The sequence below is a fragment of the Apteryx rowi genome, unplaced genomic scaffold (assembly GCF_003343035.1).
Source record: "Apteryx rowi isolate R43461 unplaced genomic scaffold, aptRow1 scaffold_402, whole genome shotgun sequence".
NCBI classification, from domain to species: Eukaryota; Metazoa; Chordata; class Aves; order Apterygiformes; family Apterygidae; genus Apteryx; species Apteryx rowi.
The window spans coordinates 185750-251781 of NW_020450552.1; the positions used below are offsets into that span (position 1 = coordinate 185750).

Genomic DNA, 66032 nt, shown 5'->3' on the forward strand with positions numbered 1-66032 from the left:
ACGTTATTGCTAAGCCACTCTCCATCATCTTTGAAAGGTCATGGAGAACAGGAGAGGTGCCTGAAGACTGGAAGAAAGCCAATGTCACCCCAGTCTTCAAAAAGGGCAAGAAGGAGGAGCCAGGGAACTACAGGCCAGTCAGTCTCACCTCCATCCCTGGAAGGGTGATGGAGCAGCTCATCCTGGAAGCCATCTCCAAGCATGTGGAGGACAAGAAGGTGATCAGGAGTAGTCAGCATGGCTTCACCAAGGGGAAATCATGCTTAACCAATCTGATAGCCTTCTCTGATGGAATGACTGCCTGGGTAGATGAGGGGAGAGCAGTGGATGGTGTCTCCCTTGACTTCAGCAAGGCTTTCGACACTGTCTCCCATAACATCCCCATAGACAAGCTCAGGAAGTGTGGGCTAGATGAGTGGACAGTGAGGTGGATTGAGAACTGGCTGAATGGCAGAGCTSAGAGAGTTGTGATCAGTGGCACAGAGTCTAGTTGGAGGCCTGTAGCTAGCGGTGTCCCCCAGGGGTCAGTACTGGGTCCAGTCTTGTTCAACTTCTTCATCAATGACCTGGATGAAGGGACAGAGTGCACCCTCAGCAAGTTTGCTRAYGATACAAAACTGGGAGGAGTGGCTGATACGCCAGAGGGCTGTGCTGCCATTCAGAGAGACCTGGACAGGCTGGAGAGGTGGGCRGAGAGGAACCTCMTGAAGTTCAACAAAGGCAAGTGCAGAGTCCTGCACCTAGGGAGGAATAACCCCAGTCACCAGTACAGGTTGGGGGTTGACCTGCTGGAAAGCAGCTCTGTGGAGAAGGACCTGGGAGTGCTGGTGGACACCAAGTTGACCATGAGGCAGCAATGTGCCCTTGTGGCCAAGAAGGCCAATGGTATCCTGGGGTGCATCAGGAAGAGTGTTGCCAGCAGGTCGAGGGAGGTGATTCTCCCCCTCTACTCAGCCCTGGTGAGGCCACATCTGGAGTACTGCATCCAGTTCTGGGCTCCCCAGTACAAGAGGGATGTGGCACTACTGGAGCAAGTCCAGCGAAGGGCCACAAAGATGATTAGGGGACTGGAGCATCTCTCTTATGAGGAAAGACTGAGAGAGCTGGGCCTGTTTAGCCTGGAGAAGAGAAGGCTGAGAGGAGATCTTATCAACGTGTACAAGTATCTGAAGGGAGGATGTCGAGAGGATGGAGCCAGACTCTCTTCAGTGGTGCCCAGTGACAGGACATGAGGCAACAGGCACAAACTGAAACACAGACACTTCCATCTGAACATGAGGAAAAACTTTTTCACTGTGAGGGTGACAGAGCACTGGAACAGGTTGCCCAGAGAGGTGGTGGAGTCTCCTTCTCTGGAGATATTCAAAATGCGCCTGGATGCAATCCTGTGCAATGTGCTCTAGGTGACCCTGCTTGGGCAGGGGGGTTGGACTAGATGATCTCCAGAGGTCCCTTCCAACCTCAACCATTCTGTGATTCTGTGATTCTGTGATTAAAAAAGGCACCAAGAGGTTACACCGCTGCTGAGTTCCCCAAGGAAAAACCTTGGCAGTTTTCCCCAAGGGAAAAAGCAGGCTCCTCTGGCAGTAAGCAGAGGTAGCCACAAGCCTTCGGCAGAGATCAGCAATTACAAACTCAGGTAGCGAGGCCAGGGCTGGGGAAGGAGGGGTTTCTCCTGGCCCTGGGAATCGCAAACGTCTGAAACAGATCAGCCAACATCCCGGTTCCCGAAAACATTAGCTTCCCTTGCAGCGGCAATTTGGCAATATGCCCCATCTCATGAGGCATCGTGTGATTTACCCTCCTTGTGTTCTGCAATAAGGCTTTTCTAGAGACTCGTTCGTTTTATGCGATTTATGCCACTGTTAGAGATTATCAAAACAATGTTAGCTCATAACATTTGAAAGAGCAACACAGAGTTTACTTCTTCTAATTATTTTCTATTTTTTCCCGTGTTGATAAGTACATTAAAAGAAGTAAACCTAACCAGTCCTGCCCTGTTCTAATCATAAATATAAATGTTTATAGGAATTAGTCAACTATAGGTAGGGAAATCAGATACTCCTTTTTCTTTTGGGCAATTCTGTAGGAGCTGCTGCCACACAGACAGTATTAACCCTTTACGCTCTGTGCTTACGAACGCCAGCTGGGAGGGCACGCTGGAAGTCACAGTCTTCATCTTCCTTGGCGTCATACAACAATGCAGCGTCTGCAGTGATTTCTGAAACACCATGGCTTCTCTCTCAGCAGCAGGCAAAAGAGAAGTCTGTAAGACGCTTTCCTGTCTCAGGTTCCTCACAAATTGGAAATATCCTTTGGGTAACTGGCCCCAGAGCCCACTCTGGTAGTTCAAAATCCTCTCCCAGCAGCTCTCCTGGCTGTTAGTTCCCTTGATGATTCTGGTCTTGTCTGTCTCAAGGCCAAAAGGAGATTTTGTATCAGGAGCTTTTAAGTGGGATATTCCTTTCTTTTTTATTCTTTTGCCACCAATTTTTTATTTGGGTCTCTTTATTAAGAAAAACTACTGCTTGGGGAATAGGCCTGCTGCTGGTTTTTCCCTTCCAGCTTTGTTGTAACCGGCTCCCTGCCTCTGGTCTCCACTGGTGGCTTCTCAAAACTTCATCAGCTCTCTTTAATTGGCCTTATGTTGGTCGGTATTCAGCTGTTAGCATGAGCAGCTTTTCCTTGGCCTTGAATCTGGTGACTATGGGCTAAATGTAGCCAAAGTGGCCAAGTAACAGACTAATGCCATTTGAAAGGCATGTCTGGCTTAAAGTAGGGCCGCCTCCAAAGCTGGACCTTTCTCTGGCATCAGACCAGGTTGCTCGAGGCCTTGTCCATCAGTTTTGAACACCTCCGAGGATGGAGATTCAGCACAGATTTATTTTTTAATTTCTGACAAGGAATTTTCCATCGGTTCCCAAAGAGAGGGAAAGCAGGGAGACAAAAAAATCCAACACTGCTAAAACCACTGCAGACAGGACAATTCTCCTCTCACGGGCTCACGTCACGGCTTCCATATTTGAGCCCATCCACAACTTCTATGATGACACCAAACTGTTTCAACTCGAGCATTAGCTTATTTCTGCTCTTGCTAGTTGTCCTTGTTCCTCCATAATTATCAACTTTCTTTTCAACGCTTTAGAGATACAGCCCCGTAGCGGCTCAATGAGCAAACGCTCGGATGGGAGCCACCGCCGCCGAGCACTGCTGCTGCAGGCTTTTCTTTATAACAGGTTGATCTGGGAGAGCAGGCGGCGACCGGAAAAGCCAAGCGGGACGGCCCTGCCGTTGTGTTCTGCCTCCTAAACACGTGTTGCCGAGACGCTTCGGCGGCGAGCACCCAGCGGTCGCGGGGGGTCCTCTGACGCGCCCCATCCCTGTTGCGCAGGGGTCTCGCCCTTGCAAGGCAGACCCAGACCTGCAGCTGAAGCTGCTGCGGTAATTTGTAGCCATATGGAGAAGACGACAGCCCAAGGCCCCTGCGAAAGAGGTGGGAACCACCCCCAAAAAAGCAATGGCTCCAAGCCAGAGATCTGCACTGGGTTGCTTACTGCTGTACTCAACTGCAGGAATTGTGCGATTTAATTTGAAGTTCGCACACACTTCATGTGTTCCCTGTTGGAAACAACGTGCATTAACGGCAGTGCACAGCGGTCAGGTGCACGAAGAAAGCAGGCGTATTTTCACTAATACTGGATTTCTCCCAAAGGAGCAGTTTTCCTCTGAGTCTCCAGACAAGATGCAGCTCATTTCACAGAATCACAGAATCAGAATCACAGAATCGCTGAGGTTGGAAGGGACCTCTGGAGATCATCTAGTCCAACCCCCCTGCTCAAGCAGGGTCACCTAGAGCACATTGCACAGGATTGCATCCAGGCGCGTTTTGAATATCTCCAGAGAAGGAGACTCCACCACCTCTCTGGGCAACCTGTTCCAGTGCTCTGTCACCCTCACAGTGAAGAAGTTTTTCCTCATGTTCAGATGGAACTGAAACACAGACACTTCCATCTTAACATGAGGAAAAACTTTTTCACTGTGAGGGTGACAGAGCACGGGAACAGGTTGCCCCGAGAGGTGGTGGAGTCTCCTTCTCTGGAGATATTCAAAAGCCGCCTGGATGCGATCCTGTGCAATGTGCTCTAGGTGACCCTGCTTGAGCAGGGGGGTTGGACTAGATGATCTCCAGAGGTCCCTTCCAACCTCAGCGATTCTGTGATTCTGTGATTCTGTGATTCTGTGGAAGTGTCTGTGTTTCAGTTTGTGCCCATTGCCTCGCGTCCTGTCACTGGGCACCACTGAGAAGAGTCTGGTCCCATCCTCTCGACACCCTCCCTTCAGATACTTGTACACACTGATAAGATCTCCTCTCAGCCTTCTCTTCTCCAGGCTAAACAGGCCCAGCTCTCTCAGTCTTTCCTCATAAGAGAGATGCTCCAGTCCCCTAATCATCTTTGTAGCCCTTTGCTGGACTTGCTCCAGTAGTGCCACATCCCTCTTGTACTGGGGAGCCCAGAACTGGACGCAGYACTCCAGATGTGGCCTCACCAGGGCTGAGTAGAGGGGGAGAATCACCTCCCTCGACCTGCTGGCAACACTCTTCCTGATGCACCCCAGGATCCCATTGGCCTTCTTGGCCACAAGGGCACATTGCTGCCTCATGCTTAACTTGGTGTCCAGCAGCACTCCCAGGTCCTTCTCGGCAGAGCTGCTTTCCAGCAGSTCAACCCCCAACCTGTCCTGGTGCATGGGGTTATTCCTCCCCAGGTGCAGGACCCTGCACTTGCCTTTGTTGAACTTCATGAGGTTCCTCTCCGCCCACCTCTCCAGCCTGTCCAGGTCCCTCAGTATTTCACTGACTGATAGATGCACGTCGGACGGTTAACGGATTTGTTATGATAAGAATAACTTTTTTTCAGATAGGACATGGAAGAAAATGGCCAAAAAACATTTTGTTAGAAAACAGATTGCATAATACTGGGGAATGTTTTAATTACCACTTTGGTATAGTTGTGGTTGCAGACTAATACCCTCCTCTTAAAAAAACTGTGAAATATCCTTTATAAAGGCTCACCACAAGTAAATTACAGAAACAACCAAGGAGCAAAACCACATGTGATGGCACCTCTTAAAAACACTAATACCGTGGCAAAATGGTACTAGAAACCGGTAATACAATTGGGATCATGACAAATGGCAAACTACGATTAAAAGTATTTCAGCATCAGTGGGTCAATTAATTGGCCTTATCTTCATCTAAACCTCCTTCTGATACTGGATTTTTCACAATGCGTTTCCTTGAGTCACATCTAGGTCTGCCTTGAGCCCCCTGCCCAGATGCTGCTAAAAACCAGCAGGTTCGTAGCCAGGGGGCCCGTCGGAGGCCACGGCTTGGGTCCGGCTCCGACCCGCGATGGAGCGGCTGCAGCCAGAGGTTCCCGCAGCCGCATGCTGGCCGCTGCTCTGCGGTTTGTCCAGAAACGGAAACCTCTGCCCCGAGCTTTCCTGGCAACAAGCTCTCAAGCTTTAAATCCGTGCAGCACGATGGACTTCTTGCCTGTTGCTTGTTACGAGAAACGATTCCTCAGAAGTTCAGAGTTCAGGATCTCTTCCTAAAGTTGCTCTTCTCCCTCAGGCCTCAGCTCTTTTTTGTTTGTTTGTTTGTTTTTTTGCATATACTGGCTAACTGCATTTAGACGCAGCAACAAGGTTTTTCAGCAGGCCGCACAACTAAAACTCACTTGGCAAACAGCAGCTCTGCAGTAACACCCTCCTTAAGTCACGCTGTGCACGTACAGACAACCAATATTTATTTTTTAACCAAGCAAGTGTTGTGATGGGGTTATGAAGCCACCTTTTTCTATAGCGAGAGGACAAATACACACAGTCCCAAGCAGAGTTTAATAAGGGAGGGAAAAGTCTTTGGAAGGGCCAAGCTGGAGGTTTTCTTGGGAAGAAAAATATCCTTTTAGAATGAATGAAGAGCGAAGCGTCCGACAGGCAAAGCATCTCTTCGATTCTATTTTTTGGCAAGGCACCACCCAGCCCCCACACTCTGCAGCCACGGGACCCACCTGTGGAGCAAATTCCTAGAAAGTATTGAAGATGCTCCCGCGGGCAAGGGGTGGCCAGGGCGCCGCGGGGAGAGGGGCGCCAGCTTTGACTGGGCACGGTGGGACTCCACAGAGCTCTCGCCTGCCAGGAGATTTTGGGTATGCACAGGGATGCAGCCCAGAGCATTTCAAGCCATTTTTGCATACAGAGGCAGCAAATCTGGCCRTTGCTCCCTAGGCGCAGCGTTACGGAAGGCGGACTGCTGAAGGCATCAGGCAGGAGCCACTGGGCCGAGCTCAGCCACCCGTGGGAACGCGGCTGCCGGAGCCGCCGGGAAGCAGCAAGAAGGGAAGGCCCGTGCCCAGATCCGCAGGAAACTGCCCCGGACACGCTCCCAGCAGGCTTCGTCAGCTGCTCCTTCAACATCAGYGGAGACCGAGGTCGTTTCCTTCTCCAGCGTATCTCTGCCGAGCACAGGGTATCTTCTAGCCTCCAACCCGACTGGCCATTATTTCTTGTCTCACAGAGGGCCTGGAGACCAAGTTCTCCCCTTCATACATTTGAAAAACTTAAGCCTGCCCTCGGCTTTTTCTTCTGTGGATTAAATAATTAGAATTTCTCCTTTCCTACCCGTATACACAGACAAGATGGAGATTTTGCCACAGCCAAAGATTAAAAGGAGACGTTGCCTACTACAACAAAAGGTCGCTAGCAGAAATTAAAATCTTCCCTGGTTCAGGCACGTAAAAACCAGGAGCTCTGCTTCAGTTTTGCCTCGAGTGGACTGAGCAATCTTTGGGACGTGCCAAGAGGTTGTTAATACAAGTGCCCTGTTCCAGCACCCCGGGAATTCACGCAGAGCAGACTATGCAAAGGGAAAGTAAGGTTTGCGCGTGCGGTGCACCCGCTGCTAAAAGGCCACTCATAAATGTGCAATAGTTTATTCCTTCTCCACTGAGAGTTTTGGCACAAAAAGAGGAACCGGGTAGCCCGGAGAGAAGGGAAGAATTTCTCAGACCGGCGCTCCTGCGCAATAGCAAGTAGCTGATTATTTAGTTACTTCTCCTGGTCGCTTTTTAATCTGAGATGAAATCTGAATTTACATCTGAAACGCACACAGAGGCATGCACAGGAGGCAGAACAGCTCGGATTGTCACACTTCTGCCTAATCCGAGACCAGCTTAACTCCTACTTGGCGTTTATCACCAGGCTGAGTCCAGCAGTGGTAACCTAAGCTCCCAACAGCGTTACTACATCAAGGCACAGAGCATTTGTCTCCGAGTAGGTGACTGGGTTTGAAGTAACAGGAACAAACTACAGAACCAAACTGACCAGCTCAAGGGCTCTAAAAACGTTTAGCAGTGTCCCTGCAAGGATAAAAACCAATCCATAGGTCCCATCCACAAGGCTCATGGAAGTTAATAAACTCTGCTTCTACGCCTGCAGGACTCACGGTTGCAAATTTTTCTCTCCCATCTTTAAGGCCCCCAAATCCTCCTTCTTTTTCTTTTAAATAGAAGCTAATATGTATTTGCCTAGGTTAGTTAATACTCCTGGAGTACTCCAGGAGCTGACATGTTGAGTAAAATATCGAGTACAGATAAAACCAGGGAAATTACAAGCAGCGATTTCATTCCTCTCCAGCAGCTTTTATATTACAAGCACAGACCTGTTGAATTCTCCTAAGATCTCCTTCCTGGATATTAGGACTCTTGCAAAGCTTCGCGCCCCAGATGTTTGGGGCTGTTTTGTTGTATTCCCTTGCTGCCCTGTTAGGAACTTTCCTTTGGGCAGTGCCCCCTGCCCAGCAAAGGGTTAAATGTTCCAGCTTAGAGCCGTGAAATTTTGTGATTACAGAGCGAGTGGGGACTGTTATCCCCGGGAGCGGCGCCCAGCAGGCTGCCCGTCAGAGTCACCACACCGGCCCTGCGGCCTGAATCGGGCCGCGCAAGACACGTGCATCAGCGTTTGCTTGAGCAACATTTTTGTTTGCATCCAAATACATGGAGAAAAGTTAGTCGTTCTGCTCGTGTTGTTTTTTTTTTTTTTTAATATTTGTTCTAAACCAGTAAAGGCAACAGCTCAGAGACATGCAACTGCTGCTTTTCGACCAAGTTATAAATCTCTGTGAAAGTTTGTGTATGTTCAATTTAAACTTGAGCATTTGACAGCTCCCCCAAAGATTCCTTCAGCGCATATCGCTTGCTGGAGAGTCCTTGTATACAGCCTTACTTAATGCAATAAAAAACCCAACAAAACACAAACTGCTTCTGCAGAACGACTCTCCCGCACCTATTTCGCAGCCGCAGCTGCAGGGCCTGGGCTGGACCTGCCTGCAGCCCCTTTTCCTGGAAGCTGGGGTCAGCCCTGGCAGTGCGAACAGGGAGACCTTAAACCACGTTTTCAGTATTATTAAAATCCAGGCAGCATCTACGTTTCAGGGAGCCCTACTGCAGTGCGTAAGTATGAAACAGAGGGGAGCCAGAGCTGCAAAGTGGAGAGCGCAGCAAGGAAGAGCCCCAGGTCTCGCTACAGGGCAAGACGGGCAGCTTCTCCCAGCACAGACTTGTACAAACCCAGAACTGACCTTGCTGTAGCCACTGGCCAAATATTTCATTTCACCCTCGCTCTTCTTAATGCACTGACCTTTTCAGTTACAGGAGAACAACCTAATATTAATTTTATACTATATACAGTAAATCTAGGGGTGCTAAATCCTACAGATAATTTATATGGGGGTTCATCTGGCTCTGTGAGGTAGAATTAAATATATATATATACACACACATGTAAATATAAAACCACTAAAGAAGATCGGCTTGCAAATAATTAAGATACAGACACAACTGAGCTCCCTTATGCTTCATTTCAGCACATTAGAAAAACCCAGACAACAAACCACAGTTTACCCAGTCATTTTCCACAGGATCCCATTTAGCAGTTAGGATGGTTAATTCACCCTCTGCATCTCCGTGTGGCCTTGGGCCCTGCTTAATGTACACATGCAAACCAAAAACTGCCTCAGTCCTGCGGTTCCTGCACGGCATCTGGGTGAGTGCCTTCCTCCAGGGTATCCGAATGCTTCACCAAACCTAGCCTTTTTCCTCTGAGATTAAGCAGTGACATTAACCCTGTTTTACAACGAGGGGATGAAGGCAGAGAGCACCAAGTGCTGTCTTTCATTTAACCTTTGCTTTGAAACAGTAGACTTGTTTTTAACATGTCTTAGGCATGACATACAATACTGTGATGTCCCCAGCATACTTCTTTGAAATGAAGGTTGGGAAAATCCCTACGTTTCTCTATAAACTCTCAATTCTGCTCAAGAAAGATTTATTACGCGCCCGTTTGGAAAGGCAGCTGCTCATGCGGCTGCAGCAGCAGCTGGAAACCTCCAGGCTATAGCACGAAGCCCAGCCCAGCCCTGGCTGCTGCCCCGGCTGCCCACGGGGCGACGTGCTCCCCCAGCAAGAGCAGAAACGCGAGCCAGGGCCTCAGCAGCACCTGAACACRAGGCCTTTTCTATCAGCAGCCTGAAGTACGGTCCCACGCCACGAAGCGGCTCAGGGCAGCGCGACACGCTGCTCTCGGCTCAGCCTGCCAGCGCCCGGCTGCGCGGGGACAGCCTGGACGCACGGTGGCTGTGACGACAAACTGCTGCAGCAAAATCCTCCAGGCTTTGCCTGGCAGAGCCCCCAATTTCCTATTGTTTTTCTCTTTTCTTCTTGAAAAGCGCTTCCTAACGGCTCGGCATAATTTTTTGTGCTATATACATGTGAACTGAAGCACGATTATGCCACAACGGGGAGAGTTTTTATGCAGCTGACAGGAGGAAGCCAACACACAACTAGGCTGTTTTCGTAGAAAAGACTAGTTTGAAACAGACTCCAAATCCAGAGGACAAAATCTATCAGTTTAGAGTAACAAAACGGGTCCGATTTGAGGCCTGAACTATCACACAGTCCACTAAGATTTTAAACAGTTTTAAAAATATGCCTGTCACTGGGCTCCCTTACTCACTGAGCAAATCAAATAGAAGTGTTTGCATTTGAAGAAAGCACAGGGAATACACGGATATTCTCTAGTCGCTTTTTTTCCCCCCTAAAATGTTAAAGTACTGCGTACTTTATTCCAATGTAGGGTGTTTCAAGTCACCTAGGAGGGATGTACTGCTGCACAGTAACAGATTGCAAAAACTGCCTGCTTTCAGAGTTTCATTTTGTCAACTGAAAGCTAAAGGAACCAAAGGGATGAAGTTGCTTTTGGAGACGGGTGTTGCATTCTTCTGAAAATCTCAGTTTTTGGCTTTCATATTCCTGTGGAAGAGCATTCGCAAGGACTAGTATCAGGCATTGGAGGCTCCTCTCCACCATCTCTGTGGCTGTGGAGAGCGAGAGCCTTCTCCAGGGGCGGCTACCCGGACTCCCTCACCAGGGACACAGATGGTGAACCTGCTGGTGCAGAGCCGCAGGCGGCTTTCCAGCAGCTTGAGAGCTTTCCCTTCGCTGGCGCTGCTGCGTAATTAAAGCAGGACCGTACTCACGAGGGGGTCACTGGGCAATGCAACCCCCCGGCAGGTCACTGGTGCAGGAGCCCCGGGAAGGGCTGGCTCCTGCCCAACGCTCGCCTTGGGCAGCCCCCGCGGCACGGCGGGGGGCAGAGCAGGGCCCATCCGCATAGCACCCCGAGCTGCGCGTTCAGGCTGAAGCAACAGTCGGAGCCCGACACATGGAGCTTGGAAAGCAGGTTTCCAGAGGCAGAAAGGGATTGTGAAAGCTCCTCAAAACTACGGGGCACCTTCAAACTTCTAACTGCACCTGTGCTCTAGTACAGTTACGTGGATCAGCCACAGACCACTTACCATGGCCTCCTGTACACGTTTGGGAAACGTTTCCTTAAAAAATAYAAAACTCCGTACTAGACCATTATCCAAAGTTTCAGAGATCACTGGGTCAGCTGACTTTATTCACTGCGGTAACATATTTCCAACTTGGATGTGGAGCTCTGCTAACTAAAACCTAGTCAGAGACAAAACCCCCTAAGTCAATGTGTGAAGACTAAGCAGTTCTGTAATTTTCAAAATAAGTTCTTGAATTTTTTGTAGTATTTGATAGCAGCTTTTTATTGGTTACAAAACCTAAGCCCATATACAAAATTAGGAACACATTTAGATGCCTCTTTGAAAGAACGTTTTAGTCTATTTTAACTGATAGTTTAAAAAAATAATAAAAACAATGCAATTTTAAACACTGTTCTGAAAACGTAAAAGTGCAGCAATATACTTTGTTTCCTTTATTAACTATGAAATGGTGCAATCCCAATCAAAAGCTGATAAGGTCACAACAGAAAGAACTGAGCAAACGCTTTGCCTTGCCTTCCTCAGTTCTCCCATGTTCACTTTCAATGTAATGCATTGAGTGCAAGAAAAAGATCAAATCTTCACAGTAGTGGAAAACTGTTATTTTAATATCAATTTGTTTGTAATCTCTAGGATAATAGTGAGTGCAGGCTGAACAGGGTAACCGTCAGTCTATATGGCATATAGGGGAAACAAAATTGAGTTAGAAGGGGAAATATTTGTTCACAATAACGTCTGCTGGAACTCTAATTTCACAAAAACTTTGTGACCTTACCTAACTTTGACTTTTTATTGTTTAGTTTTTTAGCGAACACCACACAGTTTCAAGATTTTAGACTATAGTGTGTGAACAGGATGCAGTTACCATATGAAGCTTCAACTCAACTTTTGGGAAAAGAAAAAAGGCACAATGAACTTCAACTCAATTTTATGTGCACAAGAGTTGAAAAATCTGAGCCACCTTAAAGAGAAATTGATTCTAAAATTTATAAAACCTATAAATAATCAGAGGCCAAACCACTATATTAAAACAGATTATCTAGCAAGTAAAAATCTTGCAGTTTAAACATACGCTTGTATCCAGTTGAGATACAAGACAACTCACTCTTTAAAGTGGCTCCACCTTGGCAGATATATATTTAATGAATGCACACCTGCTATGCGTTGTTCATCAGTGGAAAAACAGCTGATCCACAAAGCTCTGATGGCATCTGTCCTTATCTTCATCACAGTAAATACAACCCACATCCAATAACTAAATTAGTTTAGATTTTTCTATCCCTTCACATCAATGCATTGGGAAGTTACACCCAGTAAACAACAGCAACAAAACCAGTTTGTGTGATAGCTTACAGAATTTCAAAATGATCCATCTTCACCCCAGTGATATCAAAATCCCTTTGAAAATGACTGGGCCAGATGATTTTCCAAAAGCAATGACCTCACATACCTTACGCAGAGTTATTTAATGTGCGCTGCACATCAGGTTTATGCTGAATAACTGCAGCTTCCATATAGCCTCACACATCAACCAGTTTGTATCTTTTTAATCATGTGAATAAGGTTTGAGACTAATGTCTGAATTACTCTTCCAATACTCCAAGAATGAAGCTTTTATGACGCTTCTAAGTAGTTGCTGGTTTGTTGCCAACCACATCATCATAAGCACTGGTTACTAAGTAAAAAATAGTTTAAGACTAAATTACAGTAAACATGAAAGCTCCACAGTTTAAACCCAATATAAATCAACCATATCCAATTATCAATTTAAAACAAAATATATTGACTACTGAAAGTTGAAAGCAAGATTCTTTTTAACTAATACATTTTTGGACAGAATTTTTTTCTCTACAGTCTGGGACTCTTGCTTTCAGCTTAAACAGAAGTTCAAGTCCATAACAGGTTGTAGCTCAGGTAAAATACCATGCACAGCATTTGATTACTTCAAAACAGCAGGAACACACAGGCTGAAGTGAGTGGTCAAATAGGGCTCGCTGTTCTCAAAAATTAGGTATAATGGCAAAAGCTTTACCAGTCCAAATCTACAGTTCATTCTCCAACCCTGGTTTCTGAGGCAGTTAATGAACACACATCAATTACTGATAGATGAAGTAGTTTTGTTTGTTTGTTTTAAACTTAAGTGTTTAATCAATTGCCAAGTGTTTCTTTTTTTTTTAAGTTACTTTTATTTCAGTTTCACCAATGAAATTCATTTGGCTTGCATTTTTTAATCTATTCTTCCACATAAAGTATATGAAAATATGTTTGTGGAGGACGATGATGGAGGCCCAGAACAAACCGGGCCCCTGTAAAGTCTTCCAAAATGTACGCATCATACCAAAGTGTCTTGATCCACAGCGCACCATTTTCCAAAGAAGCTACTTTTCAGTGGAAAGCCGATGTGCCACCACTATGGAATATTCTTAACAAAACTGCAGATTGCGGTTGTCAGCATGTGGCACCAGGAAAAAGGCAAAAAAAAGGTAGTTGGGACTGTTAAAAAGAATTCTAAAACAGTTTAAGAGATCATGCATATGCATTTACAGTCCATGTGATAGTGACGTTTGGCAACTGCAAAGTGACCGATACATGGCTTGCTTTAGAAGCATCAAAACGAAGAGGCATGTGTGTCTTGGAGCCTTTTGTTTCTTCACTTGGTAGCCATCTGGTGGTGCTTCATATTGGTGTGGGACAGAGAAGCTGCATTTTACTGAACTTAAAAATTAAACTCTTTTGTTTGAAGGTTGGCCGTTGGGTCAAAATTGTAAGTACCTCCTTGAGTGGCTTCAGGAATGAGACTGGGATCTTCATCGATCTATAAAATACATGAACAATAAAATTCATGAGAAGCCAATTCCTTGCACAATTCAGTACATGTAGAAGAAATTCGCAAATGTTTATCTATTTTTAAAAAAAATATTATTGTAATAAAATTAGATTAGCTTTTCCAATTCAATTCTTCAGTTATGTTTAAAAAGAAAAACAACATCCATTTTTTCTGATAACATTAGGGAAACAGAAAATTGAAATGGCTAAGGACTGGGTCRCTGCTTGGTCAAAGCAGTGGCTATTTTGCTCGTGTGATTTAATTCTAAACATCAGTTTTCAGCTTTTCTTGAGTTGGCTAATCACTAGCTGTGAAATCCAAAATTAGTTTTGTACTTTCTCCAGTTTATTGCAACATGAAAATAACTTTTATTGGCAGCTGATAGAAATAATTGTCTTATAAAGCTTAGAAGAGTCATCAGTATCTCCTATTAGAAACTAAAGGAGTTAGAGTAACTCATTTCAGAATTTTATATGGCGCTCAACCACAATCTGAAATATTTCATCAAAAATACTTGATTACTATAGGAACGTAGAATGAAAGGCATCAGTATAGAAGATGAAGTTCCCAATTTCCTCAGAGCCGTTATAAGTTAGGTATTACTGACATAACTGTCTCTAGAAACAAAAAGTAATACGGTCAGCAGCTTCAATATGCACAACTTCAACCCTCACCCATGCTCCCCCAAATCATCAGCTGAAACTGTTCTCTGAACGTAACACCTCTGCAAGCCAGGCTGCAGGAACCGTGTGCCTTGTCTCAAACTACGGCTCATTCAGAAGCAGGTAAGAGCCCTTTGGTCGGGGAGGGAGGCGATTTACAGGTTTCTGAGGTCCAGCATTGGAGTACTGTGGACTTCAGAACTGAATCACCAGAGGTCCTTACATCTCCCTAAATATCTAAATTGGAGGGATGGATTCAGACCTTCAGGGACAGCAACGATCTTCAGAAAGAAAACTAGAGCACGTCATTCCCAAAATGAAGATTGAATTTGGATTTAGAAGGCTTGGCAAATATTTGCATGTTGATAAATTAGCCCTTCTGTCTTCTGCAGGGGTAGTATAAAGCAATATTGCCAAAGTTCACGTGCCTTTAACACAATAAATCAAAGCCAGGAAGCTATTAGTGTTGTCCTAAAGTAGATGCCAGCTGCCTGTCCCTTTTATAAGGCTCAGCAAAGGAGCAGATGGGATTAACAATAAGGGGAGAAGTAGTTGCCTGCAACATCTTCCAAGAGCACAGAAGCTCCTGAAGTGATAGGAGACAGGAATACCCCTGGGAAGTCTATCTTAATGACAGCAAGCAGGCTAATATAATCAGTCTTTTGTCTCCTTAGGGTAATTTGTTTTTTTTTTTTTTTCTTGCACTGGTCCTCAGAGTGACTAGGCTTCATTTTGTCACTTATAGTTACTTCCTAAAAAAAAAAAACTATGCCTGTTTTTATGTTTTAATTACTATCTCCCCATCACGGATTTTCTAAAATTTCTAGTAAGTCTCAGAAACCCCAGAAAACATGGGTGACAGTATAAGCAATAATCTGAAGTCAAGTCTCGGTAATCTAAGTAAAGGAGGTAAATCCAGCAAATTAGTCATAGGTTACTTTCACATAAACTGATTTAATTTAAATGCACAAAAGGGAGCACAAACCACAAGAGGTTTCTACCAGCACCAACTAGACTGYGCTTTTAAGTTAACCAACCACAGAAGTCTCAGAGCCATTACGAATATTATTAGACACTGCCCACAGAATCATTACAAGCATAAGGAATATATTGTAAACTTCTGGTGATTAACTTTGCAGCCACACAATGGGCCCATGAATCGAAAAGTAAGTCCTAAAGTTAGAGCTAATACCTGGATAGTTCAATTTAATGGATTTCTTAGCCAGAAGAACTAAAGACAGTTCTGCTAAGCTTCAAAAGTGCAAACACCTGGCAGGCCTAGGAAAGGCCATTGATATTCCTCTTCAAATGATTTGGTGAAGTGCTTCTGAGGCAGCCCGTAGCAGGAAGAGCTAGAACCCAAAGGCTTAAAATACCTAACCAGGACACAACAAAATACCAGATGGTCCACATCAAACACCTGCAGAAAGTTTTCTGTTCTGTTCTTGAATGACTCTTTCCAATAGAGAATGCAGACTGACTAATTACAGAGCTGAAACACAGAAATCTATCTGAAAGTAAGGATTCACTCCCCAACTCCTAAGAACTGAGACTAATTTCTGAGAAAGTAAAAAGAAGAGACAGAGGACTGTTAGATTCTAACTACAAGGAATTACCTGTCAATGTACATGTCAATGAGTCAAATGTAAGGTCAACATCTACCAATTTATACTTTTAATTAAGGGAAGGTGTACTGAGAAAGGATGAGGAAAAATTACTTTACAGACAACCAATGCTCATGACAGTTGGAACCGAGTTAAGGAACGACAATGGGCTTGCTAAGGAAACAGTAACAGCACAGCGCATACAAACTTCAGTCTTTAGCATACTTACATCATCACCAGAGAAATACTGATCTATGATTTCAAATGCTAGTTTATAAATGTCTTCATTCTCATGCTGTTGCAAAGCTTCGATTTTCTCTAACCCTGGATAAAAGACAACGGAGAAGAGTTTAATATGTTTACAATGAAGTGAGTTACTGACTACCTTGAAAAAATTAAGCTTTGAAAAAAATAACAAAACATTAGTATTGAAGCATACTAGAAAAGATGTAGCCCAATTTCCAAATATTATCTACAAAATAGCTATTTTTGTCTCTAAGGGAAAAAAATGTAGTTTATGAACCTTCGCATGCTATAGTATATCCAATTCTATGAACACAGGGTACTGCAACCTTCTCTCTTTCATACAACTTAGATGAAACCCTCTGTACTCAAGTTTTTATACTCTGCTGTATGGTATATAGCTTTTGTTCCAGTCATTGTGCTTTCTGTATATCACTAAAAGGAACTGGCTTCATTTATATGTTGTTTATAAGTATTAAATAACAAACAAGGTGAGAAAGTTCCCACCAAGAGCAGTTTAAAACCCTAGACTCATTTTAAAACTGATTATGATATATACAAGAGAAAAACTTCCAAAATGGCAAGCTCTTAAACATCCATTTACTTCTTCCTTATCATAATACATTAATAAGCATGTGTTAAAACTAGCATTGCAATAACCAAGTCTGACTCCTCAGCCTGCTTTGGTCTGTAGCAAAATTATAATCCTAACATCTGCTTCCAAGGCAGTGAACTGAAGCAAGAATTACCTGTTTTACTGCAGAACCCAGTGTATGCAATCACCAAATGAAAAGAAATGCAATTCTCATTTAAAAGTTATTTAATACAACCGTACCTAAAAAATTTTGTACAGAAAGCTACTACACTGATTGCCTCCAACATGGCAGTTCCTGAAAACAAAATAAACTAAAAAGAAATAAAGGGTGCCATTCCTCTCATTACAATAGCCTCAACTTGCTGATTCAAATAGCCCATGGTCAAAAAATGCTGCAATAAACATCAACAGCAGTGAATAAGGGCAAGACAGACTGATATGCAGGAAATTAAATTTTTTAAAAAGCCTAATAAGCACTTACCTCCACACTCTTCTATAATTTCAGCTATTGTGCTGGCCTCATCACCAGCCATTATCAGGATGTTTTTCAGACCATCCAGCACCACCTGTACCACTTGAGAATCCTTTACTGAGAGTAGATTGCAGAACGGTGGGATTACATTTTGCTGTACAAGGTATTCAACCTAAATAATGGAAAAAAACATGCTTTCAGCATTCTACTTCTCACAAATGGCTGCATGTATAATATTTTAGTGACAATTTGAAATCCAGCTACACATACCTGATCTTTTCTCCCACTTATTGTCAAATTGCTAATTGCCCAAGCAGCTTCCTTTTGTGTTCCAAAGTCCCCCTGAAGAATCAAATTAATAGCTCATTAAAATCAGCATAGAAACATCTGTAAAGCTTATTAAAAATCACAGGCTCCTCATGTCAGATTTATAAAAAGAAGATGACAACTTGCATAGCTGATCGTTTGACTGACCTTAGCCAGCTGGTGTATGATCATAGGGATTAGCCCAGCATCTATTACAGCCTGAACTTGTTGCTGGTTTCCTGCTGTGATATTGGAAAGGAACCAAACTGCTTCCTACAGTTGGACAAAATAAAAAAGCGGAACACTTAAAAAAACATTCTAACTAGTCAACAGATTAAAAAACCCAACCAAACTGAGCAAAACCACCTCAAACCCCCAAATTATACCATGACTAATCACTAAATAAAGCTTCTAGCTTTCTTCCCCAACAGCACTTCTACCACACAAACTTTTATTGCACCACAAAAGCCAAACACGCAGGAGATCAATGCGAAGTTAACGCTATTAATTCATTGGGCCAGATTCTTATTTACACAAGGAGTGTCTCCATGCCGTTGCAGCAATACTGACTTACATCTTATATCCAACTTTGCGTGGCCAGAGTCATGGCCATGTTTTAAATTTTACATCAGTTTTGCAAAGAAAATAAGAAATCAATAAAGCCTCAAAAAAAAGAGATTTATCCTGTAATGTTTGGCCTGACAGCTTAGTAGTAGCTCTCTGTATTATATAAAAGACGACCAATCCTACATCCCATTTTCTTGAAACAGGAAGTGGAGCTAACAAAGCTTATTCGAGGTCTCTTACTAAGTATCAGACTGGACTCCTTACTCTGCAGTTTTTTTCCTCAGGTGGTTTATCAGCATAACTAACAATCTCACGGCAGGTACAAATTCCTGGTTGCAAAGGAGCTATTTGTCAAGACAAGCCAGAACAACAAATTAAAAAAGCTCCAGTCTTAAGTAAAAACAGATTTTTAAAAAGCCAACTAATAGTCAATTATGAAAGACTGCAGAAAAAAAACCTAACGGGTCCCATTTTCCAGGGATGTATATCTGTCTTTTATTTGTATTTGCTCCTCATAACTTACACTTAAAACTCAAAGGCATTTAGAGACTCCCCTTACATAAAAACTCTTTCTTGCCATTCAAAAGGAGGTCCTTATGGCTCTTTTCTGAGTGCTAGAAGGGCAGGCAGAAAGAAATCATAGCTGTTAGAACCGACAACGATAACTTCTTCAGAGCTCTTTGCAGCTGACAGGTCCTGAAGAAGTAGATTCCTCTCTGACAGGTTCCTTCTCAGTGGTACACTACATAGGGAGATCATGCAAGCTAAACACAAAAGGCCAGAGGAAAGAGAAAAGCCTCCTCCCCAGCCAGCATCATCTTTGTAGTAGAAGGACCCATGATGAATATCAAAAAAATGCAAGTATCATCAAATATGGAAAGGAGGGCACCAATCACTTACTTTCATCTAACTCCCCTATCACATCCACTCCTTGCAGCAGCAAAGTTCCCACTGACACACTTGATGGGAAAAGGAAGGAGAGGAAGCGCTAGGCTAGCTTTCACAAACCCACAGCAGTATTCCCCTGCTCCCTTGAAGTTTAGGATGGACAAGAGAAGAGAGCAAACTCCACTACCAAAATAAGTTGGTTCATCAAACCACTTTGTTCTGTGAAGTGGAGAAGCTGGAACAATCTTATCCATCTTACTGGACTCAACTGAAAGTAACGATCCTTAGTTATGAATAACTGTAATCAAATTACTCAGCTTGCAAAAGCAAAAAGTACCACGCTTCAAAGCTAAGAGCATCAAGTCACCCCAAAGAGCACTGGATATCAACATCAATGTATGGATCCCCAGTCTACCTGTTAAAGCCTTTAAAGACTTTAGACCTGAGGAAGCACCAGCCTGAAAGGTTGTGTCTTTATACAGAATTGCTCATATCCCAACAAAAATAGCTATAAGAAATTCTTCTGTAGCATGCTATAGTCTACTGTTTATTTTTTAACACAAAAGATTAAGTTAGGAAGAAACAAACAAACCATAACATACCTTGTTTATCTTCTCTTTTGGATGCGTCAGTAGATTTGGGAAATGAGACAAAACATCACAATTGAGAACAACTTGTGTTTGTTCATCAGTACCAGTTACTATGTTGCCTACTGCTCTCAGTGCTGCTGTCTGAATATTCAAAGTGGGGAGGGTGGGGGGAAAGAAAAAGCATGTTAAAGACATCGACGTTACTTAGGCTAAAACAAAGATCATTTAAAAATGTGCCTCTTCTTTAAAAAAAAAAAAAAAGCACTTTGCAAAATACAATTTAGCACTTCATCTTTCTAGCTGTATTCAGAAAAATGGGCACTGTTTCATCAAAACAGAAACACACAGTACAGCATTTTACTGAATAGAAGTACTGCAGTTCAACTCAAAAAGTGCCAAGATTAGAAAGCAAAAAGATGTTAAAAGAAAAGATATGTYAGAGGAATTAATTCATCATGTGTCTGATCTGAGATACATTTAATGTTTCTAGGCTTTGACTACAACTTCCAAGGTTGTTTATTTCTCCATTCAAATCTCTATTACAGACTTTAAAAAAGCATGACTACTTTTCTTCCTGTTGACTCTCAATTGACTTTCAGAAGTGAACTTTTTTTTAATCTTTTTGTATTAGTTATTAAATGCTTTACGACTGACAGAATACTAGAGAGACTCCTCTTCATCAAGTGAACTGGTCTGACAGATTTCAAGGCAGCCAAATCTCATCTGAAGTACAAACTAACCAAACATGACAGATACACAGATGCATCAAAAGTCCCCAAGTCCAATGGCTGGTTTTGAAAACCAAGTATACATTACATAACTTTTAGTTTCCCTTTGTTGTTGAAATTAGGTAAGGAAGATCCGTTAACCTACCTTTTGAAGCTAACTAGAAATTTACTTTACTAAAAAGACTCCATGTCTGCGAATACTTCAATGTTCAAAAGGTCTTAAAATAATAATTGACTTCCATGACTATTTAGACAGAATATGCAGCAACTATATAGGCAGTTACAGAAAAGATTATGTATACTTTTAAATTCTGGAAAATGTAAAACCTATTTGTATTTTCATTAAATATTCTAGGAGTACAAAAGGAATGCACCCCTGCCAATTGCACAATGGAGGTTAATGTTTAACCTATCACTTCATTAAAATCAAACTAATCTCAAACAAAACAGTTTTAATATAGTTTTAAATAATCTTTTTACCTTAGTGTGGATAACATTTCTGCTCACTTTTACCTACAACAAGTAGAGCTATGAATGCTCATCCAAGTACCCTACTAATAAATATTCTAGGGCAGAATGTTTAGAAAATAGCTTACAAAAGACTATTCAATGGAAACAGAACCAGACTTACTTGAACTTTAACCTCCTGATGGCTCAGAAGGGGAACTAGAAAAGGTACAACTCCTGAATCAATCACCATTTGTATCTGTTCGTTACCACCATCTGTTAAGTAGGACAAAGCCCAAACAGTGTCCACAAGAATCTACAAGTTGGAAAAAACAAGATTTGCAGAATGAACAATAAAATCCATACAATGGAGTCTTAATTTAGCGATCAATATTCCACATGTTTAGGGGAGCAGGAAGAGCATGCAATTTAGTTACAAGAAAAACTCAAATATTACAGGGATAGTAAATTAGTAAAATGTTAGATTACTACATACAACTATGAAAACAGGGAGCCATTTGCTCCATCTTAATAATTTGTATGTGTATTTGTATGTCCTCTCTAAAAAAAATTATTTAATTAAATACAACATGTTGCTGCACAGTTACAGCATGTAACCTCACAAAGGTAAATTGTTGGGCTTGATTTGTCATTCAAAGATAGACAACTAACTCAGGTAAATAACTCTGCTAGTGACCTTCTCAAGACTATAAACACCCAGCCATCTAGCACTGCTATAATTTCTGCTAGATGTGCTATCTTTTGATCACAAAATGCGTAAGTTGCCTGGCAGTTCTTTGGATCCATCTATCGACACTTTATTATTTCTGATCAATACTGGAGATTTGAAGTCAAACCACAAACTCTATTCTGCATGTGTGCCTTTTTTGCCCTCATATTGTGATTAAAATCCACAGGAAAGGAAAGGTGTTCTTACACCAGCCAAAAGGCTAACAACTACTGCAAGGAGGCAACTGTCCAGGCAAAGAGAAAATACACAGACAAAGAAGTGACTGTCACCTTGGGCACTCTCAGAATCTTAGAGAACAGTGACTTATCGAGTCACTGATGACTTGATAAGGATGATTTGAGAGCCCTCAAAAAAAAGAAGAAAAGTTACAGAAGTTACAGCCATTTTAGAGATAGTATCTGAAGCAGAAACAAAGCCAGCAGAGAGCGACATCCCATCACTTTGAGAAGATGTTAGAAACAGCAGGAAGAGAAAATTGGACCCCACTGAGGACATCACCTGCAGAGGTACATACATCTATATATTTCTTCGCAAATTTCTGATGTTAACTAAAGCAAAGCAGGTGCTCTCTGGAATTTGTCCTGGAACATGACAACTTGTCCTCTTGGACAACTTAACTAATGCAAACCTCATCCGCTCTTCACATAAGGCATCTGCATCTGATTTTTAAAACAATCATATAAACCCATCTAAAATTCCAAGCTATTAAGACAGCAACATAGTACTTGAAATACAGGAATCTTTAAAGCCCTGATCCATAGGCTGCTTCCACCCAGCTCCAGGCACCAGACAGCACAGACCTAATGCTTTGCTGACCAAGCCTGCTGCTGCCCCGCACCCAGTAATGCCGCAGGGACAGCAGAATATGTGGCAGTGGAGCCAGTACCGCAGCAGAAGCGGTGAGAGATGGTGCCTCACCAATTTGCTGCCCCATAGACCTGTTGGTGAGGAGAGCAGCAGCTGCAAGAAGCGCTCACAGGACTGTTGGCTGTCCTACCTGCATCACTGACTCATCTCCAAAGATAGGTTTGTTGCTCCAATACAGAGAGCCTGGGACCGCACTAGTACCTCCAAACTAGCACCTGACTCTCAGGATCAAAAAGGGCACCCTAACTGAGATTAGTCAAAATCTGGCATCACATAATCTCATATCTACTTTAAGAAGCTCTCACACAATCATTGCTTACAAAAAGCTTTCAGATTTGGCAGGAAAAAAAGCCTATAGTTTAGAAGTATTTCTGGTCTCTTCTATGAAATTCTATTCAGGTTTGTCCAAATTATAAACTGTAAAGCCACCATTTGCTGTCTGTCTCCCACTCGCATTGCTCTGGAAAACCCTGGCAAAATCCCAGATTAAACTGTTTTGCAAATATTTTATGGAGCCAAGCTACACCATTAAAAGAGCAGCAGAAGCACCACTACCTCGTTCTGGAAGTAACCAAAGACAGTTCCACTAATCTTATTCCCTATGCCCAGACCCACCATAAGGGCTCAATTTCTGCTTCTCTAAATTGAAGGTTACTACAGAGAGCAAGAGGCCAAGGCATTATAAAGTCCTGATGGAAGGAGGATGAGAAAAGCAGTTTATCATCCTTTAGTTATTCAGATTTTACTTTCTAAAGTCCCAATGTCATGCCTGAGGATATAAGTCCATCCCACTAGGATTTTACTCAGAAAATTTATGTAAACTCATAGCTCAAGAATGTGGGAAGTACTGAAGGTTTAGTATTAGTATCCTGAAAAGTCAGCAAAGGTTCCACGAAACAGAATAGTTTACTGGTGATCATTTAAATATATTTTCATATGCGATTTCTCCAGTTAAATGGGTGGTCAGTCAGGCACCCAAAAGGTAACAGAAGTCAGATTTACCCAAACGATCACAATATATGATTGGAGTGAAATACAGTATTATGCATTTTTCCCCACAACTATTATACTTCATCCACGCATAAATACAACCTGTGGCAGAATTAAAGTGAAGCTGATGGAAAAGCTGACGCTTCCTGAATTTCTAGTGCTCAATTCTGCAATATAGGTTTTCTTTCTTTTTTTTTTTTTTAAACATAGATTATTACGCAAAGAATAAAAAGATTTTCAGAAAAAAAATATCAGAAAAGGTGTTTGCACTTTATTTTTTATCCTCTGAATGACAATTATATTCGTCTTAGTATTTTAATTGTGCATTTACTATAAGTTAACACACACAAAAAAGTTTGCTGTTTAAATACAATCTTCAAGCATTTTCTCTCTAGAGAAAACACAAAGAATCCAAACATCTAAAACTTTGGAAATTACTTACGTTTATATCTGTATGGTAAATGAGAACACACAACGCTGGCAAAATCTGAAAAAAAGTCCATCAGTCATTACAGTAAAATAAAATTTGCTGTACAAGCTTGAATCCAAGTAGGGCGGTCACAAAGTTTAGCTTGAGACTGCATGAGCATATTACACTCATGCACTTTCCAGCAACTGGTCATTCACTCTAAGCTATGTATAAAAATATTTTAAAATTTGTAAAAAATACAAAATAGTACTATACTTCAAAGGTGCACAGAGAGCAGCCTATACTTTGAGGGAAAATAAGCAAACATCTCCCTGATATTTATGAAAGCTTAAAAGTTACCACACAATATACTAAAAATATTAGCCTAATATTAATATATAAAAGCCTCTTGGATTGAAGTAAAATTATATTTTTGTATTCATATATGCAAAAAATGTAAAATTTAGCCACGGTAAAGCTGCCTAAAACAGAACTTTTTTTATTTGGTAAAGTCCCAGTTATAAAACTTTCCTTGTTCTCTGCTTCATTTTTAAGATTTTATTGAAGTTTACTTTCTTAAAATATTGTACCTTACATGGCTTGAAAGACTATATACGTACTTTGGAATTTATCTGAAGATGAAGAGCTTTATGTACAAGTATAGTTCTTGTCAAACAGCATCACTTTTTTATTAGCTGTGCCTACTCTGAACTATATTTGCCCTGTTCACTAGTCTAAAAGGTTTTTCAGATGCTTGTATTCTCATATGGGGACTCGACGTTGACTGCACATTAGCAACTACTCAAAATGCTAGAACTACATTACATTCACAAGTTCATTTACATTTCCTCTTGCTAAAAATAATTACATTTACATACTTATATATACAGAATCATGTTCACAGCAGCCTTTTTTGATAAAAACATTAAATGCTGAGTATGTTAACACTTTCTATAGCATTAATTTTTATTCTGTCTGTTTTAATATACGCCTAATGAGTCTTTAGTCTTATTCCTCACTTTCAAATGTTATAGGTAGCTTTACTATAATCCCAGTAAGAAATACCAAACTGGTCTAAATCATTTCACTTAACAACTGGTAAGTGGCACAAGACAGCGTCAAAAAACATGCATACATTTGTAGTATGACAATGTAAAACATTTGGCCTCTAGCCCAGAGTATATAAATTATCTGTCCCATTGTAATTCTTTATTTACCTCCTGAACTGTCTCCATAGGCGGTGGGGGGTCCTTATTCCTGCAGAGATTTACAATGACCCATGTGACGTTCCGAAGGAAGGTGATGGGAATGGAGGGATTGATGAAGGACAGAAGAGGTTTGACAACTCCCAGTGATATGACATAATCTCTACACTGAGGACCATCACCTACAGAAATGAAAATTGTTGTAAAAGAAATTACATTAAAAATGGAAAATTTTGAAATGTATGCAATGACATGTTGGGATACTGAAATTCTATGTTTCCTCACCAGTAGTCCACTACTAAAAGTTGATGTTCAATTAAATATACATACGTACAGATATGTATGTATATTTTAGAAGACACAAAATTTATCCTGTTAACATTTTGTGTATCAAGTGATGCTAGGCTTTAAAAAAAAAATCAGTACCTACATAATTCTGGCCACATAAAAAAAATATATTAAGCCACAGAATTTAGAGGAAACATAGTCTCATATGATAATGCCAATGTTCAAAAGTCAAATTCTAAAAGGAAATCATCCCTGAATTCAAATAATTTAAAAAGTAACAACAGTTACCTATAATATTTCCGAGAGCCCAGACAGCTTGCTCACAAACATTCTGATGTGGTGAATGAAGTAGTCTCAAAAAGAGGGGGACTGCATCTGTAGAATGCAAAGATTGGATTTGTTTTACTGGAACATGGCACTAGCACAATATTTTCATCCATTAATATGAAACACTTTCTCTACCATGAATTATACTAAGATACAGGTTTTTGTTATGAAGAGCATACAAAGTCTCAGTTAACCATTTCTATAAAAAACTAGAGAGATGAAAATCTAGATTTGAGAAAATGACCAACAATTAAACAGCAATGCTCCCCGCATTTAAACATTTAAACATTTCCCCATACTTCTATTGAGGCACGAGCCTCAATATATTCTAAACCAAATATAAAGATGCTAGGCTTAACGTCCTGATAATTCAGATTTTCTGGTTATCCATGATTGCAATACATACCTAGCAGCGTGACCAGCCTACTTGTTCAAATATGCTTCAAATCTTGACTTTAAGAAAATACTGTCCTCCCAAGAGGTAGTTATAGTTAGTTTCTGTACACAGTGACGATATATATCCATCTGCCATACAGTCCTAAGATCCGTTTTAACTTGCTCTTACATAAGACAGGCAACATATCAGATTAAGATTTCAGATTTCAGTGTCTGCTGAATTAAATATTTAAGAGATCTGAGGAACCATCTCTCTACTTTTCCCGTGAGATATTTCCTCTCAGACAACCCGTATTCTTCGAAAGATGGGGGAATTCTTACAGCAATTTTTTAAATCTGTACATTATCATACTCATCCTATAGTGTTTTGAGCAAAGAAAAACAGACCAATTTATATACCAGTGAATGAAATAATATTTTCCTGTAGATACTGTAAACACTAAAATGCCCACCTACAGACTTCAAAAAACCTGTAATACAATTTGTGAGCAACTGTGAATCAATATTCTGTTGATAATTTAACATGTGACAACAAGCTAAAACCTGCTGATAAATTTTACTGAAAAATACAGAGTTATGATGAAGAATAAAGACAACCTAAAATTCCTTCTCCACCCCAGATGAGTAATTCAGCAATTGTATACAGCTGACAAGTTAGGAGAGATAGCAACAAAATGTTGCTTAAGAACAATCTTTCTTTATTCTCTTGTAACAATCATCCTGCTTCCATCAGCTCAAGTGGTATATTCCAGCTTCCCTTCCTCGGTGATTACTGAGATTACACTTCAGCCATATATGTATTCAACATATTTCAGAGAGGAGGGAAGAATATGTAGTTTATATTAGATTACAATCCTGGTATGTTTTCAAAAGCAGGAGTGAAGTTATTTCATATTAGCCCTCAAGCAGGAGGTGGGTCCGGGAAGCATGAGTTGCAGGCTATCTGATCTACTGCTCTCAAACAATTGATTACTTCTGCTCCAAACTGGTTCCTGCCAAGAGCTATTCTGTGAGTCCTGTGAGTCTGTGAGTCCTTTGCCTCTTTTGCTAGGCCCTGCAACTGCCATCTGTCCGTGCTTGCAGGAGGCCTCTTCTTTGTACTGAGGCTGAACCAGCCTCCTCTTCTCCAGCAGCGAGGCCCCCGCTCTTTGTTTCCTCCGAATGTATCTTATCTTAATAGAGAAGAGTTCAGAGGCTGTTTTCCCTGAGTCACCTCCTCCCAAACAAGGCAGCAAGACTTCCAAACAGAGCTTCTTCCCATTTTCCCTCCTGAAACAAAACTTTTTACTTCTGCAAAGTCATTTTATCACACCTTCTTCTTTTTAGCTAAACAGATTTTGGGAGGGACATATCCCAGCCATAGCTTCTAGTAATTGTGTGTACAAGAGTAAAGATTTTAACTTGACTGCGCTGTACACATACATTCTAACTTACATTGCGGCAAAGACATGCCAGCGATACTATCAAAAACATTTCTGGATACTTAATGTGCGTTTATTTTAAAATATGGTTACTTAAAATGAATGAAAACTATGTTAAAAGTTTACAATAGCTTATGTATAGTAGCTTTTTAAATACAAAGATATGCTCTATAAGCTCAAATTTAGAGGACGATGTGTTCAATTACTAATATGGGGAAAAAAAGCAACTTTTGGAATCATTAAGCTTCAAATTGAAAGCAATATATGTAGAGCAACAGATTTTTAAACCAACTGTTTGTTTATTTTGATTTTAACTTTTACCTTAATAAAATTTTCCAGACTTTTTTCCTGCAAAGCAAATAGTATAGTCTTTTCATTTGGATTCATTCAAGAATAAGACAATTGTGGGACTTGAAAAAGGAAGAAAATTAACTCTTAACCAATGAACAAGTTGGGAAGGATCAAAAATCCTAGGATCAGATTTTCAAAGGTATTTAGATACCAGAAAATACAATCAGAAGACAGAGACGTCCAAATTGCTTCAAGATTTTTTGAAACAAATTCAAGGTTTTTTTAAAGGCACACAGAAATCCAAAGCTTGTTTTGATAAGCATTTTTTGTTCTAGTGATCCAGTATATGAACTATACCAGCTCTTACAATTAGTAAGATATTTTATTAACACACAAAACATACAAACCAGCATTTTGATTTGAAAGGCAGGTTCATATACTAGCTATAAAAAAGCCAAATAAGTCACCATTTTTCTATATAAAAGCACTGAATATGAATAAACTAAGATAGTTCATTACATAACTGCTTAACTATAGCCTCCTGTTTAATGGAAAATTGCTGCATGTAGCATAAAGGTGACTGTTTTACAATGTGTGCTAGTATGTCAAAGCTACATATATAATCCTGAAAAGTAAGAAGAACAGGTTGATTTAAATCGGCAAACGACAAATATTAACTTGCACAATTTCTCTTCAGTTACCTTTGGAGTTGTATTTCCTAGCTCTTTGCATAATGCAAGTCTCACCGGTTGGTTACATAAGAAGCAAAGACAGCACAGCAAATGGGGTGTGTATAGGAGACACTAATCATATGGTCAAGGCAAGAGTGGTAACTTGCTTAATTCTGAATTCAGCCAGGCAAGGTTACATAACTGTATGTTTTTAACAGCTTTTTATAAGATTTATGACTATACCTTTCATGTAGGAAGATTTATTCTCTAACAACTCTTTTAGTCATGGCAGGACTAATAGTATATGATTTCAAAAATTAACCCAAGAATTAGAAAGGACTAACATTTTATGTGATGCTTATTATATGATCTATCATTCTCTATCTTCTTTATGGGAAATTCTGGTCCAGGATTCTTAATGTTAATCATTAGCGATAAACGATTAATGTATAAGAGGAAAGGTACAAACTCTTGTAGAAAGATGACTGACATATGCATTTATTATTTTAGTGGTTTTGATAACAAACAGTATTGTTATCCAAATACCCCTTTCTTTCATTTTTACCCACATTATCCCCAACCCTCAATAAACAAATTTTAATACTTACTAGACTGTACAACAGCTTGAGTCTGTGCAGAAGTGCCTGATGCTATGTTAGTCAATGCCCACGCAGCTTCAAATTGTAATGAAGGACTGTAATAAAACAGTTTTACAGTAATAACTTGAAACGATCTTCAGATTATTTTGCAGTTCATTTTAAATGTACAGTGTCCTCAGAGTACATACAGCTAGCAATGTCAAAGAGTACCACAGGGCTGAAAGTTTTTTCTGAAAAATGTAAGCTTGGTCATTTCAGAGGAATAGCTATGAGAAAGAAGTATAAATCTTACATTCTATGACCTTTTGTGAACTGCCCATCACTCTGACTTCCTATCAATAAAAAAACCAAACCAAACCAAACCAAAAACAAAACCCAAAACAGTAATACTTGTTGAAGCACATACCAGCTAGTAAAGCTGACCACTATTCCAGTCAACTCATTATCTCCTGACATCAATGACTTCTAGCACTCCTCACCACAAAATTTAATTATGCCTCTCTGTAATGAGTAACAGATGCCTCTTGGCATCCACTAGATACAAAACCCCATGCATATTTAGTGAAGAAGGTACAACTCTCTTGTTGCCTACCAAACCATTAGTAGTTCTTAATAAACCAACTGCAGCTGACCATAACTAAGAAAAACCTGGCCCTTCTACCATCACATCCCAGATCAAGCGCAAGCTGCTATACTGGGAAAAAAACATTTTGCTATTCCTCACAGCCAGGGGAAATACCTAGCACTAGTATCCAGAACACAGCATCACACCTGTATTAAGACCAACCTGTCAAATGCGGATTAAATTAGATGCAAATTTTACAGTAAGTTGCATGAGCGCCTCTCCCAAGATCATCTCTGCTGCATCTGATGCTGGCACAGATTCCAACAGTTAACAGACAACAGCAGTTTAGTAAAGCAGTTTGCATGGAAACTGTTGTTCAAGCAAACACCGAAGGTTAAAAATTGTAAAAGCTACAAAAGAGTGTGTGGCTCATGGTGGCTGCGGCAATAGTAAGGTGTCTAGCTTTGGGAGGAGTAGAGGATAYGTACTATTAGATGATTATTTTTCATTTCTTTGCTTTTTGGGGTCTTCAGCAAGTATGTTTTATGTATAGCCAAGCCAGCTGCTTCCTGAAGCTTTTCTGTGCATTAGTTTTCAAAGCACTTAAAGGTTTTACTGGGGATGGGATTAGAAAAGAATTAGGTATGGGGACCCAAGATGTGTAAATAAGGACTTGCAAAAACAAACAGAACCTGTCAGCAGCTATCCATAAACCTTATGTTCTAGGATCAAATGCATTAAAAGTGTATTGTGTACATGAAGGACAGCCCAGCACTACACTTTTCTTCCCTCCTCTTGATCCGAGTGTCCTTGGGATAAGCTTTCAGTTATAACATGAACAACAGCTTCAATAATCTGTTACAGAAAGTCTTTGCAGAATTTACCCCTACTAAATTTTATATATCAATCATTAATTAAAAGAACTGGTTAAGAAAACACTGAGTTCAATTTCAAAAGGCTTATTAAATATTTACAAAGATAAATCATACAAAATCTACACAGAAAATTCAAACTAAATTCATTTTCACAACACTGGACCATCTACTTTCAGAACAGACAGGCATTCATGACCCATTTTTAAATGCAACCCTGATTTGAACATTATTGCCAGCTGTTTTCTTAACTGTTTTGTTAAACAAGCTAGAAAAAAAAACTACTCACACTTCATGTTTTTGCAAACATCAAATTGCACCCAAAATGTCAGTTTGCATTTTCTAAAGTTTCTAGTCCTTATGGTTTCAGAAATAACCTTGAAAATGGAAACACTAAACAAATACCATTATGCCTCCCCGAGACCAAAGACAGCCTAAAATATTTACCTCACATGTATGAGTCCCTATTTATCTGAATAAGGGGCTCCTGGATTGTGGAATATGGCACTTTTCTTACATGTCACCATATTCTCGCAACTACATGCTCAGGGCTGTATTTTTTTTTTTTAATCTCCCTTACCAAAACTCTTGTTCTCTGACTAAGAATCAGAACCCAGACCACGCTTACTATGTTGTCCCCTCACATGAGGGAGCAGCAGCTGTGCAGAACCAAAAAGAAACCCACCTTGCATTAAGAACAAAACTGAGGTTAACGACCTTAATGAAACAGATCATAAGCATATTCAGGCAAAGAGAAGAGCCCTGCTCACAACCAGGCGTGTGCATATTTGGGTGAAGGCAGAGCACAGTAAGTCTGAGACAGGCTGCTTAGAAAACAGTTTTAAAAAAAAAAGCATGAAACATTCAAAATCAATGAGAAATGTAGTAAGGTATTCCCCATTAGTGCTTGCATGAACATACCCAGCTAAAAGAGAAAATGACATTTCAGTGGCAGAATTAATACTCTGGGAGAATTTACAGTTTATTGTCATGGAATCTGATCCTCTGTKTCACGCTACTTGGGACTATGAACACTAAGTTCCATCAGAAATAACTAGAGATTTTTGGAAGCAGTTTTTCAGTAAAGGTGAACATTTTAAAAGGTATACTTACTTATCATCCCTTTCTAGGCATTTTACCAGAATTGGTAAAATTCCAGATTTTATTAAGTCATCAATAGGTGGATTTCTGTCACTAGATAGGAGTTTTCTGTGAAATTAAATGTGAAAGTAAAATAAGTAACTTTCATCAGGAAAAATGTGTAGAAAGTATATTTCTGTGCCTTTTACTTATTTTTACCTTGCAGCTTGGACAGCACTCAGCTGGATCACTGGGTTGTCACTTGTGGCATTCTGAAAAGGAAAACAGTAAAAACTAAAAATGCACAGAACAAGCACTTGTAATTAAAAAAAATTTAAACATAACATACCTGCAGTATAGCTTCTAGTGTTACATTTTGCTTGAAAAGAAAAAGAAATTGTTTTAGTAATTTTGTTGCTAAATAAAATAGACTTTTAAAACATTTAATACAATCAAACTGATTTTAACAAAGCATATCAGGTCATAATTTTGTTTTCAAATAACTGCAAGACAGAGTGTTAAAGTAAGAACTGAATACAATGTTTTAAAATACCACCGCCAAGATTTTGAAAATAATTCCAGAATCAAGGAACTTACTGCTTTGAAGTCAGCATCAACATCAGAGTCTTCTAAGCTTTCTTCTTGAGGAACATTTCTTTTTTTCAAAAGATGTTCATCTCTTTTGTTCTGGGAAAGAATGTTGAAAAATAAAGACATTTAATTTTTATCAGTAGAGGGTGATGATATAATGTCACCTTTCTAAATAAGAGTTTAGATAAGACTGCTTTCAGAAAGTCACTTTTATCTCCACATAGAATTCAGAGTATTTCCATTTCAGCTATAAGAATCTTGGAGCTTGCAAAACACAGACAAAACTACTGCAATCCACGACATTAAAACAAATTAAGTATCAATTTTCTAACAGAAACTTACAAAACACATAGATTTGCATGACTTTAACATTTAGCAGCACATAGAAATTATTTTCCAGTGTAAGATTAATTTGCAGATAAAACTCCTTCAAAGTTCCCTGGTTATCTAAATTACTTGTTTCAATCTTGTGCGTAAATTAGCATGCTCCCAAGATACTGACCTTTGTAATATTCCCCACTCACTCACATTGTCAGCCTAGTCTGACTTAAATCACCCTCCAACCTTAGCTCCTTTGAGGAACTACTAAATGCAACAAAAAAATGCCTTTTCGGTGGTAAAGTACCCATTTTGCATTTGTAGCTTGCTTAATTAGAATACTTGACCAGATAAAGCCTTAATTAAAAAAGGTAATCAAATGAATATTTCTGACTGCATGCAGATGCACTTTTCTGTAAATTTAAAATGTCTTATTATTATTCCAAATGTATAAAGCAGTATTTTCCAAATTTTAGACAAGATATCTGTCTTTTGTTTGATATATGTAGATGTATGATCAAAGATTGAGATGGCAACAGGAGATGATACAGCGTGTATATTTGAATACTTTTCTTACAAGCGCATTAAGATTTCAATTTCCAATGAAGCAAAAAAATGACAAGGAGAATCAAAGCTACACCACCAAAAAAACCCCAACCTATTATATTAGTAATGAAAGGCAGACTTCTCAGTTCCCAAACAATTATCTGTTAGACAAACAGTACTAACTATAGATATTGTACTAGTCATGCCTTGCTCTTGATGTATAAAGAAAACCCTCTAAACAAAATCATGTTTCGAAGTCTCCAATATTTCATTTTATTACATGTTAGAAAAAACAAGCAACTTCAGACTCAGAATTTCTGAGACTGGGTCACGGTTTAGACACTTGAAAAATAGAATTTAAAACAACTTTTCCAGCCTTGGTTTGAAAGGCTCCCAAGCAATATATTAATATTTTTCAGATAAGAGAATGCTAAAACAAAAAACAAGCAGCAAATTAAATAGCCCTTTAATGCAGGAGAACAGATTCCAGCAACCTAGCATAGTTTAATTTTTGTCAAGCCTGCATGCAGAAACTACATCCTCAAATAACACACGAGATCACCTAGATTAGCCCCGGCGGCACCTCTGGAGCTGCAGCTACAAGAGAGCACCACGACCAGGGCAGAACGCCCAGCCCGGCCACGCAGACAAGCATGGAAGGTATTTTGTTGTTGAGCCTCTCTGGAGAGAGGGAAGATGGAAATAAGCAGGCAGTTAAATGCTGAGAAAATGTGTGTTATACAGGCAAACTGYATCAGGTAGAGGTGATTCACAGGATGGATTGACCATAAACACTTATCCCGGGTGAAGCAGCCCCTTCCTGCCTTGGACAAACGGCTCCTACCCATGGGCAGCTGTGCCATTAGGGCAAAACAAGGCAGGATCAAGAAAAGGGGCTGACACTGGAGGAACATCTTAACATCTTCAGTCCTACTGTCCTTCTCTTCCTACCCAGAGACATCTTTGCATTTCACAGCCATCAGTGAGTACATATCTGCATGAATGTACGGGGGAAATACTCAGTTATTAGGGCAGCATATGCTCCTCTAGCAGTCACTCCCTGTCTATAGAAAAGGTACAGCCTGAATGAATTGGGGTCTTAGTGCAGAACTGGCTCAAGTTCGAATTGCCTGTTGGAGCAAGTTAAATGATTCAAACTAAATAAATTATTTGGAAGGCCTGAGCTTCCCTGTCACTAGCAACACAAGCTACTGTGGTACAAGGGTAGAGTTCTCAGATTTTGTTCTTCCTAAACTGTTTGGTTTAGGATTTGGGTTGAATTCTCTGAATCTCATCCTCATAAAATTCAGGAAAAAAGCTTTACAGGGATTTTGTAAGACATGCTTGTTGTAAGAATTGTTATCCACACTGATTCAGCTGGTGATATTTGTTTGTTATTCAAACAAATTATTTGATATCAGTGGTGCTCAGCTATCTGTTTTGCAACATCTTGCAATGAAGACAGGTGACCTTTACTTCTAAATTTCTGTTAAAAAAGCTTTTTAGATGCAGACCGCTTCCAGATTCTTTGATTCAAAAGATGATGCAACACCTAGAATAATCAAGTATTTAACAAACATTAACTGGCTATTTTTATTGAAATTATTGAAATGGCGGATGTCATTGCTAAGCCACTCTCCATCATCTTTGAAAGGTCATGGAGAACAGGAGAGGTGCCTGAGGACTGGAAGAAAGCCAATGTCACCCCAGTCTTCAAAAAGGGCAAGAAGGAGGAGCCAGGGAACTACAGGCCAGTCAGCCTCACCTGCATCCCTGGAAAGGTGATGGAGCAGCTCATCCTGGAGGCCATCTCCAAGCATGTGGAGGACAAAGAGGTGATCAGGAGTAGTCAGCATGGCTTCACCAAGGGGAAATCATGCCTAACCAATCTGATAGCCTTCTATGATGGAATGACTGGCTGGGTAGATGAGGGGAGAGCAGTGGATGTTGTCTACCTAGACTTCAGCAAGGCTTTCGACACTGTCTCCCATAACATCCTCATAGACAAGCTCAGGAAGTGTGGGCTAGATGAGTGGACAGTGAGGTGGATTGAGAACTGGCTGAATGGCAGAGCTCAGAGAGTTGTGATCAGTGGCACAGAGTCTAGTTAGAGGCCTGTGGCTAGCGGTGTCCCCCACGGGTCAGTCCTGGGTCCAGCCCTGTTCAGCTTCTTCATCAGTGACCTGGATGAAGGGACAGAGTGCACCCTCAGCAAGTTTGCTGATGATACAAAACTGGGAGGAGTGGCTGATATGCCAGAGGGCTGTGCCGCCATTCAGAGGGACCTGGACAGGCTGGAGAGGTGGGTGGAGAGGAACCTCATGAAGTTCAACAAAGGCAAGTGCAGGGTCCTGCACCTAGGGAGGAATAACCCCAKKCACCAGKACAGGTTGGGGGTTGACCTGCTGGAAAGCAGCTCTGCCGAAAAGGACCTGGGAGTGCTGGTGGACACCAAGTTAAGCATGAGGCAGCAATGTGCCCTTGTGGCCAAGAAGGCCAATGGGATCCTGGGGTGCATCAGGAAGAGTGTTGCCAGCAGGTCGAGGGAGGTGATTCTCCCCCTCTACTCAGCCCTGGTGAGGCCACATCTGGAGTACTGCGTCCAGTTCTGGGCTCCCCAGTACAAGAGGGATGTGGCACTACTGGAGCAAGTCCAGCCAAGGGCTACAAAGATGATTAGGGGACTGGAGCATCTCTCTTATGAGGAAAGACTGAGAGAGCTGGGCCTGTTTAGCCTGGAGAAGAGAAGGCTGAGAGGAGATCTTATCAACGTGTACAAGTATCTGAAGGGAGGGTGTCAAGAGGATGGGGCCAGACTCTTTTCAGTGGTGCCGAGCGACAGGACACGAGGCAACAGGCACAAACTGAAACACAGACGCTTCCATCTGAACATGAGGAAAAACTTTTTCACTGTGAGGGTGACAGAGCACTGGAACAGGTTGCCCAGAGAGGTGGTGGAGTCTCCTTCTCTGGAGATATTCAAAACGCGCCTGGATGCAATCCTGTGCAATGTGCTCTAGGTGATCCTGCTTGAGCAGGGGGGTTGGACTAGATGATCTCCAGAAGTCCCTTCCAACCTCAACCATTCTGTGATTCTGTGATAAGTGAAAATTCTAGTTAGGAGATGTCACCTTATCACATATCTTATTTCAAATTTCTTCCCTTGGTGAAATAACAGTAATTTTTTTTTTTTTTTTGAGTTCAAATGGTAGATTCTCCCATTTAGGTGTTTTTTCATACCACTGTATTGGCAAATTCTCTACCAGGGAATCCTTTGGCCTTAAGGAACTGTCCCCATATTAGGGGAGAGAAAAACTGTACGCCACTGTTCCACATAGCTCCACACAGAAGCATCTATGCTGACACAGCACAGATGCAACTCAGAGCAATATTAGCTTAGACTGAAATCCATCCAAAATGTGGAGGGTATGCAAGAGTCATTTAAAGTCACATTTACTTCACTCCTATCATAAAAGAAAACAGAGAAATAAGGCCAAAGTCTTCTCAATTGCATTGACATTAAATAGACACCATCCATTCACAATGATAATCACACTATTAAAATGTGTATGTGAATGTCGAATATTCTTACATGTGGATTGCATCTATATCTACCGCACATCTATATCTACTTCCATGCTCAATATTTTTCCTAACAAACCAAGCCAAAAAGATACTAACCAGAAATAGTTAAAGAACTTACGAAAACCACATCATGCAATTTCTAGCTTGGAAGGACAAGAAGTTTTTGGATGCAAAAAGAAAAGTCACACTGTAACAATCATGGTACTGGATGTGAATCCCACCATAGACATGCACATCTCTTCAACATACCCAATTAGATTATACTGAGTGTAAGTGTTCACCAGGGTTGTGCCTCTATAACAGAGTGCAACATAACAGCTATGGTAACCAGTTACTCCAGAAATCAAGAATAAGGTTGCATCTTGAGATCTTCTCTCAAACATCCTGAAATTCCAGGATGGTAACAGCTGGAATACAGCTGCGAATACAGAGAATACAGCTGGAATAAAGTGAAAAGCCCATTGTGGGTGACTAAACAGCATCTTTGCAGAATGGCAGAAATGAGCTGCATGGCCTTTATCAGCCAAGCAGCTGGAAATCACCTTCTCATAAGCACCAGACATTATGTCTATGGCATATTATTAGACAAAGCAATGGGTTATTCTTCAAGACGTGTGTTTCCTGTTTATTCACACTGAATGTACTTATATACAAGTACTGTTAACTGAAATATTTTGCTTGAGTAGTACCTAGAGGGGCAAGAACAAGTTCTCTCTGCCACTACATGTTGCTTGCGGTCATAAAATGGGTGGTGGATAGCCTTCATTCTAAGTTCTTCTCATTCTCCAATTYCCTAGAAATCGTTCAGGGACTCAGAGAGGGAAGGATGGTGGGTTGTGAATGTACACATAGTTACAGAAGAACAGTTAGAAATAACCTGTGTCTCCTTAAAGCAATTGTCTATATGTACCTTGACGCCATGGGTATCCCCCAATAGTACTCCTCACAAAAACACCATTTAACTAGAGGAGTGTCCTATGAGTCCCTAGATACACACACACTGAAGGACTACTCTCCCAGTGGCAGGAGCATGCTGAGAAATGTCATGCTGGTGAAAGCAAAAACAGAGCTCCAGGTAACAACTCTGCAGATATCAGGAATGGAGACAGCCCCCTGGGAGGCCACTGATCTTGCCTCAGCTGTGACCAAGTGCGCTCTAGTTGTCACAGGCTGTTCTACCTTTGCAATTTGATAACAGAAACTTAAGCAGTCAATTATCCAGTGAAATAGTTTCTGCATCAGAAAAGCCAATTTCTGAGAATTTGGGGGGATGGACTTGAAGAGGCAAAGAGCCTTCTTGAGTGGTCCTGTCCTGTCAATATAAAAAGCCAAAGCCCACCTAAAATCCAAGATGCATAAGGCAGCAAGGCCCTGGAAGCAACATAAGTTAGAAAGGATCACAGGCAGGATCCTGGCTAAAATCATTATAATCTTCAGAAGGAACTTTAGGATGGATCGAAAAATTTAGAAATTTGTCTCTACAGAACATAGCATATGAAAGTCCTGCTGCCGCAAGAGATCGAGTCTCCCTTGGCCAATGTGTTAGCTGACAAGCAAGTCATCTTCTTCAGAAAGCAAAGAAGGTAACAAAGAAACGTTTCAAACTCTGCCGCAATGAAGATACATAGCCTAGGTTTAAACTTCACTATGAGAAGGGGTCCATTGACAAGAGGAAAACAGCATCAGACTCATTAGAAATCTCAGAGTGGTAAGATCAGGTAACACTGAAAAACCTTCTATTTACAGCTGCAGATTAAAGGCCACAAGATGCACCTTAACTAAGCTAATCAAGAGCCTGGTTCACCTCTTTTCCAGGAAATTAGTTAATTGCTCYATAGGGAGCCTTTTATACGTGCATACCCAACTGTCCAATTCCCTTGGCAACATGAGTATGCCTAAGAGAATGTTTCCTAATGTTAAGAAAATAAGTAGGAATGAGCACGTATGTTCTAATGCAAAGCCTTTCTGCCCTTCTTAACTGTAAGAGAGAGAACTGAATTTCACAGGATGTAACTGACCACAGTGTCACACTAGAATTTCTGGGAACACAGGCAACATTTTCAGGCTGCTGGTCAAATGGTACAAGGAGCTCCAGGAAAAATGACATTGGTCAGGGCAAATCAGAGCTAGCAGGAATGTTCCTGCAGCTACTCACCATCTACAGATGGTTGGGCTGAAAAGCAATTGGTAAGAAGGTATCCAGAAGAGGATCAAGAGGAGCTGCTACAGGGGCGTGGAGCAGAGGGATTCCACTTCATAGTGAGAAGTGCTAATAAATACTTACTGAGCAAAGCTATTATTAATTAGCATTTGTTACTAAGTCAAAGTGGCCATAGAACCCTCCAGTTCAAAAAAAGGGCTCTTAGGCTATTTGAAACAGTCCTGCCTATGTGCACTCCCATGAAAAAAGTAAAAGAGCATGATTTGCAACTTGGCATGACCTTAAAATGCTTGCATTTTGTCATATGATGACAAACTCAAAAATTTCTGCCTAAATCATAGCACCCACCTCTTCTATAGACTCCTGCAGTGAAATCAAGGACAAATCAGCATGCCTGGATATAACTGCTCTGTCCAAAGACTAATGAGAGAGATCTTTCAAAGGGAGAGGCATCAGTCTGGAATCCCTGAAGGGTAAGACCTTGCCACTGAAGAAACTAAGCAGGTCTTCTCCTTCGAAAGGGAAGATGCTCAATCACCAACTGAACTAACCCTGGCAAATCTAAGATCTATACACTACAAAATCTTTACAGGATTAAAGAATAGTCAACATGTGACAGATGATGCATGGTATGTACAATAAAGTTCGAGTTTGTAAACAGCAGCTGACTACTGGTTATGAGCTTATTAACATTCTGGTAGAAATTACACTGCAACAGCCTACAGATGTTTCCATATGAACAACAGGATCATGGATATACATGCCTGGCAAAAAAGCTAAATAGTTAGAAACAACAGTAATGACACCACGAGTGCACTTTCTCATCCAGTGTGACGATCCACTTTAGTGTCCTTGATGACAGCCATCCATCCTGTTTGCTTCACTGGCAGTGGGAAAGTTAGGCTGCATGAACAGTAAGTACGCAAATCCTGCAGACTCCTGGTACTTCTTGTTTACCTTCTTGGATGAGGGCCACAGGATTCAAAAACTGCCAATCAATGCAAACAGGCTTGAAAAGCAACATGATTAACAGAAGGAACACTCTCATGGGGAAAGAGGATGTCCATCAAGCTACATGTTGTATTTTGCTTAGTACTATAGGACAGGACAAATGGGATACAATAATGGATCTGTGAAGGGCTGCTAAAAAATATAAATTTATACATGCTTTTCAGCATTTAACACATGGGAAAAATCTGTGATGCTTCTGTCCTGCCTCTGYTGAGAAGATTTAAGGTCAAAAGTGAAAAGAAATGAACAAAATACCTTTGCCTTCAGGTAACAAACACATCTATTGAATATTTATTCAGGTCAAGGAAAGATCTAGGAACTCAGCTGCTGATAGGAAGAAACTCTTTTGGCACCAAAGTTAAGATATTACATTTGTGTTCTCTGGAAACAAACAAGAGGACTTAAAAATATCTCAGCACTAAAAATTGGAGTGATAGCCAGCATTAGCTATAATCATAGATGACAATGACTAGTGGGGCTCTTACCTCTGCTCATATATTCTAGGAAAGATCAAAGGGACAAACCAAGAACAGAGTTACATCCAGATTTCCTGGACACCCCTTTTAAACTACTGCTGTTGTGACAGAATGAGCTGTGCTGAACTTCTATGTTTCACTTATGCCTAATTTTCAATTTTGTTTTGGGGGATGAGAACATCTCCCACAGTCCATCATGAAGGAAAATAAATGCCTGCCCCTCCAACCTCACAGTGGTAAAGGAATGTTCTGAAAATATCTTTGAATATCCTCTTAATGAAAGTTTTCTTAGGTCAACTATCCAACTTGAGCAGACTTCTATTAACAGTTCTTGGATATGAGCCTGGGGAAAGATTCAGTTACCTTAATGGTCAGGAAAGGACTATTAGTGGGCTTTACCCACCCTCTCATAACTCGTTAACATCTAGATATTTACAAGCAAGACAACTGAAAAACCAACAAAAAGCTTTGAAATGATGACACAGAAATCATGGATAGCAGCATATCCTCTGGCCATCAAGCATATAAGGAGGTTCTCCAAGAACTCTGAAAACATGCAGCAGAATAAAATAAAGCATAACTGTACAGGCAGATGACAGAGTGGAGTTAATGCAAGGTGAACCTTAACATAATGAAAGGAGAGTACTATAAATAGTCAATGATCTTCAGAAGGGAAAAAACTGGGCCCTACCTTTTGTCTGGCTGCTCAGTTAGATGGTTAAACTATGATGAACAAACCTTTTAATATACATCCCATGCATCTGGATATGCTAGCTTTATCTACAGAAGCCCCTCTACAGCACTTTACTTAATGTAACATACAGAGCCTTTGGTTTGAATGACTCACTTCATCACAGTACTGCAAGATCAGGAGATGAATCGGTAGTTCAGTGGACACCATTGGCAAATACGTCAGATATAACCATGTCAATAACAAGTACGGATACAACAACTTTACATCTCTTGAATTCATAATTCACACAAAAAAACAATGAAAGCTGTGGGCAGAAAGCCTCTTTCAAATAGCAGAGGATGAAGTCAGGCAATAATCCTAGGACCATATCTCAGACATTTTTGCTGGCCCTTGCTTGTCTGGGAGAATTAATCTACTCCAGGAATTCAGTTTCCCTCCTTGCTCCTTTCCTTCCAAAAATTGTGGCACAAACTAAAAAATCTCTGAAAGGAACATTTATAACAAGCTGCCTATCCAGGAAGTGTGGTCTTTTTTGATCCCCAGATGACAAACAGCCCTTAAATTGTACCCCTAACAGTAGCTACATGTCCACAACTTGACAGCTTCCTACCAGAGATGATAAAGCAACCATCAGCATGGTACCATAGCAAAAATGTCTACTGTTTAACAGTCCTGTAAAGGTCTGAAAGCTGTAGAAAGGCGGCACAGGTCAATCTGATGATCCAGCAATTCACAGGCAACAAAATGGTATTCTAAATCTTTACAGAACTAGCCCCTTGCATCTGAAGATGGTCTGACAGATTTCAAGTCTGTCCTTCACGTAGAGACTTCAGCTACAGATGAGTGGCTTGAAGGAGAAAGGCAACTTTTCCACATTTGAGTTCTGCTACCTCACCTTTGTGACAAGGGACAGCAGGGTCACCACCTCCCTGTTTGGCTAGAACACATCCTTCTCAGAAAGTATGTTCACTGAAAATTAGTAGTTGAATACATAGACACCAACATGTCTCGCAAGAGCCCCAAGCACAGTTTTATCTTTACAGATTATCTACCTTAACTGGCTCCAATCTTTGCAAAAGCATGTTCTTACTAAACTGGGTTCAAACAAGGCTCCAAGGAATTTATCTTTAAGTGAACGCATGAAGTTTCTTCATAGTCTTTTCAACTGGGTTTTCAGATGAACAGGTTGAGGATATAATTCTTCACCTAGGGCCCCTTCTTTGAGGCAGGGTAGACATGAGTTCTTTTCCAAGAAGGTGTGCTACTAACACCGGATAGAGGAGCCTCTGCAAGAACATACCAATAGTGCTCAGGTCTCCCTGTGAGTTCTAGCTTTTTCTTTAAAGTTGGTGGACTGATATCTGAAAAATATATTTTTCAGCAAATGGAAAACCATACATTCACACTGAACCTGAGAAGACACGCAACTGAAACAGGTTTTACTATCCTAAACCTGAAGATTTGGATTCCCTGCCCCCCCCCCCAGCCAATTCTCAGGGTTCCTGAGAATGAGAAACAGATCTCTTTCTACCCTAAGTCCCCCACAAATATGAAGACTTCGTTCTTCAAGGCTTACTACTTTATTTAGGAGATCTGAATACCGTGAGAGGGAGAAAAAAAATTCACAGCTCCTTAATTCATTACTTGCTTAATAAATAATTGCTTTGCCTTGCATCAAACTTAATTAACAATTAAAGGTTTCATACCCCCATTATGAGCTCTCAGAGGGAGCCAAGTTTGCCAAGAAAGTAAAAAATAAACACTTGTGAGATACCTGGAATTTTTTAGGATTCCCTTAGCAAGCCTGAAAGGAGGACAGCACCCTCTAGTTCTGCTGAGGTTAGTAGCAAAAGGCTTCTTCTGACTTTTGAAGGATGGCATGTAACTCAAAGATCATGTAACACTGACCCTGAAGAGGCCAGTACTTTATATTCCGGCTAAGAACTACCTTTCTTAAAGGAACAGGGTGCACAAGCACTCCAAGTGCTTTGTCCTGACAGAAAGCCAAGTGTCTAGAACTAAAAGATCTCTGAGCAATGGACTAAAAGGCTAAATTTACAAACCTGACTTGTGGATGGCTCAATTCCCCCCCCCTTTATTTTTTTTTGAATCTTTATTCTTAGGTAGAAGGATGCAAAAATGTCTGTAACTTCTGGGGTGTTGAAACAAGCAGTGATAAGCACAGTATTCTGAACTCTTTCGAAAGCTGAAGCAGGATTTATGCCAAGGTTAGACAGCAGGTGTCTTGCACCCTTTCCCATTAGTGGAGCTAAGAAACATAGCAGCCAAATCCCTCTGTAATGCCTTTTAGGGCCAGTGTTGCACTAACAATACAGCCAAAGGCAAAAGCCTTCTTTCCGGAAATGCAGAAGTAGGTTCATTCCTGACATGTGTCAAACAAAGATCTTCAGCAAGGCCAACATAGAATAAAAAGTGCACCTGACTGGTAGGAGTGCAGGTGAGTGGCTCGCAGCCCCAGCCCCCATCTGGGCCAGGACTCTGACAGGCAACTGTTACCCACATGGCAAAGACGGCTTTGTTTGCTCAACTCCTAAACAAATACAAGTGACTGAAAAAAAAAAAAGTAAAGGTTCTTTCTGAAGTGCAGTGTGGTATGGAGGTAGATGAATGGAAATAACATATACCTAAAATACAGAATGCATTGCAAACACACCTTGATGTCTGTATCTCAAGGGAATGAGCATCCTACACTAATGCATGCAGAAATTGTTTATTACTGTTCAAAGCTGTGATTTTTTTTTTATTTATTCCATCTTACAAAAGAGACATGTAAGCAAATAGCTTCATCAGATACATTCATTTAACATTTATGCACAAAATCATTCAAAAGACAAACCCATGACTATGTAGTCCTTCAATCATACAGATCAAGAATATGCTCTTGATTTGCCTGTTTTCTTCAAAAGCCAGCTGTACCCGCAGCATCTGGATAGCAGGGATTAAGGGAAGACACCCCTTTGTTTTGAAGAAGCACTAGTGGATTACCAAGGGAATATCAACACTGACATTTCCTGAATTTGGCATATTCATGTTAGGTGTGCAACGTTAGCTGTAAAGATGAAAATTGAAGCAGTGATGATAACGCATCTTATCTCCACTGATGGAGCTCAATAAAACATTCCTTCACATTTCAGTTCCGATTCTGTACCAGAAGTGATAGCCTCACATCTGCCACAGCAAACCAGTTGCCCACCAGCAGCAATTCTGTTGTTGCAAATCAACAGTTCAAACACACGGCACACCTCTCATTCAAGCAGATTTCTTCTGGTGTCTGTAGTGGAAGGTGTTCTGCGAACACACAGAAGAACATGACTTCCTGTGTTCAAGAGATCTGCAGCTGCTGTTTACTCTTAATTTACAACCTGACCTACATTCAACACTCGGGCTTCTCTTAAGTGTGTAAATGAGCTGTGCAAGTGCAGTTTTTAGTGAAAAGTGACTAGTAGTTCATACACTCATTCTCATTTTCACTCGTGTTACTGGCACATGTAAGAGCCTTTCCACACAGAATAATCCATTGCTTTATCTTAAGCATATGACTTGTTCCCCACCATGCTTCTGTAACAAAATAGCCTTGAATTGTAACCTGGTATAAAAAACAACTATAAACATTAAATTAAGATTTCCACTTCGCATTGCAAAGGTCTCTCCAAAGACTGCACTTGAATACCAACATGCAGCCTCACAGTTTAACCAGTTGTATGAAGATACATTGTACTAGCTAAGCCATCTTTTACAGCATTGCAATGTTGGCAGGCATAGGCCTACCCACGTGCTATGAATGCAGCTTCTCTGTGTAGGTATCTCAGTTGTATAGCAAATTTTATGTTGAGTCACCACAGTACTTCTTAAAAGGCAGCGTCTCTGACATATCAGCATAAACTTGAATAACCGATAATTAAAATATCAATTACCCAAATCTCCTTTTAGCAAAAAGCCACTAATTTCATTTTTCACTTGGTACCTTCCATTGTATGTAAAAATAGCTTTCCCCATACTTTAGTCATCTCCCAGTACTGATGGGACCAAGGTCAAGTTAAGCTACACAATACTTTTTCCAGACATGTTCAGTTAGTTCCTTTGATTGGTAAAATATGAGAACATTAAGCAATTTTTGGATGATACATGATGCTCATGTAAGTACTTAAACAAGATTTCTTCAGTCATCTGCGTCTGATAAAATTTCTTCAATTAACTCTTATACTCTCATGATGAATCTCAGAAGCACTTGTTTTGTTTTTTGATAATGCAATAAAAGACAGATGATGTTCTAGAAGAACAGAAAAATGCAAAAAAAAAAGCCTTGTGAAAAAAAGAGTGGAAGGAACCCAGGAAAATACTAGCATAAGCTTTTTGTTACCTTCTACACAATCAGGTGATTAAGGTGAACAAGATTTCTCAAGAACAAGTTAATCTAATTTCTGCCAACATAACTTCTATCCATAAATTCTTCACCTTGATTTTAGCAAGACTTTTGACTTCTCACTTGATTTGCAAACAATGCAAACCACAAGTTTAGATGAAATTGGATAGGTGTGCACTCCTGAGAAAGCCCTACTCAGAGAGATTATCAGTAATTCAACCGACAAACTGAAGAGATGCATCAAATAGGAATCCAGAGGGGCTTGGCCTGGCTCTGAAATATTCAAAGCACACACTTCCATCAATTCATTAATGAAAATATTAGAATATATGAGTGACATCAAGCTGGGGAAGCATACTACGGAGCAGAACTAGAATTCAAGTCAAGAAACAGTCTGGAAAAAGCAGACGTAACTCAAAAGACAAAGAGCAATCATGTTTAAAACTTCTGCATTTACTTAAGTATGCAAATACAGAATGGCAATGACCACCCTTGTTTTGCAGTACTACAGGAAGCATCCTAAGGATATAATGGATCACAGACTGAGTATGAGTCAACAATACACTCAATATAAATAGCAATAGTGCCTTAAGAATTGTGTCTTCCACTGTGCTCAGTATCATTTAAGCCTCAACTGAGGACTACATCCTGTTTGGGCACCGCATTTTCAGAAAAATACATGCAATTTGAACTTGAGGACTAGCAAAAAGTCAAAACTAGAAAACAGTCTTCAGGGAAAAGGTAAAGAACTGAAATTGTTTCAACAACAGAAAACTAAAAGGAACAGTAACAGTCTTCAAATATATTGTAGGTAGCTATAGGCAGAGAAGAGTTTACCCTTTCTCTTTACACATGCAGCCCAAGAGGAGTTTAGCTTCTAGAAACTGTCCTCTAGCAGCAAGCCTTTAAGGTGGCTAGAAAGGTTGTTGGTAGCCAAGAACAGGCTAGGCAGTGTTTTATGAATGACAAGAGTGTAACAAACTCTTTCTTTAGGGCACTGAACTAGATCACCTCTCATGGTCATGATCTTCCCAGCTATAGCGGCATTTATCCAATATACACTGGATCTGACCCTAAAATTAACTCCTTCTACAGCGCAGAAGCCACAACTTCCAGAAAACAACATGCAAGAACCCGCGCACCTTCAGATGCGACAACTCTTCCTTTCCCCATTCATAGACTTAAAACATTCAAACAGTTGACAGTGTCACATTAATAATATGAGACTTGGCACTGGAACTGAATTTGGTTTATTTTCAAGTCATATACTGGAGCAGTACAATACTGTTCTGCTGCACTGAGCTTAAAGGGTTGCAGAATAAAAAAACAACATTAAAATCCACAATTCATCATTTACAAATTTACAATCTTTTCCATATAGATTTGGGGTCATAAAGCAAAGCTTACAGCAAAATATTTAGTAAAGACACCAGAACGTATTAACAAAGAAAAGTAACACAGCTAATAAACAAAAGCAGATTCACTTACCTTCCGTAATTCAATTGTAACTTCGTTTCTGTGTCTTCTCATAGTCTGTAAAAGAAAAAAAGATTTTTATGTAAAGAGGAAAGTGTACAGTTTTGGAGCCAACTGTTAAGTCAAAGGGCATTTATTCATCAAAAGATACGGAAAACAGCACATGAATGATTTTGAACTCAATCTTTCCTAGCAAGATACACAAGGAGGCTTCTTTTTATTTTTTAAATTTGCACACCTTACAGAAAGCTTTGTTATAAACCTCAACCACACTAAGCATCCCAAAGGGGGAAAACATTTACTTCCCTCCAGAGTTTCACTGGAATGACTCTCCAAATGTTTATATGTGCGCACCAAGAGAAGCAGGAAATATAGGTTTGGACATTCTCGTATTTGCATATGACCACATTCACAATCCAAACATGTAACCTATTTCAATATTTGGCCAATGATGAGTGACAGAAGATGACTGAGCTCAATGCAAACAAGACAGATTCTTTTTGCCTAAAAAATGCAATGAAGAAATTCTGTGGCACTGAATCTACTTAGGATTTATAGCCTAAACACTGTAACAGAAAACCAGCCTATGTCTCTCAACTCCTTAAAGATACTGGGCACTCCAAATACATAGCTTACAACGCTGTTATTCTTAGCTAAAACAGATCAAAAGATTCAGAAAGAATAATTTTGGTCCAGTGAAGGCAATCTCCCTAGGTTCATTTTACAATCAGTGGAAGAGTCAAGTACCATCAGAATGCAATCCAGAGAAAAATCAGTCTGGATGACTGCTTGCAGCCTAGAAAGATCATCCACACTAACTAAAATTAGTCTTTTAAAATACTTTATGTCCTATCCTTGCTACTGACCTTCACTGCTACTATGACACTCCTTTTGAGTTACAGCAAATAATTCCACTAAGCCCAAAATTATCAGTGAAAACTAGCAGTGCACACAAAACGTCAGCACTCCTCAGCAGCCATCTAAGGAAATACTGAGCACACGAAAGCTCAGACGCTGATAAATGAAGCGAGCAGATTTCACACCATGAATCTATACAGGACATAGAGCCAGCTCTTAGAACATTAACCGAACTTCAAGTTTCTCTGCCATTTTGCATTATGGTATCCATTTAATTATCTTAGGCCGACCTAAGAGTAAGGAAGGCTTGTGTTCCTGCCCAGTGTTTGATTAGCCAAGTCACTCAAGTAACACAGATGCAACCCTTACTTTATGACTGCCAGCAGGAAATGCACTACTTCAAACAAAGCAAGTCCTCATTATAGGAAGAGGACACTAGCAGTATAACATCTACCAGAGCTACAATACACTATTTTTCTCCTCATTATTTTGCTAAGCCATTTGATTGCTGTGGCCATCTAAGCATGGCTGCAAAAGCTCAGTATGATAGGACTGGATTGCTGGGGCAGGGGAGGGCATCAAGTAGGTAGGGAAGAGACAAAATAAGAACCTGAGAAGTCATTGCATGTAACTAGCTACACCAGTCATTCAAGTTTCTACTCATAATAGAATTTTATATTTGGGTTATTTTAATTACCGAGTCAAATTTAAGGGCACTAAATATCCTCAAAGTGTTTTCCAATGCTTCTCCCATGATAACTTTATCCTCCAACGGAAAAATGCAACTAGACAAGTCTGTGTTAGATTTCTACTATAAAAACTCCTTTTCTTGATCATTCTGAATGTGCTAGACAAATCTTTAAGAAACTCCCACTAGTAACTCATTCCCCTCACAAAATCTGAGCTTTTATTCCTATTTACCTCAAATTTAAAAGGGGACACCATCACATGACGTATCAGTTAGCTTGTGTCCTTTAGCATCTTCCCCCTTCAAAAATCAAGTACCATATGTACCAGATCATGAAAGCTCAGATCTAATGGATGTAAGCATTATTTACCTTTAATTTGCTAATTAAAGTTTAATCCTACATCTTTTCATTCATCTATGTGAATTCTTTATAATATTTTCTACTGAGCAGAAAAATCAAACTAAATCTGAAGCTTTTTAGAACATGACCTTTGTGTTGTGTAACACTTGCCACCTACCATTCTTCTACAAGCAAGGAAGATTTAAGAAAGACTATGTTGCATTGAGCAGTTTGGCAGTTTAATATTTATTTTTAGAAAAAAAAAAGATACAGTGCAATCCCAGACAAGGCATTGCTATTCATTTTATCAATTTACTCTAAAATCTCTTCTAACAATACTTTGACTGAAGACAGTTACTTGGAGTCATCCCTCCATAAAGGCTCTACTGGGAAGACTCTAAGCTTCTTTCTAAAGGCAAATAATTCACTTAGCTTTTCAGTTAGGGTTTTATCTTTGTTTTACGCTTCCATTATTTCAGCCCCACTGATCCTATCCTGTTACACTTCTGTCTCAATATTTTTATTACTAGTTCTTTGCTTTTATCAAACTGCTCTTCAAAATAGCTGACTATCCTATTACAGTTTTACATTTAACTTGCAAGAATCTCCAGTCCTTTCCTCATAATGTATTTAGAAGTCCTTTCATTACCTAAGATATGGCAGAATAGGCCAGTACTCATAACTAAGTTCAGAGCTGCTTCTCCATTTAGAGCAAGGAGGTCAATAACAAGGAATATCACTTACAACTCACTAGTAGTGTGAAGTTGAGGCTACCTAGCCCCCACTGAGCTGAGGACTCCCAGTTTTAGTTTCCTGCTGGCATAGCATCTTAAGTTTGGCTTGTTAAGGTCACCAGGATCATCCAAGATTCAGCAGTACAGTATTAGGGCTATGGTCTTCCTATATGCATTTGGGACTGAAATTCCCAGAGGCTATGGCGTGCTCTGGCAGCTGAACTTGGCTGTGTGGTCTGACCACAACCAGTGCTCCCCGCTAGATATACTCAGACATTATTTCTAACCTGATGATACATTTGTTCTATTTCACATTCCCTGACATCCCAGATGACCATTATATACCAATATATTTAAGGCCAGGTCTTCCACTTTATACGTTAGCTGTTGCAATTACAGACTCTGCATAGAAAATACATGTATGCACTTGGCACTGGTCTGATTTCCAGACTCAGCTGTTCTGTGATTCTGTAAGAGACCTTTACAGATCATCTAGTCCAACTCCCCTGCTCAAGCAGGTTGCCCAGGACCACGTCCAGGCAGCTTTTGAATATCAGCAAGGATRGAGACTCCACAACCTCTCTAGGCTACCTGTTCCAGTCAGTCACCCTCATTTTTTAGTTTTATGCCTGCTATTTAATTGGGGGGTGTTTAGGCATTTTCCCATCTTGATTTTCTCCTCTTTACCACTGCAGCTGATACATTGTGATGAGACTGCTCAATGATACACTGCTGAATGTCAGCAATTTGGCCACTGTTGCCTTTAGAGACCACGTTCTTAAGACCAACAACATACTTCATCCTCATCTGATCGCAGGAAACACAGATATATATACAGCATCACATGTTATACTGGACTATACCCACTCTCCAGGTGTGCTTTTGCAAGCTTTATCTTAAAACTTACAGATTGATAGGCATAATTTCTATTTGTATCTTTTTTATTTCTGCAAAGCCCAATTTTTTTTATTCCCTAGAACAGATTTAAGTGAACCAGTTTATAAGAATAAACAAATCAGGACAAAAATTAAGTAGCTATTCAAAGCTTGTGTTACAGATAAATCATTTTAGAAATACAGTAGGTTGTCAGCACCTTGAGACAGACCCAGAAGAAATAATCCAACAGCATATAAAAGAAGCTGTCTTAAATACTGCTGTGATGCTCCCTTTAAGAAAACATTACCACTGAAAGCAGAATACCATACTCCTTTACACCATCTGCAAGTCACAGCACTTAGGGGAGCAGCACACATTTACAAGAGAAGATGTATACACTGTAGTAGCATGGTTAGACATTTTCCCCAGCTAACAGAGGTCAACTAAAAGCAGGGAGAGAGAACTACCCCATAACCTAACCCCATAACCTAACCTCATGGATTCATTACCAGCTTTCAGGCTGGGGGGACAACCATCTGATAAGATCTATGTACAGTATTAGCTGAAGGCTAGCAAGACACTACCAACAGATGTAATACTAAGTCTGGCATCCACAGCATCTGACTACAGTCATTTCTCAGCTTAATGTACTTAAACAATTAACTTCATGTCACACTGAAATGGTGCATATCTCCAAAAGCTACCAAGACAAATCTCAACTGTTTGACAAAAAAAGAAAGAGAAAAAAAGACTCCAAATTTCATACAAGGAAAACCTGGCATAGGCACAATTCTGTAAGTCACAGAATGGTGAGAGCAGAATTTGAACTGGGGAGCCACTCCTAACCACAGGGTTATGAAGGCATCCTCCCCAAGGTACAAAAAGGTAAGAACTGAGGAGACTGTCAGCCAACCTCTACTATTAAGAAACAAGAATACACAACAGTTACCAAGTTACACTACAACATTACAACTTAATTGCTACACATGACTCAAATGCCAGTTAAGCTCATAAGGCTTTTGCAACAGGAGATTTCTCCTTCCAATGCACCAACTGTGAAGGACAATTACTTACCAGTGTGTTTGACAGGCTGACATAACCGCAGAAATGCGCAGAGTACCAAAAGTCTTGTTCAAAGTCAAAAGTAGATGTTTAGCTGTATTTCTAATTTCAAGTTCCTTGGCATTTTATTTTACAAAATAAGCCAGAAAAATAAAAAAATCTACTAGATGCTGTTAGCTAAAATAATGTTCTCACTTCTACCCTGGATTTCTGAACACTCTTCCAAAGCCAGATGCCAAGCACTGCATGTCACAGATCTCTCCCTAACATCCTCCACTTAAAAGGAAAATAACCTCTCGTTCCATCAAAGTACCAAAACTGAAATTAATTTTACACATCAATAAAAAAAAAAAATCACTGTGTGCATTAGGGCTGTTGTGCTAATGGCTGTAAGTGCAACTCATTAATTGAATTCAAATACTCCAGAGTTGGGGGGTTTGTTTGTTTATTTTGTTGAAAAACGTTAGGCTGCTCCATCCTTGTGATGTCAGGAACAGCTGGAGAGTCAAACCTTACAAATGTTGGAACCCTATTTCAGGCTAATACTTAGAAAACAAAAATGCTGTGGTGATAAAAGACAGATATATATAAAATGACATTAGATCTTAAAGATAAAGCAAGCTTCTTCAAGTCAATGCCCAACAGAAGGCTTCAAAGACTGCTACAATCCCTGTAAACCTGCCTTTGTTACACTTAACAGACAGAAGCTACACAGAATACAGCTACCCTCATCAGATCAGTGTTTGAGCTCTGGTATCTCGCCTCCAACAGGAAATGGACAGGAAGCTCACAGCTCAAATTTGGAACTGCCTGTTGAGAAGGGAAACTTCTCCCAAATTTTTCAGTTGGTAGTTGGTTTATGACAAAAGGCATAACTGTATATAAAATACTTTGTATCAAGAAACAGCAGCTAAAGAAAATCCTGCAGATTTCTGTATTGTCAGTATAACAGAAACCCTTACCACCAGCAAATTTAAAGTGTTTTAAAGTGACCAAAAATTTGGGACCCTCTGGCTCAACCACACAGTACTCAAGTATCATTTGTGAAACCCTGGACAGAGGTGCACAAGATGCTCGCTCTTTGCTAAAGGGCAAGCATCCCCTCTGTAACACTACCACTTAACAGCTTAAGATGGCTCATCCTTACCTTCGTGCCGTACAAGATAACTTCAGAAGTTTTGATAGCATTTAGATTGAGTCTTTAAGTGGAGAATTAAGCCCAGCAAGACTCTCTGGCTTCTTGAGCCTTTAACTTCATAAATGTTTAACTGCATAATACATTGAACTACCTGACACGGCAACTCATTTAGCTTGTGTAAACTTAAAAATAAATATCTATCTATATATATATTTTTTAAAGAATCAAAAAAAAAAAAATCAGATATGTCATTCTAATAGACACCAGAACAAGTAAATACATCTTCCAAAACCCTCTGTAGCTAAATACATAATGTAGTGCACTTTTCCTGTAAAAACTGGTTTTTTGCATCCCTACGAAGTTACACAAGACTGTAAGAAGAAAAATTCAGGCTAGCAGTCATAAGTAGTTATGCAAGTTAGTTCTCATCCACAACTGAAAGATCTAAACTAGTTTAGGGTTTGGTTCTGTTAATTTTAAAGTTCTACTTCATATTTTAAAATCCATTTTAATTGATTATATGCATTTTAAAGTCCCTTAAGTATGTCACTTTCAGAGACTAGAAATTCTGGACACTTGTTAAGATTGCTTCTTCCCAAGTTACATTACAAATTTAAAAAAACTGAGCTATCTAAATGTGTGACAGATACAACTAGTGAGAAGTTAAATACATTACATTCCCTTTGTTATTCTGAATAAAGATTTTTTTTTTAAATGAAATTAAAAATGGAGTTTTGTGTACAAGGTGTTTAATAATGCACACTCTGTAGATAAAATAGTGCATCAGCAAACAGCATGAATTTTAACTATTTTCAGTTATACCAATTGTGTCAAAGTGAAGATTAAAGCCTCACACCACTGTATAATGACCACAGTTCTACCTAGTGATATTTCCACTGCAACAACGAGATCTGCAGCTCAGCGTGGTGCTCACCCAGACTAGCCACCTCATTAAACAGGATACCAGAGGAACATCTTCTTTAGATCAATGCAATTATGCCATTTCCATTGTAAGAGCAGCAAGGCCAAAAGACACCAGAGATGGAAGGGCAGGAAGCAGATGTTTTGATGTAAGTCAGCATACCCCTGCTGCCAGTTTGGCTGGCCTGCCAGCTGCCCCACAAGCAACACGCCGACTACCTACACGTGACTGAACTCTCAGCCATAGCCCTACTTGCCTGCAGGCTGATCAGCATGCACCAGCCTCCTGCCAGGCCACAGGAGTGGGATGTCCAGGCTCATCTTGACAACAGCATCACACACCAATGTCAGTTTTAGCTATTCTGTAGATACAGAACAGGTTTTCAAGAACTTAAGTGAGATGTGGGTTTAGTTGCTTTTAAAAGTTTAACTCCTATGTGGAAAAGCTAGAAGAAATTCATTGACTCTAATTTCTCAGGGTCCAAAAACTTCATTAAAAGATAACTGGTCATTTTAATTCCATATTTCAATCCAACTCTGCTTTTCCCTCTCAACATTACAGGAACCAGTCTCAGAACACCAAAAGATACAGGCTCACAGGAAAGAGCTACTCTGAATACATAGTTGGGATAGTAAAGGGGCTTGATTGAACATACAGGGCATCAGAAGAGCTTTGCATTTGAAAGTCAGTTTCCATCTGCTTCCACCTGCCAAACCGGAAGAAAAAAAATGGCCCAGTTCCAATAGCACAATTGGATTTAACTAATACCTCTCCCTTGCGTTTATGCATATCCTAGAAGACAATTTAAAATACTTCACAATAGGTGTGAGATGTAATACAGTGAGAGAAGAAGGTGCCTGCATTGGTGAAGTAAACATTTCTTCCTTGATATCTTTTTACTAGCCTTTTTCCTTATCCTTTTTCTGACATGTTTTAGCAAGCATGAAATACTGCAATGCACATGAAAACGCAGAAGCCTCAGGAGCTGAGCTGGTTTTAGCAAAAGACAATTAAAAAAGAAAAAGAAAAAATGCAAGTGCTTGTTTGTATACAATAGCTGAGATGAAGGTTGGCAGCTGCCTATCTTTGGTTAGCATTAAAAGTTAAACATCCCTTATTTGCATAGGCATATAATTTGTTAGTATGTGCAAAGTTGAGGCTTAGGCAAATGATACTGTTTTACTTGTTCTGGTACAGCTGGCTTCAGCCAAAAAAACAAAGTACGAGACAAAGGGACACTGAAAGAAGGTGATGTTCCACCTGTCTGCCTTTWCAAATTGCATACAGCTTACTCCAAGAATTGTATACAAATCAACATATTTAATATAAATTCTAGAACAGCAACACAATGGTCTCAGTGCAATCACTTAAACACAGCTGGAAGAACTAAATCCAGTGATGCTGTGCACTCTGGTCCCCTCTATTTCTTTTGGGCATGCCCAGAGATTTGACAGCCATACCAAACTAAACCAAATGGCTTGTCAAAATTAACCCTTCCTGCCAGATTTGCTCCTTTGGGTACGAGCATCATGAATTATTAAGCAGTCTTTTTTATACTGCAGTCAGACTTGTCTTCCCCTTACCCAATTTTGAAATTTACCAAGTACTCCTGTCATACTTCCAAACTGTCCTTCCAGAAAAAACAATGATTGTTTTCCAGTCTCACAGACTACAAAGTTAGAACAGCTTCATCGCTGGCTTTGTTAGCATAGCTTCATGTCAAATTATGGAGCCTCAGGCAGTTAGAAATGCAGGGAGGGGGCACGAAGTCTACAATACAAGCAACAGATCTACTAAAGCAAACAAATACACTGACATTGTGACTATACCCCGATCCGAGACTCCGGAAGAGTTTTATTCCTTTTGATTACTAAAGAAACCGCTTGACCTGAAAGGTATTTGTTCCTTTTCTATGGAAGCATTCTATTATTTTGCAGAAAATATTAGAACTGGGTTCAGATTCTCTGTGCACTGCAGAATCTTAAAAGTATAAGATTTCTCTTTGGCTAGTAAACTTTAATGCAGTACTAGATGCATTAGGAACAGAGTGCAGTGTTTATGCTATCATATTTTATGCCATAATCTATTTGGGACTCATGCTCTTAATAAAGGTTAATAAAGGCCTCTCAGGGAGAACTATTTTTTTTTCAGTTAGGGTTACCATGTCATTCCCTCCCCCCCGCCTTTTTTTTTTTTTTTTTTTTTTTAAGGTCCCCAGTTTGGGGCCTCCAAGATGAATACCAGTTGTTTTTTCTTAGCTAGTCTGTGGCAAGATAATTCAAGTACCTGAACTTGGTTAATCTCAGCAAACTGGATATATCAGATACCCACTGCCTCTTTTACTTAGTGATGGATAATGACTCACCTAAGTCACACATGCATGGCAATATGGAAAGCCACAAGCCTCCAGTTATTGCTGTTCGTGGTGTTGACTCACCCAGAAGTGTATGGAAGCAGACAGAGCTGCCCAGCCACAGTATCTGTTTCTACTGCTTCAAGGATCTTGGCAGAAAAACAAATGCTAGGCTCACTTCTTACAGGCTCTTCTGTAAGCATATTCTACAAGGTTCTGACACCCTCTCTGCATTTGTTCAACTTGCGTACCGAGCTACTGGCAAAGCAGTGAGATGTGAACACTCATGTTTTAATTTTCATATACTAATTCCCCAGTTTACAAGTACAGATATATTGACCACCCCTCAGGAAACTGGACCTAAGGCAATTTAGTTGGCTGTATTCAACACAAATAGGACACAAAGCAATCCAAAATACAATCAACATTATCTGCTGTTTTAATATAGAATAAAAGAAGAGCTGGAATTAGCTGTTCAACATCAAAACTCCACAGAGGGAAGGAAGAAAGACTGAATCTACTAGATTTTCAGTTATTGCTGCTGTGTGAATCAAGGACATTATACCAAGTGAAAAGTTTTACAGTGTTTCCATTCAAAAGTAGATCTTAACACTGTTACTCACACCTTTACTGACATCAGACCACAGACTGCAACGCAGTGACGTGGGCTCCACCTAATTTCAAACTGAAATTTCCAGGTAATCCTCTAGTACCCCAAACTAACTCATCACTGCGCCGTGAATGTTTGCTCAGACCAACAGGCAGGGCACAAGGATCACTAAGTAATTCAGAGCACAAGCTCTGTCTTACGGTCCTAACACRACTAGGAATCTGTCCAAGTAGTGCCCCGAAGAACTGCAGCAAGGGAGCCGCTGCTACCTCCACTTTGACAAGTGAGAATCTGCAAATGGCTCACCTTGAAGAACTTAACTGTGGAGCTGTCATTCATACTACTGCTCAAAAGACACTGCTGACCTTCAAGATACTTGTAGCAAGTTTTTCTTCTTTTCCTGTATTTTTGGAAACAGAAGGGCACACCAAATAAAGTTTAGTTCTGATGAGCTGCCCCTTCTTTCCTTGGTTTTATGATGTTGCTAGCTCTGCCTCTTCTAAATACTGTGATACACCAATTAGGCACCAAGAACAATGGGTAACCAAGAGAAGCGTGAATAGGAATCACTGGTAAATAGTTTTTTTTAAATTAGAAGATTAAGGCTTTTTAAACATATAAGGATTTGAAACATTGGTACCATTTTAAGTAAAAAGAATCTGCTTTTGCCAATAAATAAGTTTCTATTCAGATGTGTCAGCACTAGAGAGATATCTGTTATTTTCCCCATGTAGCAAGAACAGCATACCAGATGCTTTACAATTCCCTAGAACCTCAAGTTTAACCTGGCTGTCCTTGAAGGAGAACAAGAAGAGTATCTATAAGATTCCTTGATTTCTCCCAAGACATGACACCACCTCTGTTCTCTCCTAAGACACCGAAGCAAGTGTCCCTCCCATTCCCTTAACAAGAAGGGAAAGTAGGCCTGTCTGTTCAAGCAGAACAGTTGACTGCCATTACCAAAAAGCAGGAATCTCTCCCCCCTTCTAGAGTTTATAGAAGAATCCGGTTCAGAGGTGAAGGTTCAGTTCTTTCTTGAATGATGTTACCAAAAACCAAATGCACCAGTTTTAATGCCTTACCTTACAACCAAAATACTATTTTGATTTGTGTACTAAACACAAAACAGAAAAAGCACAGCAAAATTAAAATGCCTCTTCAATAGTAACTACCACCAGACTAAAATTTTGACTTTAAAATCAGCATAAACTTAAATTATCTTCAAATGTAAAAGCTTTTACAAAACTGTAGATAACCACATTCAATAATCTAATTACAAAGTGAAGTTTCAAGTCAGAAAGGCCTAACAGACTTCAGTGGCAAGTGTCCAGACAAGACATTCGTAAGCCTGACAAATATTTATAGCCAGTTAAAAAACAAAAACAGTCCTCCTGCCCCCCAAAAAACAGAAAAACAACACACCCTTTAAGCTGGAAGGTGACAGACACCTTGTTGGGACTCACTGGATTTCTGTAATCCATTCAGTGAATTTGCAAGTTCCTTTTCCACTCCCCCAAATATGCCAACCTCATTGACTCAAGCTAGTGACAACAATGTAGATTTCATCCATCTTACAGAAAGAAAACCTAGTAGGCTAAATACTAGCCAGATATTTGCTTACACAATCTATGTTTGAACTTAAGCAGTCTTCAGCTGTAATTTCAAAGTACCTCATACAAGGTATTTATAATCATCCTCCCTGTAAAGTGAGAAAAGTCTTGTTATTCCCATCTATAAAATGGGAAAAAATAATTGCAACTTGCATACATTCACAAGGTGTCACAAAAAACCCACAAAGCAAGGTTTTGGAGAGCTAGTCTATATTCAACCATGGTAAACTTTTTTTTGGTATATTATTACATGGCCCAAATGAATTTTTTTCCCCCCATTTTTTGAAATGTCTAATCAACAGGTAAAAAAGACTAAATGTGCTAGCTGCTTAATGAAATCTGTGAAGAGATCATTCCACTGATGATGCAGGAGAAAACAGTGAACCCAGCTGACAAACCAGGAAGAAGCTGGAGCACTAGGAATTAGAAAATACACTCAAGCAACCTTCCATGATCTTTTAAGAACCATGTCAAGCAGCCTTTCTGAACTTAAGCATTTTAACCTGACATCTAGAATGCATGACACTGAAAAGGGAGGTAGACACACGAGCCCAGATCTGCCACAAAGCTTCTGGGTATCAGTATCTCCAAATCTCAATTTAGGTGTTCATCCACAAAAAGCATAGTGGCAGGGTCTGGGTTTGATGGACAAGAACCTATATAAAAACTTCTCTGAACCTCACAGTTATAGGGCCCCCTGAAACATGTTTTGGTTACATTTAGGCTATGTTGTGGGAAAATCAAGTGAACGCAGAGGTCCAGCAAGCCATGCCCCCCCAGTCGGCAAGGGGAACAGGAAGACGGCATTGCCAGATTCTGAACAATCATTAACAGCTCTTGAGGTTCAAAAAAGCTCCCATATTTTTGCCTGTGTCAGAGCTCTTTAAACACATCATCTCATCTGGAAGGCTGTTCTTCGCTGCTGTGTGTTCCACATTACAAATCCATTACCAGTCTACACTTTTGCATACCTTAAGAATACAGGTCCTCCACAGGAGCCTGCTGAATCCCAGCAGGACTCTCTTCATGACACAGTACCATCTTGATGTGGAAAAACCTCCATACCCGAATGCAAGTCAGACTTTTGTACAGAAAAATCATTAACATTGACTTTGCATCTATCATTTGTTTGTGTGCGTGAAAAGGAACAAAAGACCTGATGCTAATAAGCTGCACACAAAACTTATTTGCTGCTTAGAGTGATCTTAGCTCACCTGGGAGAGAGCTACAATGTCTCTTGGCATAATTTGATCAAGTTTTGACTCAGAGATTGTACTTGACTAAGAAATGCCAATGACTAGGATATTCTGGGAATTACACACCTGAAATATCGCACTGCACCTGGCCAGGAATTCTTTACTGTATGTCTGAAAACCATTCCACAAGGCACACTAATCCCCTGTCTCACCACATTCTCCCTTACCGTCATGCAAGACGGCTTTAAGTATGCCTCTGTACTAGTAAGTTTGCAGTGGGGCTTGAGCACTCATTAAATGCATCTCCACTGATGCTAGCAGGAGTCAAATCATAAAGAAGCCATTTCTCCAAGCAGATTTTGCATATCATCTATTCCATCATTACCTCCAGAGTCCATTTGTTATGTAACCTGACAATAACCAAGGTTTAAACACGCACCCTTCCCCCCTGCCCCCCCCCCAAAAAAAAAGCCACAGAAGAGAACCTCAGCTGGTAACAGAATTTATGGAATATGAGAGAAATGAGTAATTCAGTAATAAGTGGTTGAATCAGAAAGACATTTAGTTTGTCTCCAGTTCTGCAGCCATCTGTGAAGCATATATTCCTATTTTGTTCTTGTTATATTTTATTAATCACACACACACACACACAAAAAAAAAAATCAAGTTTAAAAGTGACTAACATTTGTTTAACCTGAGAAAGGAAACATGAGTCTCAGCTGACCCAGAAGAAATTATATGAAACTTCCCCCATCAAATTAATGGTGCCAGTTTGGCTGTGAAGGGATAACAATCCAACAGTTAAATATCACTACACAAGGCATATCTTCTCCCATTCACCCTGACCTCTTCTCTGAGCCAGCAATGGTCCTATCCAGACATGATGGGCTGACTCATGAAGCTAAGTGAGGAAAAAAATAAAGCATTCTCAGAAACATGAACTGCTTCAGAACTGGCTCACTTCAAGGCACAGCTAGTTTTGATGCAAGACTTACTTTTTGGGAAGAAGTAGCTGTTTGAATAACTTTACCAATATGAAATCCAATGCAAAGCCCACAGCTTCTACAATTACTGAAGTATCTAGGAATATCAAGTAACAGAGTTTTGCAGTGCTAGGTATTTTAAACAATTAATAAACCCTATTCTGGGAAATATGTAGGTTTTACATTTCTTTTTCATCTCAAGTCAGTTTACTTGGCAATTAGTCTTTACTACTTGATTATGTGCCACATCAGCTTGACCAACTCATTCCCTCTTCTGGACTTAATCTTATGATTAAATACCCCATCACACTTCCAACCCCACAGTAAATACAAATCTGATCACTCACTTGCAGGTGGCACCTTCTCCTAATTCTTGCCTTTTCAGATTATGCAGTTGCAGAAGAAAATTCCCACCTGGAGTTGTGCTGGAACTGCATAAATATTATGAAAGCCTGAAAAAATTTCTGCAAAAATAGTTTAAGAACTCTTAAAACTAGTATGGCAGCTTTGCTGCTATCAGTTTTGACCAGACTTAGACAGTTTACAAGTTAAAGATCAATCCTTTAATAGAAAAGGTTTTAGAGATACCAGAGCAACCGCTATAGTTGTTAGAAACAGATGAGAATAAAGGAAAAAAAAATCTGTAATTACAGAAAGATTAACTAAGACTCAGTATACCACCACAACAAATAATTGGGCAATAATTGGGCCTCAGTACAGCAAGCAAAGATCCCAATCTGCTTATAAAGCTTGTGTTGATCATGAGGTTTCATCTCCAAATTGTTTTCCCCACAGGTATTTCTGAAATAAACAATGACTTCCTAAGATGTGTGTTTTTAAACGTTTAAGTGCAAAGCATTCAGATGATTTTGAGCTTCACTACAAAAATAAGACAGTATATATAAGCAGATTTTATTGGGTGATCGTTTTCTGCCAAAAGTGGCAAACATTTCATAGCACTGCATTATTTACTTGTAGACTACCTGAAGCTTGGAGAATTCTGTAATAGTAACAACTGAAGAGATTTCCCACATCTACCTCTTAATCCTACTCAAGCAGTTCTTCCCAAGGTACAAACATGTGCACCTGTGCTCTCCCAGAAGTATACTGGCCTGATAGGGCAATAAACAAACTGCAAGAGTCAGAGCTTAGGAACTCTGCATGAGAGCATTAGATCGTATACCAAATCCAGTTCCCAACGGGAAGCTACCTGACGCCTGTGTTCTCACTTTGACTATTCAGATTCACTGAGCCAGTGGTGCTATCAACATAGCAAGTCCATAGTAGTTTAAACCAACTTAAATCAGCTGCTACAGTCCTGTCCCCCCACCCCCCTTCTTTTGCCAGTATTTGTGCCTCTGCCAGGAAAGGGAAAGGCAGAAAGCTGCACAGTTTGTAAAAGTGAGCTCCTGAATGAAACTGGCTTTTGGGGATTGCTGCAAGCCTTATTTGTTTCATCTAGCCTTGGAGGGGAGTACAGAGAGGTAAGGAAAACACTAGTCAGTGCAGAACAGTATCACAAGATGAGCTGGTAGCAGCATGATTGCTCATTTGTTAAGACTGTGCACAGCTATGGTATCTCCACTGCACTAAGCCTTGACATTTGATGAGAACACGGCTTTAAGTCAACCTATAACATTCTCAGACTGTACGGATTTGGCCTCCCCAGAATGATATTACTCTGCTTGCAAAAACTCATGGCAGCATGACAATAATATCTGAATAAATTCACATATTCTGAAGAGCTAGATCCACACTGCTAGCAGAACAGCAACAGCAAGTTCATTGGAATTGTCAGAGCTGACTGAGGTAGGTCTGGACTAAGCCTGTTTTCCTGTTCTACCTCATATGGGGTTGGGATGCTGAAGGTAAAGAACAGAAATAGATCCTTCGAAGTCCCTGCACTCAACATACAGACCAAAAGGTGATACAATTGCCCCCAAAACTTATAACTGAGGAGAAGACATCCCTGGAGACAAGTCTAAAATCAAATAGAGCATGGGTAGGTGAAAGTTTACAGCAGTTGCTACATCTCCTCCTGGCAAACAGCCTTCAACGAATTTCAAGAGGTTAATCCTATAGCTCAAGTGACAGAAGTTTAAGAGGCTAAAGATTCATATTCTTTTGATTCATGATTAGGGGCATTACCAGTATACAAAAGGAAAATTTAATTCCAGCAATTAAAGAGTTTTTACAGTAAGTTAATTGGGCAACATGGCCTAATTCCTTGTGTTTTTTTAATGACTGCACATGCAACCTTTCTTTTCCTCCAATATGCATTTTGCTAATTACATGATCACATAGTCTCACTGCACCACACAAAGATAATAGCAAGTCACAGACAGCCCTACAAATTATAACACCTCAGTTTAGTAAGACTTCCCCCCCCCCATTTTAGCCAGGGATGCTGACTGATCCTGATAAAAACAAGTAGGCTGAATTGTTTGATCTATCATGTTAAAGACCAAAACAGTGAGCCAACATATGGGTGCCTGCTATTGTAATAAAGAATAAATAACACGTTCTAGTCCAAGAAGTTGGAGGAGTAAAAGAGTTTAAGAAGGAAGTTACTAAGTAAAGAATGAAGCTGAGGAACCACAAACAGAAAAGTCAGAAGGTTCAAATTACGTTTTCTAAAAGCTAGGTTAGCTTAGACATCAATATAAACAAATAAACCCATCAGTTAAAAGGGCTATCATAAATTAAGTGACTGCAACTGTTTAATCTTGTCCTGTAAAACCTCAATTGCATTGGATTAAATCAGTGCTGTACATTTAGAACAAACTCACCAAGACTTAAGGCTACATGCTTGCTGATCAACAAGGGAAAGCTTTCTCTCTATATGCTGAACAATTCAAAAAAGCCCTTTTGTATCTCTGGATAACACAAAATTGAAAAGTTTGTGAGGAGAAACTGTTCCAACTTTTGCTCATCCAGATGAAGATGCTACTCTAAGCTCCTTATCACTCAGCTCTACAGGTTCACTGCTCTGACTGCTGCTAATCACACTTCAGTACCTATAAAAACAAAAGATTCTCACTTATAAGAGCAAGAACAAAGACTAATGTTAATATTGCCTTGTATTCTGCATTTGATTTTGCTATTATTCTTTTTGGGGGATAAATACTTTTTACAAGTATTAATATCCCAAATTCTAATTCTATACACACAACTCTACCTCTTTGAGTGAGCACACAAAGTCAAAAAAAAAGGATAAGAAACTCTCACCCAGACTTGAAACTAGGAAAAGTAGAGTGAACCCATGTAGGTCAAGCAGTCATAAGCTTTGACTTCTGCCCAACGGATTACTTTCTTTGCTCTTAAAAAGGGAGCACAGTAAGAAGTTGCATGGGGTACCAAAGTCTTAACACAAAAATACTTACTAATCTTTTGCCTCCCTTAGAGTTGCATAGTCACGTAGTTTAACAAAAAAATCAAAGACATCCATATGGCCTAGCAAACGCAGTAATAAAATACAAGTTAACTATAGATTAAAAGAGAAAGTATTTTGGTCTGCCAGAATAGTCTGTACCCAGAGGGGATCAATAATAACTCATCAGTACTTATTATAAGCCAAAGAAAGATTATTAAAGTATTTTTTTAAATGTATTCAAGCCTGATCAGTTCAAAGGCAGTAACTGTCCCCAGGCAGAAGGTGACTCAAACAACACTGTTTTCAAACTGAGGTTGAGGATGTACAGTATTTAATATTTTAGATTTTCCAAAGCAAATAATCTAGATACCAAATCACCATTTATTACTCTATCACCCTAACCACTTTTTCACTCATTGGCAGAATCTGTAGATGCAGATCAATGTCAATGATAGAACTTCTCTTCCTGTTTTTTTGTGTTTTTTTTTTTTTTTAAGTTACCTACAGAAAACTGGAAGCAGGATTTTTATATAAAACTCCATATTGTGGCATAGGTACCAGAACAAGGGTATCTAATCGCTGACAGCTGGGAATTATGTATAGTATTGTAGCTTAGGAAAGAACTGCTTTATGCAGAACAGATATCTTCCACTGGATACAGAGAAATTCTCCAATAAAGAGGAGGCAAGTCTGTGTAGTATGCCAAGAGAAGCACAACAAGTAATGCTGATTATATCATAATGCTGTGCTCCTTCATTCTCCACTGTAAACTTTAACTTACATTGTTTTATGTCTGGATTTCTAATTTAGATAAAGTTTACTTAGAAAGGTACTTCTAACACTAACATAAGCACCATAATCAGGAAAGAGATAAAAAGAAGGTATAGTCAAAAAATTCAGACATTTAATAAAACTAAATTACTTTGAAAGATGTGAAAGGCAGTAAGACTTACATTCTTTTACAAAGCTTTACATGAAAATAAATTTGATTTCAGTGTACCTGCATGATATACAACTTCTATATACTTCTGTATTTCATCTGCTTGGTGCACCCAAAAGAACGATGCTTATTATGTTTTAACCCTTTTTCAAAGCATAGATGCAAGCTTTAGTTCCATTAACGTTAATGTGGTTATTTGCTAGGCAAACAGTTTCAGGGCTAAACTACAAAAGGAAGTCAATCAGCCTAGCTACTGGAAGATAACCCTACAGGATATATTCTCCATAACAGCAAATACACTACTCCAAAATAATTACTCCATTTCAGGAGCAAGTGCTCTACTGAGAGCTGGCCTGGTATAACTAATTCCAGAAAAGCTCAGGCAGTCAGCTTCCCTATTCCTCCCATACAGGCAGATATTTAATTCCCCTAGTCTTGAGCATGCTACAATATAAGCAAGTATGGATGACAGATCAGTTCACACTAGGCATGAACATACCTAACCTTTCCCTGTTTAGCGCGCTGATGGATTCAGGCCAGCGTCTGAGAAAGCAGCAACAAAGCCAGCAACCAAGACAAGGAGATGAGACAAGGACAAAATGAATGAGGAGCAGCACGAAAAGTCTTGCTGGATGAGAAGGGAAAAAAGAAGCCCACCACGCCTTCTCCCTCCCCTTCCCTAAACTGACGGCTGGTCAATTTTCAGTAACTTTCAAATAATTACTACTGTTAGCTAAAAGTGCTTAAATTATCACACTCCTGACATACAAGGTTTTCTGTGAGAAAGAATCACTGTCATCAAGTTAAACAGAAATTGAGATAAAGATTAGTTTACATTGTGAATGTCATCTTAAAGACACTGCTGCTAAGCCTGACCTGCATGAAATTGTCTCCACCCAAACAATGGCAGCAGAGGTGTGAATTATGCTTAAACACAAAACATGGTTTCAAAGGACTAACATTCTAGCAACACTGATTGCAGAAATATATTTAAGTGATAACATCACGGTATATCAATAGAAGCAAGGAAGAGAACTTGCAGGAGGAGAGAAAGTAATTTTACATGTATTTAGGTTCTCATTCTAGCGAATCCTAATCCGACTTCGATCCTAGTCTGGTTTCAGAGCAACCCCCTCCCCCCTTCCTTTCTCATTACAGAAACTTAAAGGTAAGATTTGGGATTTCCTTCCTTCTCTATTGTGACTTAAAATCGACGATGCCCCTAGTAACGGCATATAGATCCACAAGACCTTAAGAAGTCTCCAGGGGAATAAGCGAGCTGCCTTTCAGCCACCCGGGCTCTCTCAAACCCGGGGGAGCAACTAACACTCCGTTAGCCCGAGAGCCCCGCACTCTATCGCGATTTCGACGGAGACGCCCAGCACATGATTACTTATGTTCCTAGCAGCATAAAAGAAAATAATAATAATAAAGAAGGGAGGAGAATGATTCAAGCCAGAGCAGGGAGCAGGACCGGCCCGGGCAGCAGGCCGCGCGGGGCGGCCCCCGCGGTCCCCCCCGGCCGCGGCACCGG

The 66032-nt window shown here is 40.2% G+C and overlaps 1 protein-coding gene across 2 annotated transcripts; it reads right to left on the bottom strand.

The window, feature by feature from the left end:
• Nucleotides 1–11155: 11155 nt before the first annotated feature.
• On the bottom strand, nt 11156–60550 carry KPNA3 (karyopherin subunit alpha 3). Of its 2 annotated transcripts, XM_026075381.1 has the most exons (18): nt 60533–60550; nt 51386–51438; nt 46828–46872; nt 32171–32260; nt 31923–31952; nt 31793–31845; nt 31607–31702; nt 29066–29151; nt 25640–25726; nt 25076–25245; nt 23892–23936; nt 21026–21157; nt 19679–19807; nt 17790–17894; nt 17586–17657; nt 17325–17487; nt 16235–16329; nt 11156–13727 (listed from the first exon to the last, which is right to left on the bottom strand). In XM_026075381.1, exons 3-18 carry the CDS (start codon nt 46867–46869, stop codon nt 13629–13631), a joined length of 1494 nt encoding a protein of 497 aa, XP_025931166.1. In that variant the 5' UTR covers nt 46870–46872; nt 51386–51438; nt 60533–60550; the 3' UTR covers nt 11156–13628. The 2 variants fall into 2 exon arrangements, with proteins under 2 accessions (XP_025931166.1, XP_025931165.1); XM_026075380.1 differs by lacking the exons at nt 51386–51438; nt 60533–60550 and adding an exon at nt 56703–56750.
• Nucleotides 60551–66032: the final 5482 nt, after the last annotated feature.

Bases quoted from the DNA above. Each gene is read 5' to 3' on its own strand.
- KPNA3 (XM_026075380.1), bottom strand. From the start codon at position 56,735: ATGAATGACAGCTCCACAGTTAAGTTCTTCAAG. The intron at 23,937-25,075 runs GTAAATAAAGAA...ACTTTTTTTCAG, and splicing joins CTATGGAGACAGTTCAGGAG to ATTTTGCCAGCGTTGTGTGT. The intron at 17,658-17,789 runs GTCAGTCAAACG...TTGATTCTTCAG, and splicing joins TCATACACCAGCTGGCTAAG to GGGGACTTTGGAACACAAAA.